The sequence below is a fragment of the Schistocerca nitens genome, chromosome 3, assembly GCF_023898315.1.
Source record: "Schistocerca nitens isolate TAMUIC-IGC-003100 chromosome 3, iqSchNite1.1, whole genome shotgun sequence".
NCBI lineage: Eukaryota > Metazoa > Arthropoda > Insecta > Orthoptera > Acrididae > Schistocerca > Schistocerca nitens.
The window spans coordinates 63,152,832-63,224,920 of NC_064616.1; positions in this window are offsets into that span (position 1 = coordinate 63,152,832).

The window sequence follows — 72,089 nt, forward strand, 5'->3', positions numbered from 1 at the left end:
TATCTAAATTACTAACCTCGGATATCAGTTGTAAGAATAGAATTTACAAGTTCAATTTAACTGTGAAATATCCTCTGCTACGGGTATAATCACTGTCACAGAGAATTTAAGTTTCCTGACGTACAGTGAGTGTTCCATTATCGTACTGGCAACGTACATTAACCTAAGAGTGAGTTTCCAAATCAACGCCTAGGCAATTGCGCAGGTGCATTACTAAACAGAACACGAAAAAGCGCTTAACAACGGACAGGAACAATACAGTCTCATACACGTGAACTCACGATTCGGATCACCAACAACTCTCCTTAGCAAACACTGTTACCATCAGCATCATGGCAAGGAGAAGGATTAAAGATTTCGTGAGGTGTTTAGAATACGTCTCTACTGCCCTTTATGTGATTTATTCATTCTATGTACAAGGTCGTATTCTGTCCATATCACATAGTAGATAATTCTGAAACAAAAAGATAATAGTCTGACGTAAAATATACTGATGGTCTAACACAAATCCACATATTTCAGTAACTTCAAATTTGCTATAAACTGCAAATAAAAAGCAGTTAAAACAGGTTTAAATTTATCTTATTACAGGAATAAGTGGAGCGAGAAGCTCACAGGCCAACTCGAAAAGTCTTCTACCATTAGCAAGACCTTTACGGACCACTAATGGCACGTACTGTGTGAATAATACAGCTTTAGATTACGTGATTGAGTATGGAGCTGCCACCTATGAGACAATCATATGTGAACGTAAAATTATTTCGGGCCTCGAGTACACCAAAACATTGAGACAAAAATGTTCCACACGCATGGTATTGACTTCAAAGACTATAGAGAAGTGAGCGTACCACCCCTATAACGACATTCTGTCAGGGCGGAGTGGGGCGCGTTAATGCACGCAGTGCACCGAGTGAGGGAGAGGACAGAGGGGCGATAGATCCACATTCTGCATACATCTGCTTCAAATCATGCGCCACCCATCCTCGACTAGGGCTGCTACATTTTCCCTCGAAGCACATGTAAGGACGATGGCGAACGCTACAACAAGGCAAATATTCCTACCATATTTATCGAAATAGAACTATTAGACATAATCTGATGGTGTGACTGAACGGAAGTTAAAGTCCATAGACAGGTTCAAGACTCGCAAGTTATGTCCCAGATTTAAGTCTTGAACAATTAATTCTTGATATCAGAAGTATTCCATTCCAGCATTACAAGCAGTTACATGGCCCACTACAATTTAATACGTAGTTCACTGTTCCACAACGGCATGAAGGCTTGTGAAACATGCTACTGCTACACGTATGATCCAAATGAGCTTTTGTTACAGGTTAGGCACCTGATAACGTGCGAATGATATGAGGAAGGTGAAGTACCCTCAGACTTCGAGAAGAATGCAATAATAAAATTTACAAAGAAACAGCTGCTGACAACTGTAAACATTACCGAACTATCAGTTCAGTACGCCATGATTTAGAAATACTGACTGGAATTATTTACATAATTAGAGAAAAAACTGGCAGAAGCCGGCGTCGGGAAAGAACAGACCGCATTCCGCAAAAATGTAGGAACACGTGAGACTAAGCTGGCCATGAGGCCTTTCAAAGATTCTAGGCTAAAGAAAAGTAAACCTACGTTTATAGTATTCGTAGATTTAGAGAAAAGTTTTGACAATGTTGATTGGAATGCACTCTGATATTCTGAAATTAGCAGGGATAAAATATAGGGAGTTAAAGGTCATTTACAATTTGTACGGAAATCAAAAATGCATTTATAAGAGTGAAAAGATACGTAAGGAAAGCAGTAGCTGAGAAGAAGAGAGACACAGTTGTAGCCTATCCCCCAATTGTATCTGTACACTGAGCAAGCACTAAAAGAAACCAAGCAAAATCTGGAGAAGGCATTAAAGTTCAGGGAAAAGAAACAGAAAATTTTGAAGTTTGCCAATGGTTTTGTAATTTTGTCAGACACAGCTAACAACTTTGAAGAGCTGTTGAACGGATAGGATGCTGTTTTGAAGGGAGGCTATAAGACGAACATAAAATTGTAAAACAAGGGTAATGGAATGTAATCGAATTAAATCAAGCGATGCTGGGCGAATTAGATCAGGAACTGAGATATTAAATGTAGTTCATAAACTATACTGTTCGGACAGTCAAATAAAGGATGGTGGCCTGTCTAGAGAGGACAAAAAATGCTGATTGACTATAGCAAAGAAACAATTTCTGGAAAAGAGTAATTTGTTAACATTAAATATACATTTAACTGTGAGGAAGTCTTTTCTGAAGGCATTTGTCTGGAGTGTGGCTATGTACGGAACTGTAACGTACGTGATAAGTAGTTGAGACAAGAAGAGAATAGAAGCTTATGAAATTTGATGCTACAGAGGACTGTTGAAGACTAGCTCGGGTAAGTAATGAGGGGTACTGAATCGAACTGGAGGGGACACAAATTTAGGGCACAACCAGATCAAAAGCAGGTTGATTAGTAGGACAACTGAAGCATCAAGGGAGCCTCAGTCTGTGTTGGTGAGAAGAGCGGAAGGGTATTGTAGGGATAGACTAAGGGATGAAATGTGCAAAAAGTTGTCGAAGCTGAGTGACTGTAGAAAGATAAAAGTCGATTTATATAAAATATCCAGTTAGCCCCAAATGTGGAAAAGTGTAAGTTAATGCTAATGAGTAGGAAGAACAAACGTATAATGTTCGGATACAAAATCGCTAGTGTCCTGCTTGACACAGTGAAGTCGTTTAAATATCTGGCCGTAACGTTGCAAAACGATATGAAATGGAACGAGAATGTGAGAACTGTGGTAGGGAAAGTGAATGGTCGACTTCTGTTTATTGGGAGAATTTTAGGTAGGAACAAAAAGGCCGCTGGTGCGGCCTACTCTTGAGTACTGCTCAAGTGTTTGGGATCCGTACCAATTCGGATTAATAAAAAACATCGAAGCAATTCAGAGGTGGTCTGCTACATTTGTTACCAGTAGTTTCGAACAACACGTAAGTGTTACGTAGATACTTTGGGAACTCAAATACCAATTCCTGGAGGGAAGACGACGTTCTGCTCGAGAAACACTATTGAGAAAATTTAGAGAAGCGTCATTTGAAGCTGACTGCCACACGATTCTACTGCCGTCAACATACATTTCACTCGAGGACCACAAAGATAAGATACGAGAAATTAGGGCTCATACGGAGGCATATAGACAGTCGCTTATCCCTTGCTCTATTTGCAAGTGGAACAGGAAAGGAAATGGCTGTTAGTGGCATAGGATACCCTCCTCCACGCACCGCACTGTGGATTGCGGAGTATCGATGTATGTATGGATGTTGAATACAATAAACACCATCAAATGGTCGGATGTTGCAGTAGTTCTTCGAAGATAGACAGTCTTGTAAAGGATAGATCAAACCATTCGTCGGACTCAGGACCACAACAACAATATATAAAAAAATCTCTGTCCTTAAAATTTCAGTATAGTCTGAAGCCTCCAGCTGTTGTGACCAGATCTTCGTGACATGGCACCAAGCAGGGACCAGATTTGTATCTGTGGAGTTTTTCTGCATGCGACTTCTGTGGAAGTGCACAAATCGTCAGCAGTAATTGCTGGACGAACACGAAAAGTAAGTGTCAATTCAATCATATGTATCTTCGATGGGCGGTAAGTGAGCAAAATGAGCAAGCCTGTGAAACAGTGGTACTTGGTATTCCACGCAGAAGACTAATCGAAAGTATCTTGCGATAAATTGCCTAAGGGATAGAAACTATTTGTGGTCTAGAATGTCAGTGACGTAGCTACTTCTGTTCCGACTGCCCTCTATACGAAGAAGAGATTAAATGTTATGTACAGTGGCGAGCAGAGTCATCAGTCTTAGCGTTTATTCAAGCAGCCGCTTAATAATTCAACCAACCTGTATAGGTTCACGACAGTAGCATGTAATAAGTAAGCGGCCGTAACTGTAGTCGGTACGGTACGCCCCCTCTCCACCACTCTTAAAAAAAAAATTGCAACTTAACTTCGCAGCGACAACAGCCCGAGGCGTTAGTGGTTCCTGTAAATGACAAGAAACCACAGAGCTTATGGGTGCGTTTTAACTTTTGTAAATTCACTACTGCATGTTACATATGGCCTGAACTCGTGAGGTTTTACTGCAGGTTATATACTTACATTCTTAAGTCATATATTCCTTCACTTATGTAAAATAAAGAAATTAGGAAATATACAACCTATGTTACTCTATAGACGTATCGAAATACAGACGTCAAAGACAACTCAAAAACGAACAGTAGTATGCGAGTGCGAAGAATTTTACAGACACTGTCAGTTTCAATAAAATCGTTTTGGGCTTTAGACCGAGTCTTACTGCAACAAAACCAGTATTAAAAACCGACGTTTCGAAATGGTTCAAATGGTTCAAATGGCTCTGAGCACTATGCGACTTAACTTCTGAGGTCATCAGTCGCCTAGAACTTAGAACTAATTAAACCTAACTAACCTAAGGACATCACACACATCCATGCCCGAGGCAGGATTCGAACCTGCGACCGTAGCGGTCACGCGGTTCCAGACTGAAGCGCCTTTAACCGCACGGCCACACCGGCCGGCCCGACGTTTCGACTGTCTTTCCAGCGGCCCTCTTCGGGGTGATATTCGAAACGCGTTTTTTTTTTTTCATAGATGCTTTAATTTCAAAATGACCTATACAAAAACTACAGAAATTATGAAATTCAAAGTCAAACATCCGACTAATTACTAAATGCCAACTATAATGTACCTGAAACTTCCTGGCAGATTAAAGCTGTGTCCCGGACCGAGACTCGAAATCGGGACCTTTGCCTTTCGCGGGCAAGTGCCCGGGCATTTGCCCGCGGAAGGCAAAGATCCCGAGTTGGAATCTCGGTCCGGCACACAGTTTTAATCTGCCAGGAAGTTTCGTATCAGTGCACACTCTGCTGCAGAGTGATAACTTCATTCCATAATGTACCTATTTAACCTACACCTTCCTAAGAATTATGTTACACAGCTTTACAACGAAGCGTTTACCAGCATTAAATTACATGCAAACAGTGACACATGATTTGCCACCTTTTGAACTTCAAAAATATGTACCCATCATCTTATTAATACATGGTGGACAAAAAATGCAACACCAAGGAGGAGTTGTGCGACATAAACGAAAGTTGGTAGGCGTGTTTCTACATTTGAAGGGTGATGTCTGTTAAAATTTCGCGCCAGTCGCATAAGAATGGCGCTAGTAGCATCTCTGTGAGGATGCAGATCAGTTTCGCTTTGAATACACGCTACAAAGGTTGTGGGAGTCAGTTACTTTCAATACCGGACGTGGTGAGCTGTTGTTAGTCAATAATGCCTTTAAGGCGACAAAGACGCCGTTATCAACACCTCACTGGGTTTGAACGACGTCGGGTAATAGGGCTAAGTGTAGCTGGATGTTTCTTCTGCGACAATGCAGAAAGACTTGGCAGAAATCTAGCCACTGTACATTGCTGCTGGCAGCGGTAGTCACTAGAATGTACGGTCGTAAGAACACCGGGATCCGGACGGCCAGTTGGCACTACCGGGAGGGAAGACCATCGTTTCGGCGTATGATTCTAGCATACCGTACCGCATCTGCAGCACCAATTTGGGCACCATTTGGCACAACAGTGACGCAACGAACTGGTAAAAATCGCTTGATTCAAATACATCTCCCAGCCAGACGCCCTTTAACGTGTATCTCATTAACCGCAAACCACCGCCCTTTGGGACTCAGTGATGTCAAGCGAGAGCTCATTGGAGGTCAGGGTCGAGGGCTGATAAGTTTTCTGATGAAAGTTGGTACTGCCTCAGCGCCAGCGATGGCCGTGTGTCGGTTAGAAAGAAGCCAGTTGAGGGCCTCTAACCAATCTGTCTGGACATACATCTTTAATTATGGTCTAGGGTGCATTTTCATATGACAGCAGGAGCACAATCGTAGTTATCCCACGCAGCCTAGTGCAAACTTGTACGTCAGTCTGATGATTCGACCTGTTGTGCTACCATTGGTGAACAGCATTCCAGGGGACGTTTTCCAACAGGATAGAGCTCGCCCACTTACCGTCGTTGTAACTCAACGTGCTCTACACAGTGACGACATATTGTGTTGACCCGCACGATCACCAGATCTATCTCCAACAGAGCACATACGGGACGATAACTCCAGCGTCACCCCCAAGCAGCATTAACAGACCCTGTATTGACCGACCAAGTGCAGCAGGCATGGAACTTCATCCCACAAACTGACATCTGGCACCTTTCCAACACATTGCGTGAACGTTTGCATGCTAACATTCAGCATTCTGGCGGTTAGGCTGGTTGTTAATGTACCAGTATTTCACATTTGAAATGGATTATCTTGCACATAAATTAGTCTATAATTTTCCAATGTTAATCGCTGAAATATGTCACCTCGACAAATATATTCCCGAAATTTGATTACTCTACATTAATTATTTTTTGGTGTTGCGATTTTATCCCTTCAGTGTATATATTGGAAAGAGCCAACAGTGTCTGTAAAGGCGAAGGGACCCACATTCTGGAAAATGAACTGAGGAGTTTCTCAAAAATGCCGTAAGTAATGGACATTTTGCTGAGATGTTTCACGAACCCTTATCGTATGTTGTACAGCCATGGCCCCACATGACTACCCAGTGTCATACATACGATGTGTCACTATTACAGCTATAAACTAAAAGGACAAGTAGAGGACAATGAATCAAGAAGATAATCCTTTTAAACATAGACCCGGAAACCAAAGGTTTCCCTCTAACGATCTATGAAGGTACAAGTAAAGTCGTGCCAGTGTTACAACGCTGTTATTGATGTTCTTTATGGTAAAAGGATGCGTATGAGGTACAAGCATGAGAGCACACCGGCACATTTTAAAGTGGCCGTTCGCGAATACGTAGTACAAATCCTCGACAAGTGTATTGGTCTTGACTCGCAAATAAGTGGTCTCTTAGTTCTTCCCACCTGAAACCGTTGGATTCTTTGTGTAGGAATATTTAAAAGCTTTGACTTATTCAAGCGCTGTTGATAGTGTCGCTGAACTCCGGGGACGCTTTGTGGATGGTTGTCATTGTCAATGCTTTCGGGACACTCCTGGATTTTTTAACGTGTGCGAGCGTCGATGAGGAGACGCACTGACTCCTACGTTCACGTAAGCGCTGGCCATGTCGAACACTCTTAATGTGTCTATCCTCAGGTGCATATCTGCAGTTTGGATCTCCGGAGGCGCTGTTATTAGGTGTTCATGTACTCAATCGTAATCTCTCGTGTCGCCGAACCCATTCCTTTCCAGGCCTATGTTTATAAGTATTATTTGCTTCTTTCATTGTCTTATACCTTCTCCTTTATTGACTGTTGAATCATTTACAAGTAAGTTAATGTTTATATGACGCCCATCTTGTTCAAATGGTTCAGATGGCTCTGAGCACTATGCGACTTAACTTCTGAGGTCATCAGTCGCCTAGAACTTAGAACTAATTAAACCTAACTAAACTAAGGACACCACACACATCCATGCCCGAGGCAGGATTCGAACCTGCGACCGTAGCGGTCGCCCGGCTCCAGACTCTAGCGCCTAGAACCGCACGGCCACTCCGGCCGGCGCCCATCTTGTGCCATAATTATGATGTGATAATACGGCGAGACTCTAAAGTGCCAATCATCTGTGAAGGTAATATGAATACATAGTGAAGGATAATGTGACATAAAACCAGTACTAAAAGTATGCAACATAGCACTCAACGGAGTGAGGTCAGGAGGTTCCACCACCAAAGCAGCCTGAGGACAAACACACGGTATGTCAGCGGCAAACATAAATACATATCAGCGCAGTTATTTGACAGAGAAGTAACAGTGGTTTCAAATAATATACACAGAATCATACAGTCAGGGATTCCTGCTAAGACCTTCACAAGTACTGCATAGGCGTTACCTCAATGTCAACGAAGTCACTGCATGTCTGATAATATAAAAAGTAGTTAAGTGACTTAAATACGTTATCGATGCTTGATGATGAGCATCAGAGGTTCGAAACTCTTTTCTAATAAACATACGTGAATAATAACACCCCGATAGCAGCAAATTACTATGGTTCCACTTTACCACAACTTTCCTACGATATTTGTATTTTAAGAATCCTAAATCGCTAATTGTTTACAAACTATCAAGTAAACATTTTCTTCCACTGACAAAACCCTAGATTCATTTTTTTAAATAAAAGAAGTGGGAGAGCTGATAATCTTAAGTCTGTCGTCTCATTTACGAAATCCATTGACATTCGTCGGAAGTTAGCACTATCTTAACACTACCAACCGGCTGAAACTCAGAGAGGTTTTTATCAGTAGTATACACCAGGAAAGTCTACAATGACATACACATGTTATTTGTCCTCCCACCATTCTCAAAACACGGTAGTCAGGAAAGCTATACACATATTAATTATGTACTTTCAAAGAGAAGGACAAATTGTAATTAAACAGTATGTGTACACCACTGCATAAGTAAGTGCAAATAAAATCGCAAAAGTGACAGCTGACGGTAATCATCCAGGGAGTGGCTTGGTGTTTTACTTCGTTGAGGATATCGAGCTATGACGTTATAAAATTTGAGTGGAATCTGCTAAGTTTGATATTAAGGCTAAAGACGTAAGCAGTTGTGGGAATTGGCCGATAGCTGAACGGCTTCACGACGAGGCGGGGAAGGAAGCTGCGCTCCGTTTCAAACTGAAACTAATTTTAACTGCAGCAGTGAAAAGCCATTAATGTGAACGTAGCAGCAGTTTGCTAGGCTGTTTATACAGCTACTGTTGGTATGGGATATTAATTAATAGTGCTTTATGTGAATTTAATGAAAGTGAAAATAGTCAACTAGTCAATATTAATTCATTAACTTGTAACACAAGTTGTCAGAAACAATTCGGTATTTATACTGATTCTTGTGTCTTCCTTTTATATAACAATTTTTTTATAGTGTGCAAGTAGAAAATGAACACCTTGACTTAATGGCGCCACACAAGTAAAGTTTTACTAATAAAGTTTAGAGGTTTTAGTGACTTAACAATAACTCCTGTGGACATATTAGCTCGTGAAACGGTGCGAGTATTTTTTATAGGCTTTTTTGGTTACATTGCAGTCCTGCAATAGTGCATACAGCCGATTATAGAGCTACCTAATGTCATCATTAAGGTCTATTTTTCGAGAGATCGATTATCTGCTGGTACCACCCAGATGGTAAGGTGATCACCTACGTAGGACAATAGAAATCCGTGCTAATACATAACTGACTCCCCTCGTGTTAGTCAACTCTTCAGAAGCACCACCCAGGCTCCAGCAGGCTGTAAACCAGAAATTCCGCGAAATGCTTGAATTGTGTGAGGTGTAATGGCGCGTCTGTAACATTCCTTGCCGCAATAATAAACATTAGATCACTATTTCTGCAACTGAAACATAGTTTTTACGAACTCGGCGTTTTCGTGCTCAGTGTACGTCTCCTGCTGTGTACACTGGACTGCGCTTTCAGTTATTCCCTTTACTGACCTTTATCACAGTTCCCCACCAGCAGATGGCTTGTCTATGCCTTCGTAATACATTCAGTTGAGTCTAACTTCCACTGATCGACAAAAGTATTATGACTACCTCTACACGGTGGTATTGGTTCCAATGGCTCTGAGCACTATGGGACTCAACTTCTGAGGTCATCAGTCCCCTAGAACTTAGAACTACATAAACCTAACTAACCTAAAGACATCACACACATCCATGATCGAGGCAGGATTCGAACCTGCAACCGTAGCGGTCACGCGGTTCCAGACTGAAGCGCCTAGAACCGCTCGGCCACAGCGGCCGGCACACAATGGTACTGAGCACACCTATGTCATGTACAGAATCTGTGATGGGATACGGCAGGTATATAATACGTGCCATGGACACACGGCACGTCACCCAAATATTCGCTGTGGGACTTAAAAGTAATGTGCTGTAGAGCAAACTCATCAGTGCCTATTTGTAGCCCGCATTGTTATAGAAAGTGTCCTGTATTATTTATGAGCAATTACTGATTGATAAGTAACCCCAGGGACTTCACATTTGTAGCGAGTTAAGTGCAAATGCCATACATTCAGATTGTGCTACTAGCTCCCTTCGATTACGCAAGGACACTGTTGCATATTCGTTGTGTGACCGTATAACCTTATGAACCAGATTCCAATAAGAGAAAGTTGTCAGTCGCTCAAAATGCGAGAATGAAAAAAAGGTACACCATATCGTCTTTTTGTCACTGAGGTTATCAGAGATCTCATTTAAACAACAATGGGGAAGATGAACGATCTAGGCGTTTTTGGAAGCTGCAAACCTATTTTAGGATGGTCAGGTAGATACTTTATTACATATCGCTCGGAGTAATGGAAAAATTAACCTCGTTATAGCGTTCAGTGACCGCGAATTGTAAAAATGCAGTTTTCAGACCTAGGGGATATTCCAAAGAAGGAGAGCGATGAAACAGACGGTAATCTGCAGGGGAAGGTAACTGGGGAGACTGACGGCAGGGCTTACGGTGTGTTCAGGTTGTGGGGAGCGCCGTTGACCATGACCATGTTCCAATGATTGCGTTACGTGACGTGCAGAGGTAAGTTTCTCGTATGAGCGAGTGCTTAGGTTACGGGTACATGCCGATGAATTATTTGATTCTCCACGTGATGATCGCAATGAAGATGATAGATCTGTTGTAGTAGATGAGTTGATCTCGATGAATGAAAAGAAAACTGGGGCCCTTTCTTCGATGTAGGTGATTCTGCCATTGTATTTCGTTTTCAGACGAAGTTTCTGCGTTAAAATACACTGAGGTGAAGTAAGTCATGGGACAGCGATAAGCACATATATAGATGGCGGTAGTATCAAGTACACGAGGTATGATAGGGCGTTGCATTGGCGGAGCTGGTAGTTGGAGCCAGACGCATGGGGTGGTCCATTTCGAAAATCGTTAAGGAAATAAATATTCCGAGATCCACAATGTCAAGAGTGTGACGAGAATACCAAATTTCAGGCATTATTTCTCACCAAGGACAACGCAGTGTCCGACGGCCTTCACTTAACGACCGAGACGAGTGGCGTTTCCATAGAGTTGCCGGTGCTAACAGACAGGCAACACTGACTGAAATAACCGCAGAAATCAACGTGGCACGTACGACGAGCGTACCTGTTACCCCAGTTCCGGGAAATTTGTCGTTAATGGGCTATGGTAGAAGACGACCGACGCGAGTTCCTTTGCTAACAGCACGACTTCGCCTGCAGCGCCTTTCCTGGGCGCCTGACCATATCGGTTGGACCCTAGATGACTGAAATACCGTGACCTGGTCAGAAGAGTCCTGATTTCAGCTGGTGACACCAGATGGTAAGGTTCGAGTGTAGCGCAGACTCCACGAAACCATGGACCCAAGTTATCAACAAGGTGCTGTGCAAGCCGATGGTGGATCCTTAATGGCATGGGCTGTATTTACGTGGAATGGAATGGTTCTCTGGTCCAGTTGAACCGGTTCGGCTACTTGGAGACCATGTGCAACGATTCATGGAATTCATCTTCCCAAAAAACGATGGAAGGCTGCAGTTGTTCGCGACTTCTTTGATGAACATTCTGGCCAATTCTATCTGGCCACCCAGATCGCCTAACATTAATCCTATCTAATATTCATGGGACACAATCGAGAGGTCAGTTTTTGCACAAAATCCTGCACCGGAAACACTTTCAAAATTATGAGCGGTTATAGAGGCAGATGGCTCAATATCTGAACAGGGGGTTCCAGCGACTTATTGACCCCATGCCATGTCGAGATGCTGAACTACGCTGGGCAAAAAGAGATCTGACAAGATATTAAGAGATATCCCATGGCCTTTGTCACCTTAGTGTGATGTGTTCCATTGAAATTAATACAATATATGTTGCTTCATTCATTATTTTCGGATCAATACTTAGTAGACGTCACCTGGAGATGTTGAGGATATGAGAGGTTTAGACAAGCTATAAGTTGGAAGACATGTTCTGTAGTGAAGAATTGAGTAGGATGGTAAAATAATTTTTAGGGCGAAAACTGTCAAGGAGGTTGTTTATTCCAAACCTCACAGTAAATGGGATTCATGCAAGTTGATGATTGTAGCTTTACAGGGAGAGACGGTTACGTGCTTCGGAAATATAGAGAATATTTGACCTGTTCCTACAGTGTAACATGGAGAGGGCTAGCTTAGGAGACAGGGAGCAGAGCGACGAAATTTTTCCATCAAATGTTTTTAAATAGATACTGGAGTCGAGCAAACTAGTACCGGATCGAATAGGCACTAAAGCCGTCGGCAGCCGGGAGGAGGTAGCTAATGTTGACGTGCATGCAGACGGCATATCCAGCTTCACGAGACATAGCGCCTCGGCACAAGGCACGAGCAGGTTAACATGGTTTACCACTCTCAGAGAAAATACGAAGGAAGATTATTTAACTAAGATAAAATATGTGACACATTAACGAATGACCTATACAAAAATTACAAGTGTTGTTCATAGAAGAAAATTAACTGAACAATACGCATGTATGACGTGTTTCAAAGGTGTGCTGAACAACATAATCTTAGATTCAATAAGGCCTAAATTAAAAACAGATACAATATACTAGTGATGTTAAGTAGGTAACTGAAGCAGCTGAGATTATGGAAAGTTAAAATTTTTAACACAACAAGCCAAATTACACTCCTGGAAATTGAAATAAGAACACCGTGAATTCATTGTCCCAGGAAGGGGAAACTTTATTGACACATTCCTGGGGTCAGATACATCACATGATCACACTGACAGAACCACAGGCACATAGACACAGGCAACAGAGCATGCACAATGTCGGCACTAGTACAGTGTATATCCACCTTTCGCAGCAATGCAGGCTGCTATTCTCCCATGGAGACGATCGTAGAGATGCTGGATGTAGTCCTGTGGAACGGCTTGCCATGCCATTTCCACCTGGCGCCTCAGTTGGACCAGCGTTCGTGCCGGACGTGCAGACCGCGTGAGACGACGCTTCATCCAGTCCCAAACATGCTCAATGGGGGACAGATCCGGAGACCTTGCTGGCCAGGGTAGTTGACTTACACCTTCTAGAGCACGTTGGGTGGCACGGGATACATGCGGACGTGCATTGTCCTGTTGGAACAGCAAGTTCCCTTGCCGGTCTAGGAATGGTAGAACGATGGGTTCGATGACGGTTTGGATGTACCGTGCACTATTCAGTGTCCCCTCGACGATCACCAGTGGTGTACGGCCAGTGTAGGAGATCGGTCCCCACACCATGATGCCGGGTGTTGGCCCTGTGTGCCTCGGTCGTATGCAGTCCTGATTGTGGCGCTCACCTGCACGGCGCCAAACACGCATACGACCATCATTGGCACCAAGGCAGAAGCGACTCTCATCGCTGAAGACGACACGTCTCCATTCGTCCCTCCATTCACGCCTGTCGCGACACCACTGGAGGCGGGCTGCACGATGTTGGGGCGTGAGCGGAAGACGGCCTAACGGCGTGCGGGACCGTAGCCCAGCTTCATGGAGACGGTTGCGAATGGTCCTCGCCGATACCCCAGGAGCAACAGTGTCCCTAATTTGCTGGGAAGTGGCGGTGCGGTCCCCTACGGCACTGCGTAGGATCCTACGGTCTTGGCGTGCATCCGTGCGTCGCTGCGGTCCGGTCCCAGGTCGACGGGCATGTGCACCTTCCGCCGACCACTGGCGACAACATCGATGTACTGTGGAGACCTCACGCCCCACGTGTTGAGCAATTCGGCGGTACGTCCACCCGGCCTCCCGCATGCCCACTATACGCCCTCGCTCAAAGTCCGTCAACTGCACATACTGTTCACGTCCACGCTGTCGCGGCATGCTACCAGTGTTAAAGACTGCGATGGAGCTCCGTATGCCACGGCAAACTGGCTGACACTGACGGCGGCGGTGCACAAATGCTGCGCAGCTAGCGCCATTCGACGGCCAACACCGCGGTTCCTGGTGTGTCCGCTGTGCCGTGCGTGTGATCATTGCTTGTACAGCCCTCTCGCAGTGTCCGGAGCAAGTATGGTGGGTCTGACACACCGGTGTCAATGTGTTCTTTTTTCCATTTCCAGGAGTGTATAATAACTGAAATGAAAGAAAATGGGACATGTTAGCAGTTGTGGGTAATTTAAAACATGGCTTTGATGGGATTATGAGTAGAATCTGAAGTTAGAAGTAACGAGTAAGGGAACTGTGTGTGGTCATTCAGTACTAAGCTTGGGCTAACGTACATATGTTTCCAGTACACTAAGGAGCCAAAGAAACTGGTACATCTGCATAATATCGTGTAGGGGCCCCGCGAGCACGCAGAAGTGTCGCAACACGACGTGAAATGGACTCGACTAATGTCTGGAGTAGTGCTGGAGCGAACTGACACCATGAATCCTGCAGGTAAGAGTGTGAGCGGGTGGAAATCTCTTCTGAACAGCACGTTGTAAGGCATCCCAGATATGCTCAATAAACTTCATGCGCGGGGAGTTTGGTGGCCAGCGGAAGTGTTTAAACTCACAAGGATGTTATTGGAGCCACTCAGTAGAAATTCTGGACATGTGGGATGTCCCATTGTCCTGATGGAATTGCCTAATTCCGTCGGAATGCACAATGGACATGGATGGATGCAGGTGGTCACAAAGGATGCTTACGTAGATACCACCTGTCAGAGCCGTATCTAGACATATCAGGGGTCCCATATTACTCCAACTGCACACGTCCCGCACCATTACAGAGCCTCCACCACCTTGAACAGTCCCCTGCCGACGTGAAGGTCCGTGGATTCGTGAGGTCATCTCCATACCCGTACACGTCCATCTGCTCGACACAATTTGAAACGAGACTCGTTCGACCAGGCAACATGATTCCAGTAATCAACAGTCCATTGTCGGTGTTGACGGGCCCAGGGGAGGTGTAAAGCTTTGTGTCGGTGCAATCAAGGGTACACGAGTGGACCTTCGCTCCGAAAGTCCATAAGAATGATGTTTCGGTGCCCACGCTGACACTTGTTGCTGGCCCAGCATTGAAATCTGCAGCAATTTGCGGAAGGGTTGCACTTCTGTCACATTGAACGATTCTCTTCAGTCGTCGTTGCGCCCGTTGTCGTAGGATCTTTTTCCGGCCGCAGCGATGTCGGAGATTTGATGTTTTACAGGATTCCTGATATTCACGGAACACTGTCGGAATGGTCGTACGGGAAAATCACCATTTCATCGCTACCATGGAGATACTGTGTCCCATCGTTCGTGCGCCGATTATATCACGACGCTCAAACTCACCTGAATCTTGATAACCTGTCATTGTAGCAGCAGTAGCCAATCTAACAACTTCGCCAGACACTTGTAGTATTATGTTGGTGTTGCTGACCGCAGCGCCCTATTGTGTCTCTTTACATATCTCTGTATTTGAATACGTATGCCTATACCAGTTTCTTTGGTGCTTCTGTGTATCCTTACTTTATGGATGTGATATAATTTTCCATGTTTTGACTTGTAACTATGGCCTTCTTTAAGCAGGTGATCTGCAAAAGTAGAGTCTTTTCTCTAAGTTTCAGTCTTCTGTGGTGTTTCTTCAAGGGGTTGCGTATTGCCCTGCCAGACAGAACTATATTTAATTTGCCACAACTGCATGTGCTTTTATATACTCCGCTCTTTTCCAAAGATGGAATAGTGTCTTTACCATTGGCCAAAATGTGCCTAATAGTGTTGTGCATGTAAAAAGGTTTTACGTGCCTGTATTTAAGATTTCTGGCTACATCAAAGAGACTTTTCTTATACACTCCTGGAAATGGAAAAAAGAACACATTGACACCGGTGTGTCAGACCCACCATACTTGCTCCGGACACTGCGAGAGGGCTGTACAAGCAATGATCACACGCACGGCACAGCGGACACACCAGGAACCGCGGTGTTGGCCGTCGAATGGCGCTAGCTGCGCAGCATTTGTGCACCGCCGCCGTCAGTGTCAGCCAGTTTGCCGTGGCATACGGAGCTCCATCGCAGTCTTTAACACTGGTAGCATGCCGCGACAGCGTGGACGTGAACAGTATGTGCAGTTGACGGACTTTGAGCGAGGGCGTATAGTGGGCATGCGGGAGGCCGGGTGGACGTACCGCCGAATTGCTCAACACGTGGGGCGGGAGGTCTCCACAGTACATCGATGTTGTCGCCAGTGGTCGGCGGAAGGTGCACGTGCCCGTCGACCTGGGACCGGACCGCAGCGACGCACGGATGCACGCCAAGACCGTAGGATCCTACGCAGTGCCGTAGGGGACCGCACCGCCACTTCCCAGCAAATTAGGGACACTGTTGCTCCTGGGGTATCGGCGAGGACCATTCGCAACCGTCTCCATGAAGCTGGGCTACGGTCCCGCACACCGTTAGGCCGTCTTCCGCTCACGCCCCAACATCGTGCAGCCCGCCTCCAGTGGTGTCGCGACAGGCGTGAATGGAGGGACGAATGGAGACGTGTCGTCTTCAGCGATGAGAGTCGCTTCTGCCTTGGTGCCAATGATGGTCGTATGCGTGTTTGGCGCCGTGCAGGTGAGCGCCACAATCAGGACTGCATACGACCGAGGCACACAGGGCCAACACCCGGCATCATTGTGTGGGGACCGATCTCCTACACTGGCCGTACACCACTGGTGATCGTCGAGGGGACACTGAATAGTGCACGGTACATCCAAACCGTCATCGAACCCATCGTTCTACCATTCGTAGACCGGCGAGGGAACTTGCTGTTCCAACAGGACAATGCACGTCCGCATGTATCCCGTGCCACCCAACGTGCTCTAGAAGGTGTAAGTCAACTACCCTGGCCAGCAAGATCTCCGGATCTGTCCCCCATTGAGCATGTTTGGGACTGGATGAAGCGTCGTCTCACGCGGTCTGCACGTCGAGCACGAACGCTGGTCCAACTGAGGCGCCAGGTGGAAATGGCATGGCAAACCGTTCCACAGGACTACATCCAGCATCTCTACGATCGTCTCCATGGGAGAATAGCAGCCTGCATTGCTGCGAAAGGTGGATATACACTGTACTAGTGCCGACATTGTGCATGCTCTGTTGCCTGTGTCTATGTGCCTGTGGTCCTGTCAGTGTGATCATGTGATGTATCTGACCCCAGGAATGTGTCAATAAAGTATCCCCTTCCTGGGACAATGAATTCACGGTGTTCTTATTTCAATTTCCAGGAGTGTATAAGGAATTATGTACCATTTACTGCGTTCCTGAGGTGGTGAGTCGAAAACAGGATAAAGAAGAGAGAACACTTGTTTTTGCTTTTAGTGATTATAGTGTCCAGCAAGGTGGAAGGGCAACCATTTTTTGATGGTTTAAAATATTGATAAAACAATATTTCACTGCACCACATACTTATCTTTGTACCTGGTGATAGTGTAACAGCCGAAAACCGGTTTGTAAAATAAATAATAAACATTGTAGAATATTAAACCAGTGTTTTATGTTTGCCTTCATAAAGTATAAAATATTCTAGCGAGAACTGACGGTACAAAAAAAAAAAGACGCGTGCTGTAGAACGGAATACCGTCTACCGATCTACACGAAGCACCTCAACCATCTACGCCACGATGCTATTAATTCACAAAAAAGAACGACAGGTTTTCATGAACATTCAGTGGGCCGTTGCCTTAATACGACGTACTCTTATAACATGCGCGTTATAACACGAAAAGCCGGCCGAAGTGGCCGTACGGTTCTAGGCGCTGCAGTCTGGAACCGCGAGACCGCTACGGTCGCAGGTTCGAATCCTGCCTCGGGCATGGATGTATGTGATGTCCTTAGGTTAGTTAAGTTTAACTAGTACTAAGTTCTAGGGCACTAATGACCTCAGAAGTTGAGTTCCATAGTGCTCAGAACCATTTGAACCATTATAACAGGAAAACAACTAGATACGGTAATTCTTTAACCACTAATATGGCGTTTCCCGTCATTTTACTGCAACAAATCATTCCAGTAACGATTCGTTCTCGTGACATTCAGTGTGATGGTGCTTAGGAACAGCATATACCCATAGGGTGTAACGTATATATACAGGGTGGTCCATTGATAGCGACCGGACCAAATATCTCACGAAATAAACATCAAACGAAAAAACCAAAAAGAACGAAACTCGTCTAGCTTGAAGGGGGAAACCAGATGGCGCTCTCGTTGGCCCGCTAGATAGCGCTGCCATAACTCAAACGGATGTCAAGTGCGTTTTTTTTAAATAGAAACCCCCATTTTTTATTACATATTCGTGTAGTACGTAAAGAAATATGAATGTTTTAGTTGGACCACTTTCTTCGCTTTGTGACAGATGGCGCTGTAATAGTCCCAAGCGTGTAAGTACGTGGTATCACGGAACAGTCCGCCAGTGCGGACGGTATTTGCTTCGTGATACATTACCCGTGTTAAAACGGACCATTTACCAATTGCAGAAAAGGTCGAAATCGGGTTGATGTATGGCTATTGTGATCAAAATGCCCAACGGGCTTGTGCTATGTATGCTGGTCGGTATCCTGGACGACATCATCCATGTGTCCGGACCGTTCGCCGGATAGTTATGTTATTTAAGGAAACAGGAAGTGTTCAACCACATGTGAAATGTCAACCACGACCTGCAACAAATGATGATGCCCAAGTAGGTGTTTTAGCTGCTGTCGCGACTAATCCGCACATCAGTAGCAGACAAACTGCGCGAGAATCGGGAATCTCATAAAAGTCGGTGTTGAGAATGCTACATCAACATCGATTGCACCCGTACCATATTTCTATGCACCAGGAATTGCATGGCGATGACATTAAACGTCGTGTACAGTTCTGCCGCTGGGCACAATAGAATTTACGGGACGATGACAGATGTTTTGAACGCGTTCTATTTAGCTACGAAGCGTAATTCAGCAACAGCGGTAACGTAAACCGGCATAATATGCTCTATTGGGCAACGGAAAATCCACGATGGCTGCGACAAGTGGAACATCAGCGACCTTGGCGGGTTAATATATGGTGCGGCATTATGGGAGGAAGGATAATTGGCCCCCATTTTATCGATGGCAATCTAAATGGTGCATTGTATGCTGATTTCCTACGTAATGGTCTACCGGTGTTACTACAAGATGTTTCACTGCATGACAGAATGGCGATGTACTTCCAACATGATCGATGTCCGGCACATAGGTCGCGTGCAGTTGAAGCAGTATTGAATAGCATATTTCATTACAGGTGGATTGGTTGTCGAAGCACCATACCATGGCCCGCACGTTCACCGGATCTGACGTCCCCGGATTTATTTCTGTGGGGAAAGTTGAAGGATATTTGCTATCGTGATCCACCGACAACGCCTGACAACATGCGTCAGCGCATTGTCAATGCATGTGCGAACATTACGGGAGGCGAACTACACGCTGTTCAGGGGAATGTCTTTACACGTATTGCCAAATGCTTTGAGGTTGACGGACATCATTTTGAGCATTTATTGCATTAATGTGGTATTTACAGGTAATCACGCTGAAACAGCATGCCTTCTCAGAAATGATAAGTTCCCAAAGGTACATGTATCACATTGGAACAACCGAAATAAAATGTTCAAACGTACCTACGTTCTGTATTTTAATATATAAAACCTACCTGTTACCAACTGTTCGTTTAAAATTGTGAGCCATATGTTTGTGACTGCATCACCATCTATCACAAAGCGAAAAAAGTGGTCCAACTCAAACAATCACATTTCTTTACGTACTACACGAATATGTAATAAAAATGGGGGTTCCTATTTAAAAAAAACTCAGTGGATATCCGTTTGACCTATGGCAGCGCCATCTAGCTGGTCAACCATTGCGCCATCTGGTTTTCCCCTTCGCCGGCCGGAGTGGCCGAGCGGTTCTAGGCGCTACAGTCTGGAACAGCGCGACCGCTACGGTCGCAGGTTCGAATCCTGCCTCGGGCATGGATGTGTGTGATATCCTTAGGTTAGTTAGGTTTAAGTAGTTCTAAGTTCTAGGGGACTGATGACCACATCGGTTAAGTCCCATAGTGCTCAGAGCCATTTGAACCATTTTTTTCCCCCTTCAAGCAAGACAAGTTTCGTTCTTTGTGGGTTTTTCGTTTGACGCTTATTTCGTGAGATATTTGGCCCGGTCATGGTCAATGGACCATCCTGAATAAACAGCAAAACAATTTTTGCATCACCTCGGTCGAGAGTTCCGTAACCTGTAAAGAAAATTGAAATAGATATCAACATAACACATAATTTCCGCCCCGAGACCTTCAGATGTGGAGGTCCAGACTGCTGTACACACCGGTACCTTTAATACCCAGTAGCACGTCCTCTTGCATTAATGCATGCCTGTATTTGTCGTGGCATATTATCCACAAATTCATAAAGGCACTGTTGATCTAGATTATCCCACTCCTCAACCGCGATTCAGCGTAGATCCCTCATGGTGGTTGGCGGGCCACGTCGTCCATAAACATCCTTTTTCAATCCATCCCAGGCATGTTCGATAGGGTTCATGTCTGGAGAACATGCTGGCCAGTCTCCAGTCTAATCGAGCGATGTCGTTATTCTGAGGAAGTCATTCACAAGATGTGCACGATGGGTGCACGAATTGCTGTCCATGAAGATGAATGCCTCGCTAGTATGCTGCGATACGGTTGCACTATTGGGCAGAGGATCGCATTCACGTATCGTATATCAGTTACGGCACATTCCATGACCACCAGCGGCGTACGTGGGTTCCACATTATGCCACCCTAAAACAGCAGGGAACCTCCACCTCGCTGCACTCGCTGCACAGTGTGTCAAAGGCGTTCAGCCTGACCCGGTTGCCTCCAAACACGTCTGGTTGAAGGCATACGTGACAGGTCTTCGGTAAAGAAAACGTGATGCCAATCCTGAGTGGTCCTTTCGGCATGTTATTGGTCCCATCTGTACTGCGCTGCATGGTGTCGTGGTTGCAAAGACGGACCTCGCCACTGACGTCGTGAGTGAAGTTGTGCATCATCAAGCCTATTGTGCACAGTTTTAGTCGTGACTCGACGTCCTGTGGCTGAACGAAAAGCATTATTCAACATAGTGGCGTTGCTGTCACGGCTCCATAATCCGTAGGTAGCGGTCATCCACTGCAGTAGTAACCCTTGGGCGGCCTGAGCGCGGCATGTCATCGACAGTTCCTGTCTCTCTGTATCTCCTCCATGTCCGAACAACATCGCTTTGGTTCACTCCGAGACGCCTGGATACTTCCCTTGTTGAGAACCCATAAAGTAACTATGCGGACGCGATCGAACCGCGGTGTTGACTGTCGAGGCATGGTTGAACTACAGACAACATGAACCGTGTACCTCCTTCCTGGGGGAATGGCTGGAACTGATCGGTTGTCGGCCCCCCTCCATCTAATGGATGCTACTCATGCGTGGCTGTTTACATCTTTTGGGGGGTTTTCTGACATCTCTGAACAGTCAGAGGGACTGTGACTGTGATACAATATCCACAATCAACGTCCATCTTCGGGAGTTCTGGAAACCGGGATGATGCAATATATGATTCCGCTGAACACAACAAATATAGTGTGACATCTTGCTTCCTGCTTGTGACATGGGAGGGTTCTTGCTTCCTACTGGTTCTACTTCACGTTGCACTTTGCCGAAATATCGCAGAACTTCTTTTGTGTTTCTCTTGTCGAAATGGCTGCTCAACGTGAAACAGCAGGAATTACGTCACAAAAGTTGTAGAGCGCCACGTCAACGGTAACTAACTCATCCCATGTGATCGAGAGAGGTGGCGCAGTTGGTAGCACATTGGACTCGCATTTGGGAGGACGATGGTTCAGACCCGCGTTCGACCATCCAGATTTAGGTTTCCCGTGATTTCCCTAAATCGCTCGAGGCAAATGCCAAGATGGTTCCTTTGAAAGGACACAGCAGATTTCCTTCCCTACTGTTGCTACATTCCGAGCTTGCGCTCCATCTCTAATGACCTTGAAGTCGACGGGACGTTAAACACAATCTACCTTCCTTCTTCGTCTCTTGTGCCGAGACTTAAGGGTTAACCACCGACGTATGGTACGCCTGTCAGCCTGAACGCTGTTTTAGGCTAATGATGGGCTGGTTCCCACATTCCGTCTCCGAGAACACTATACAATAAGCAGTTAAAAATGATTACATACATAATTGCGTTTACACGATTAGCAGACTGATGACGCATACGACTTGCCTCGGGCGCTTATAACCTCGAAGCTGAGCTCCCATAAAGTCACAACACACACACGACTTTCAGCCCATAGGTTACTTGACGACCGTGGCGTCAGGAAACGCATCCCTCCACAAAGTTCAGTAATTAAGTAAAATTTTCCAAATCCTGGAAAAGCAGGCCCTGTACTAGACGCAATGTACGCGAAGATAAGGAGCTGTATAGGGTTTTTTTGCTAGCTAAATGGTTTCTGGCTAAAATTTTTTAGAAAGCACCCAAATGAGAGCTAGGGCTTTGTTTCCATGATAGTGTGGTAATGAAAAGTGATTTGTGTCATTCGGTGTATAACTTCAGGTTCTTTGATGAGTAAAAGAATAAAATGTGATACGAGAAGCGAAATGTCAAACCTGTTATTGACCTTGAGTAAAAACCACTATTTTGTCGAAGCACCTTCACCTGAAACGTGGGGTGGTGTGAGACCGATGGTGAAGCAGACAGCGTGGGCTGGTAAGAACGCTTTCGTTTCGTGAAATCCGCTGGCCTGGTGCGGCCTTCCACCGGCAATCCGAGTAACAAAGGCAATTAGCCAGCCGGAGAGCGCACCCGCTGCAGAAGAGCTTATATGCGGGTCTCCATTTCACGGATCAGTGGTAGGCCCACAATGGCAGTATTCTGCACCAGATGTAGCGATGGAGCGGGCCACGTCGGTCGTGCAGCGTATTACTAGCCCGAAACCCGACGTGGCTCTGGCTCTGAGCACTATGGGACTCAACTGCTGAGGTCATTAGTCCCCTAGAACTTAGAACTAGTTAAACCGAACTAACCTAAGGACATCACAAACATCCATGCCCGAGGCAGGATTCGAACCTGCGACCGTAGCGGTCTTGCGGTTCCAGACTGCAGCGCCTTTAACCGCACGGCCACGTCGGCCGGCGAAACCCGACGTGCCACCGTAAACATGCACAACAACGGAATGTAATCGTCGAGTTGTAGGATGATTTTGAAACTTTATATAATTTCATTTGTAACCTTCCCCCTTACTAATCGGTTAATGGGGTAATACGAGCGTGATCGCCTATGCCCAGTGAATTTGATTTTCGACGACGCTATCGTCTCCAAAGAAATTTTTTACTAGTTAGTGGACACAATTGTACAACAAGTTGTTTTAATGAACAACCTATTCTTCTCCAATTTCTGTTGACTTGGATTTGGCTTAATACTTAAAACAGTGCCAACACTCGCATAAAATATGAAACGAATACGAGAACTACATGACTCAGAGAGCCCACGAAAAATTTAATTGAAAGAATACAGAAATTAGTTACTACGGTCGCCAGCCCAGTTGGGCACAGTGTGTCCAATATCGAAGCGACAATGTGGACAGCAGTGAATACCTAACGGTTTCGTTGTACGTGTCGCAACAGAAGGTCGACACACGTTCCTGACGAGACAAAACATTACGAAATGATAATAGATATAGAAAACAATTATCTAATATAATTAATAATCAGATACACTCGCCAGTCGCCATTATTTTCGTTTTTACGTAGGCACAACATGTTAGTATAGATTTTTCAGTACTTCTTCAATTTTTCCTCATCCGTACTTTTCTCGTCATACTTAGTTTTGACTAATTTCAGGCACTCGCCTTCGCTTTGATGCCGATACATGCTTTTGCTGATATTTTCAGTTTCATTTCGCCCTTCTCCCCTCCGTCCGAACAGGCCTCGTATGAACTAACGGTCCAGATCGATCGCCGTGCCACCCTCAGGCGATAGGCGTCACCGAATGCGGATGTGGAGGGGCACTGCTCTCCCGGACGTTGTCAGTTTCGGTGACCGGAGCCGCTACTCCTTAATCAGTTAGCTCCTTAAGTGGCCTCACAAGGGCTGAGTGCATCCCGCTTGCCAACAGCGCTACATAGACCCAGATGGTCACCCATCCATGTTCTAGCCAAGCCCAACAGCACTTGCCATTGGTGATCTGATGGGAAGCGGTGTGGCAAGGCTGTTGGGCCTTTCGCCCTTCTAATGCCTCAAAATAAAATAGTTTCAATACGCCCTCGGTATAATCTTCAATGATTCGTCTATTACATTCAGGTAAACGTGTCAGTGCATCTGCTATGTAGTTGTTGTCCGTACTTCCCTGACAACATACGTCATAATTAAGTTGTTGCAAGTAAAGCGACCATCTAGTCACTTCTTCCTGCAACAAATGACAGTTCTTGAGATACGTAAGCGCCTTATGGTCTGCGTGAACTATCACATTTCGTTCCCACCGGTAACTTTTAAACTTCCTGAAACCTCATACGGCTGTCAGAGCCTCTTTCTCTGAAATTGTGTAGTTCCGTTCACGCTTCGTTAACGTCTTACTCGCGAGCGCAACCGTTCTGTGCTCTTTTTCTTCTCCTTCTCCTGCTTCTCGAAATAATTCTACTACTAAACCATAACACGACGAATTCGTTCCCATGTGAAAGGCTAACGAGTGGTCAGGATCATACAAGATATTGCTCTGTAACAACTTTTCAAATGCCATCTGACATTCTTCAGTCCATACAAAGGCTGTGTTCCTTCTCAGCAAGTTGTTGAAGTTAGGGTCTTTAAACGCTTGTCCTTGCACGAACTTACGATAGAATCCGGTTACCCCTAAGAAATTTATAAGTTGTTTTCGCGTCTTCGATGGCAGACAATTATTAATTGCTTCTAACTTCTCTGGCCCTTTAGCAAACCCTGAGCTCGCAATTATATGACCAAGAAAGTTCAGATCCTGCCTAACAAATTCAAATTTTCTGAGCTTCATTGTCATTCCACTCTTGCGTAATGCACTGAACATCTCATCTAATAGTTCACAATGTTCTTGCCAAGTTGTAGTTGCGAACAGCAAGTCGTTGACACAAACGGTTAGCCTAGAACGTAACGTAGCACACAAAAAACTATCGAGTACTTGCCTGTAGACAGAAACGGAGTATATTTGAGCGATCCCGTTGCAAGAGCAATCTGCCAGTACCCTTCCGTGAGATTGACACTCGTCATAAATCGCATATTGTGAGACCTTTACAAGGTTTCTTCCATACTCTCCAGGCGATCTGTTTCACGTCGACGTACCTTGTTTAATGTGCGTGCACCAGTCACCACTCTGACACTACCATCTCCTTTGCCAACTACTATTAAGGGACTGTTAAGGGGGCTGGTACTCCTCCCAATAATATTCACTCTAACATGCGATGTATTTCTTGCTGTATGGTTTTCTTCCTAGGTATCACAAGGTACTGTTGTACAAAGAATGCTTCGTGCGGTACCACATACAACTTACACTGATACCCATTAACAAGTCCTGGCTTGTTCAAAAATACTCTTAGGTTTCTCAGTATCACTTCATACAAATACTTCTTTTGTTCGGGTGTGATATCTGATACTTTGTCTACAATACTTTTCAACTCATCCTCTAAGCAGCTGGCAACATTTAGGTTCCGAATACCACAGTATTCCATGCGCCTGCCTAAACCTACCTCTTTAGGCCACGAAACAATGTCTAGAATTAGATACTGACCACCCAACACCATCACTAGTTGTACCAAACTTTATTTGTACCTTGCTTATATCCTTTAAAACACTGGTATTTTTTTATTGTTACAATCGATGATTGCCTGCTATTTTATTAACCACTTATGATATAGAATTTTTTCTGTGCTCAGATACGGCACGACTATAAATTCGCGTTCAAATCTTGCCCCTGTATATCTCAAAACAAACAAATATTTGATGCTTTATGGGTTTACTATTCCTCCCTGTAGCCACAATTATTTTTACTCCCATTAGCGGCATTACCACTACTTCTGGATTTTCGTTCAAAGGACCAAACACCTTTTCCACCGAAGCGCTTAATTCCACCCCTATATCTATCAAAAACTGAATTTACAGTCCGTGTATGTCAACGGATACTACAATTTAAAGCCAATCCTTGAATTCTTCGCAGCAAATCTTGGTCAATATCTATGTCATTCCAGAAAGAAATCATACCGGTACTGTTTCCGATGGCGCTTTATCTGGTGCATTTTTCGTTCTTCTTTTGTCAACATATTTAATTTCTTTCAATTGATTCTGCGACCCTCGTTACGATCCCAATACAGTAAGATTTCTATCCACGTTATCGAATAACGATCCTTGTTGTACTGTAACATCACTAATTCTTAATTCCGGTCGTGATTCAATGGAAAGATGGTTATCATCTTCCAGTTTACCTGAAGGAATGCGTTCTGTTTGTAACAGTACTTCTTCTTTCGAGCTGCTGTTATCCGCTTCACTGTGGTCACTCTTTACTATGTCTGCTTTTACCTTGTAAACATTATAGTCTACGTGACTTTCAACAATTCGTATCCGGTTATGCCATGAAAAATGACTTTGCCCGTTCTCCCTGTTTTCACCATTGAACTTGCCACGACTAGCTTGTCTACGTTCGGTCATCACCTGCATTCCTTCGGGAAATGTCTGCACTTTCTGTACAGCATTTTCCTCTTTAAATTCCATAATCTCATGAGGGATGAGAGGCGTTACATATTGTTCGTTCTCCCAATTAGCACAACTTCAGTACTTCCCCCTATACTCCTTTAATCCATCATATATCCGACCGAACTGATCTAACCAAACGTCTTCACTTGCCGTTTCGTCGTGCTCAATAATGGAAACTTTGTACGCTGCTGGTTTTTCTATTTCCTTTGGTGAAACACTTCCTGCTGGAGCTTGCAGTTCCGTTGTCGTTTCAAATACGTCTGACGCTTCTTTTATGACGGATACTACCTAATGTTCATGCATGGCAAGCTCTTTGATTGCGTCTGCGTGTAGCTCGGTCTTGTAACTGCGGGTACGTTACTTTGTATGCTAACGCACTCTCTCTCAGATCGAAGTTCTACCCAATCGGGTTTATCACAGCGATACTTTCGTTGTTTGTTTTTGGGCCTCCAGTGTCTACCGACGCCCGATGGGCCCTTAACTGGCGCGGTTGACGGTTCTTTTGGACTGAATGTAATATTGATTCTTCCTCTTCCAGTTATTCCCTCTTTGTGACTCTCGTACTATGTTTACTTGGTACTGGCTTCTTCCATTCTTATCACTGTTATTATTATTACCGCAGTTCCTGAAACTTTCGTGGTTATTCCGCCAGTTGACTGCGTGTTCCACTTCCTCTAGAAATGCTGTAATCGTTCTGGAGTTACTAACAATACGTCGCTCAGCGTCGTCAGGAAGCTTCTTTTACAGCTTCCAAATGATCTCCTACTGCGAACGGCGTTCATGCAAATATTACAAACTGCGGACCCAGTTTTCGCAAAACTGTCTCATCAAGATCAACATTCTGGCATTGTAAGATCTTGATACTACAAATCTCCGCTACAAGCTCTCTTGCTTCTGTTCCGAACAATACTCATTTAATAATGCATTTTTAAATTCGTGTAAACTCATATTAGTAATATCGAGGTTTAACTCCATCTCTTAGCATCTCCCATTAGCATGTCCATAACAGAATTAATTTTTATTCTCTCTCAAAGCCGGTGGCAATACCCTTTCACAATTCTTAATAAAATGTCTCGCACGCAATCCACCCCGTTACTTTGAGTGGGTCGAGGCGCTCCTCTGTCGCTAGTACTTCTGTACTGTGTACGTGATACGATACATAGTTTTGCGTTTCCTGCAATTTCTGTTCTAATTTGACCACATTACTCACTAGGCCACAAGTGGTTATAGTCAACGTCTCCACCTGCAACTTCTTCTTTTCGCAAGTATTGAGCTGTTGTCAATCTTAGTATCTGCTGCAGATACGACGCTTTTCAAATTCGAAATCTCTTTCGTGTTCCCCTTTTGTAGTGGTTCCACCTGTTTCACTAGCTTCTCTCGAAATTTGCCGACTTTACTTTCCACAACAGGTCCAGCGTTTTCTTCAGTCTTCACTGTTTCTGATTCAAATCGACGATTTATGACACTAGCTTGCGACTGTACTGTCGCCATGTCAGATTTATGATTACCGATTTCGGTATTCATAGCTAGTGTTTTTTTTTTTGATAGCATCTACTTTTTTATTTACTGTATTCACTTCACACCCCCTCCCTACCCTAATGTTGTTACAAAAAATTTTGATCACTTTACTCTGAGCATTCATTTTACTTTTGATCGATTCATTCTGAGCCTCCATCTTGCTTGCCTGATAAACAAATTTTTAATAAATCATTCACACCCCCGTGACGGTCTGGTTGTAACTCTAAGTCCAGATCCCTGTTAACTTTGTCACCGTGTCCATCGTCTGTTGTTTAGGTTTTAATATGCGTCCTGTATTCAGTAGCATTTTCAAGTGCTAAGAATTCCGTTTTTGTACGTGCCTGTGGTTCTACGGCAGCGCCTGTGATGCCTACTACCGGCTCCTCGACAATTGATTCTGCGGCAAGCGAGATTCTTTGCTCGACCTCCTGTTCTCCGTGAAATTCAACTAAATTACTACTTCGAAATTCTCCATCATTTTGTTCCCCTAATTAATTAATATAAATTTTGTTGTTGGGGTTTCTTTTCTCCACTTACTGTTACCTTACGAGAGCAACTCTGTCTCCGTAGAAAATGTTTTTATTCGCATGAAAATTTGGGCTAATTGCAAAATTTCGGACTAACAGACAATATTAAAACAGATATTATTGTCCTATCATCAGCGTCTTCACGTGTAGCCGCCTCCCCCTCCCCCCCCGACTCATTGATTAATGCGATAGCGTGACCGTGATCCCATGAGTCAATGAATTTGATTTTGGAAAAAACTTATTGAGGCTTCGTTATTAACTCTTCCAATTATCTTCTTAGCAAACAAGTAAAACTGGCAACGGTAGTCTTTTATTACTCTTCTTTCAGCTATTTAAACAACGACACTGGCGTATTCAGTGACTGGAAAGGAATGGGACCCTAAGTAGGTGACAATGACTGAGGATGATGACAGGATCAGGTACCTACCGTTTCTATGTTCAAAATTGTGCATAAAATTCACTGACAATGCCACGCAAAGTTTCTAACGTGACCGAAAATAAAACAACCTTATATTTCGTTACAGATGTTAAGCCGTTGTCTTCGTAGTCATCTACAGTGCTACCGTTGCTTCATGCAGTATTGCCGGTGCGCCTTGATTTGCAATGACCAGTTAAGGGGGATGATGTTAATGCTATTGCATCCTCTAATATCTGCCCACACTCATGCTCGGGTGCCACGCTAGTAACAGTAGGCCCAGCAGTGCACGCCTCTTGCTTGTCTTCACTCAACCACGTCTGTGCTCTTTGCACTCTCCTCGGACGTCACACTCGCGTCCAGAAATGGCTCTGAGCAGTATGGGACTGAACTTCTGCGGTCATCAGTCCCGTAGAACTTAGAACTACTTAAACCTAAGGACATCACACACATCCATGCCCGAGGCAGGATTTGAACCTGCGACCGTAGCGGTCGCGCGGTCCCAGACTGAAGCGCCTAGAACCGCTCGGCCACAGTGGCCGGCTCGCGTCCAGGGGCAGCGCTCTTACACAAGTCTGTATTCTCTGCCAATGATATTGATCTTCCTATCTTTACCTAACGGCTTTAATCCAGAATAAATACATCATAATACAAAGCAATTTATCAGTTCACAGTACTTATCACATTTCTAATTAACTCATTGCACATAAAGATTTACGCAATAAAAGACGCACACAATATTTGCAGTAAACATAATGGGCAAAAATTTTAGGTAGCACACCTGTTTTATAGTGTCACACATTGTGTAACTACTAAATACGCCACTTAGGGAAGTCAATTTTCTTCCTGGCTATCAAGGTTTGCGTTTTTAGGTTCGAAATGTACTTTCTTCTTTCATAACACCCTTGTAGTTCAAAACAATTTGTCAAACATTTCTGCAGTGAATAGTCACACGAGGGCACGTAATGGTTAAGACTTCAGACATGCATTCATAATGAGTGAATTCTCAGTTATGGGTGATTTCCCTCAACAGAAGAAGTCGAAGGTCGATATGGCTCCTTTTAAAATAAAAATTTCCTTTTCCATCCTTGTCCCAGCTGACCTTTTGCCCAGACAGCAATGATTTCATCCTCGACGGGTGCTTAAGGCTTAAATTTCATTTATTGTCACGTCGAGTGAACAGGTTCCATCCCTGAGCTGCGATTCTAGAAGTTACTTTAAGACATATCTCTTTCGCAGAGCTGACATTTTTAGTTGACTTCACTCGTTTCCAGCCTTCAATTTCTTCAGTTGCCGGAATTATTGGAAGACAGTGGAGCCAAATATGGTTAATAGGATTGACTTTCTACGGGTAGTGTTTTGAAACACATTTCTTTCCATTGTCAAAGAAGCTTCTGGACATACGCAATTTCCAGAAGAAGAATTATTTATTTTATTGCAATCGAAGGCTCTTTCACAGTACATTTTCATCAATTTGCTCAAGTGAGCTTCAGTAGCGTTTGTCAGTTATTGATTAATTATTTTCTGGGTATTCGACAAGAAGAATATTTTTCTGCCCGAGAAAACACTGACCAGATTCCCTTGGGTAAACACAATCGGCTTCGCCTTTGTCAGTGCAGTTGTTGTGCTTTGATAGCTGTTTCCTTTGTGGCGCGGGATCGTTGACTCGTGTATCATCCACTATAGGCCGTCCAGCAAAGAACCTCTCGTTTTTTAAGTGTAAAGCTTTACTGAGAAATTCTATTTGTTTTTGACCAGCATTCATCAAAATGTGGCACCAATTTTGTACAAAGCTGAATCATAACAAGTTAGTCACGCAAAACGTATTGTACTCATGCTTGAGAAATGCTCGTCGCATTAATGATTTCATGCTGGTCGTACAATACCATATTTTGTACTTACTACTTGTTGCCATCTGTTCATATGGGCTACCTACAATAAAAATACCGCCATGTTTCATGAACCACTCATTCTCTAAACACTGAAAACAAAGAGGAATTCTCCTAATAAGCGTTCAAGAACAGTGTATGAATTTGCTTTGACGATAATCCTTATTAAAGTTGTTTTGTAGTGGAGGGATATTCCATTTCATCCTTTTTGAAAAACAAACAAAAACACAAATACAAAACCAATAAAAAATCTTTACGGACAGAACTATTCCATTAGTACAGTGCCCACTTGAGTAAGGTTAAGACATTATACAGTAAATGACGCTTAATTTTGTTGGTGTTAACGCCATATCTACACTAGGCTGAGAAACTTTTTGTGGTGTCGTCTGAAGTGTTCAAACTTTAACAAAGTGATCTAATATTTTGTGTATGTTGCAGTATCCACTCGACCTCTTCCAGAAGTAAATCTAGGCTTGCTAGGACCCACTACATTGCAGACGCAAATGTCTCTAGCGGCTATTTCGTCCGGCACTACACGTTTGGTTTCTCAAATACATTCACAGATATTGTCAGATGGCAGTTATTTTAACTTGGATGCAGAAGGGTTTTAGTTTTCGTAGAAGCCACAGTAATGACAGTTAAGCTACTTTTTGGACAAATCTTAGCTTTGGAAACATTTTAGGGTATACATTATCGCCGTATGCATGAAAAAATATTTGCGAATATTTCCAATCTTTGCTATAAAACGCAATGCTGACGTGATGCTCAGCAGCTCATACAGGGTGTTTCAAAAATGACCGGTATATTTGAAACGGCAATACAAACTAAACGAGCAGCGATAGAAATACACCGTTTGTTGCAATATGCTTGGGACAACAGTACATTTTCAGGCAGACAAACTTTCGAAATTACAGTAGTTACAATTGTCAACAACAGATGGCGCTGCGGTCTGGGAAACTCTATAGTACGATATTTTCCACATATCCACCATGCGTAGCAATAATATGGCGTAGTCTCTGAATGAAATTACCCGAAACCTTTGACAACGTGTCTGGCGGAATGGCTTCACATGCAGATGAGATGTACTGCTTCAGCTGTTCAATTGTTTCTGGATTCTGGCGGTACACCTGGTCTTTCAAGTGTCCCCACAGAAAGAAGTCACAGGGGTTCATGTCTGGCGAATAGGGAGGCCAATCCACGCCGCCTCCTGTATGTTTCGGATAGCCCAAAGCAATCACACGATCATCGAAATATTCATTCAGGAAATTAAAGACGTCGGCCGTGCGATGTGGCCGGGCACCATCTTGCATAAACCACGAGGTGTTCGCAGTGTCGTCTAAGGCAGTTTGTACCGCCACAAATTCACGAAGAATGTCCAGATAGCGTGATGCAGTAATCGTTTCGGATCTGAGAAATGGGCCAATGATTCCTTTGGAAGAAATGGCGGCCAAGACGAGTACTTTTTGAGGACGCAGGGACGATGGGACTGCAACATGGGGCTTTTCGGTTCCCCATATGCGCCAGTTCTGTTTATTGACGAAGCCGTCCAGGTAAAAATAAGCTTCGTCAGTAAACCAAATGCTGCCCACATGCATATCGCCGTCATCAATCCTGTGCACTATATCGTTAGCGAATGTCTCTCGTGCAGCAATGGTAGTGGCGCTGAGGGGTTGCCGCGTTTGAATTTTGTATGGATAGAGGTGTAAACTCTGGCGCATGAGACCATACGTGGACGTTGGCGTCATTTGGATCGCAGCTGCAACACGGCGAACGGAAACCCGAGGCCGCTGTTGGATCACTTGCTGCACTAGCTGCGCGTTGCCCTCTGTGGTTGTCGTACGCGGTCGCCCTACCTTTCCAACACGTTCATCCGTCACGTTCCCAGTCCGTTGAAATTTTGCAAACAGATCCTTTATTGTATCGCTTTTCGGTCCTTTGGTTACATTAAACCTCCGTTGAAAACTTCGTCTTGTTGCAACAACACTGTGTTCTAGGCGGTGGAATTCCAACACCAGAAAAATCCTCTGTTCTCAGGAATAAACCATGTTGTCCACAGCACACTTGCACGTTGTGAACAGCACACGCTTACAGCAGAAAGACGACGTACAGAATGGCGCACCCACAGACTGCGTTGTCGTCTATATCTTTCACATCACTTGCAGCGCCATCTGTTGTTGAAAATTGTAACTACTGTAATTTCGAAAGTTTGTCCGCCTGAAAATGTACTGTTGTCCCCAGCATATTGCAACAAACGGTGTATTTCTATCGCTGCTCGTTTAGTTTTTATTGCCGTTTCAAATATACCGGTCATTTTTGAAACACCCTGTACATGTGGCTAACATCTTTCAGTAGCTCCATATATCGTCCTAAGGTCAGCTTATACAACTGTTCACGGTATTGTAGCATTTTAAAATTCATAATAAACATTTTCTGTGTCCAGAAAGTCTCGTACAGGACGTGCAACATACAGTCGTGCATTATCCTGCTGAAATGTAGGGTTTCGCAGGGATCGAATGAAGGGTAGAGCCACGGGTCGTAACACATCTGAAATGTAACGTCCACTGTACAAAGTGCCGTCAATGCGAACAATAGGCGACCGAGACGTGTAACCAATGGCATCCCATACCATCACGCCGGATGATACGCCAGTACGGTGGTGACGAATACACGCTTCCAATGTGCGTTCACCGCGATGTCGCCAAACACGGATGCGACCATCATGATGCTGCAAACAGAACCTGGGTTCATCCGAAAAAATGACGTTTTGCCATTCGTGCACCCAGGTTCGTCTTTGAGTACACCATCGCAGGGGCTCCTGTCTGTGATGCAGCGTCAAGGGTAACCGCAGCCATGGTCTCCGAGCTGATAGTCCATGCTGCTGCAAACGTCGTCGAACTGTTCGTGCAAATGGTTGTTTCTTGCAAACGTCCCCATCTGTTGACTCAGGGATAGAGACGTGGCTGCACGATCCGTTGCAGCCATGCGGATAAGATGCCTGTCATCTCGACTGCTACTGATACGAGGCCACTGGATCCAGCACGGCGTTCCGTATTACCCTCCTGAACCCACCGGTTCCATATTCTGCTAACAGCCATTGGATCCCGTCCAACGCGAGCAGCAATGTCGCGATACGATAAACCGCAACCGCGATAGGCCACGAATCGACCTTTATCAAAATCGGAAACGTGATGGTACGCATTTCTCCTCCTTACACGAGGCATCACAACAACGTTTCAACAGGCAACGCCGATCAACTGCTGTTTGTGTATGAGAAATCGGCTGGAAACTTTTCTCATGTCAGGACGTTGTAGGTGTCGCCACCGGCACCAGCCTTGTGTGAATGCTCTGAAAAGCTAATCATTTGCATATCACAGCATCTTCTTCCTGACGGTTAAATTTCACGTCTGTAGCACGTCATCTTCGTAGTGTAGCAATTTTAATGGCCAGTAGTGTAAATTATAGATTTTCGGGAGGAATCAGACTGGTCCCGTGAATCTAACACGAAGGTGCAGACTGATTCTCGTACTCCATATACCCTGTCTTACAAACTGAAGCTGCAGATTTAGATTCTGTACATATCCCAGCGCGTTTTCGTGGAACTCAGTTTCAATACGAGGTAAGAATACTAAGCTTCCAAAGTAGTCTCATGGTGCGATTATAACCAAATGTTTATAAAATCCACGGTCCAATTTTTTGTTTAGCGTAAATATTCCACAAATCCAGTGTAGGCAGATATAGAATAACTTGGAATTAAGATTTCAATTTGGCCGTGTTTGACGATATTTTTTATTAGTTTCCTTATGGATGTCACAACTTCCACAAATATTCAACAATATTTCCTCCTCTTTTTACACCTGTATTAATAGGTAATTGGACAGTTTTACTATCTTTGACCTTCTCTGCACAGTAGCAGTCGCTCTTCCTTTTGCTCGAATGAGAAACGATTACTGAAATAATAAATGCAATATTGTTACTCTAGAATAGATGAGCCATTGAATAAAATAATAAGAAAAACTAAAGTCTCCCATTTAAAATGAGATTAGCCAAGTTACCATATTGGCAACCCATTTCAGACACACAATCAATACCGCTTCGTACCGTGGAAAGAGTATGAGTAATTGAACTGCAGGTCATTGTGAACGGCATTACACATCTCTCTCACAGAGGGCTTACCAGTGGTGACACGTTGGTATCAGTTTCAGCCTGTGATGGAAAGTATTTGCACCGTACGCTACTCCGTAATTTGTATGATTGTCAAAAATGAACAATTTTCAGCTTCGAAGGGAAACAATACTGCAGCAATATCAAGAATCACTAATGAACTGCTATTTGGCTCCCCTAATTTGTTTCTCGTTTCTGTATGAGGTCATTCATTCGGAATATGGAACTTCATTTGTTACAGAAATAAACTAAATGGAATTTTGAGATACGAGTGTTACGCCGTGATTTGTGAATACTTCATAGAACCTGTGTCTCATTCGATGAACTTGCTAAATGGCAATTAGAATGATTCGGAATTTTTTTATCGTGTGCGAACAATATGTGATTACGTGAAAACTTGACGAGGCTGCATTGACAAACAGCAAATGCTTAAAAAAGACTTTTAACCGAATCTTCTCATTTCATTAAATGGAGTTACATACTTCAAGAGATCATCTCTCCCCCAGACAGTCTAGAGATAAGTTCTGTATTGCATGATGTTGATAAGATGATGTCCAGTAACCAAACCAAGATATACACAGCGACGGAAAACTTTCCCTCTTGAACTCTTTAGAGATCACTTAACAAAAGAAAATTTTAATTCTAGAGACAATGAGAATGCAGACGACGTGCGGCAGCGATGTACGAGGACAAACGTACACCGCCCCACAACCCCATTGCAGAGCTAAGGTGCTTTAATAAAGACTTGTGGCTCTCTGACATTCACGGCGCGAAAACACCAACCCGTCCGGGTAGCGTGGGATGGCCGCATATTTCACCGTCACCACAACCCGCTTACTTCTGCCTCACATTAGCTTAATGTTAGCTTTAAATGCAGTATTTCACGAAACTTTACCTCCGCAGGTAGTCACTTACGTCTCCAATTCGTCCTCCTTTCATTGTTGTCGCACTAAATGAGCTGAAAAAGACGGACTGGAGGTGTCGGCATCTGTCGCTCCACTGCCAACAGTAACATTATCAAAATATGCTGCGCACCGTTCATACAAAACGAAAATGCGTTCTTTAGCAGTCGAAAAGTTAAACTAGGAGCCAAAATACAGAATATGTGGCAGAAAAAGGAGAAGGGTATGAGTTTCTCGCGTGTTGACGTTTGGAGGATTCGCATTTATGATGCTACGGTCATATACAAGGTGCAGATTAATAAAACCGACAAACTGCAGAGACGGATTCCTGAATGGAAACAGAGGAAAATAGGTGCTACGGGCATGAGTCCGGAAATGTGTGGTTGCCACGGTAGATGACGCTGGCGAATGAAAGTTCCTCTGACCACGTGCGGTGTGTTCCTTGTGTGTTGCAAGCTGTGTGACTGACGCAGCGTACTGTTAGCAGCAGAATGGTCCGGTATGCATGTCAGGAACAAATCGAGATGATGTTCGTGTACGACCAAGCATACCGAAACGGTGAAGAAGTATCACGGCTATATCAAGATAAGTACTCTCACAGACACTAACGACATCACACAGCGGATCAAGCCTGTTTTGTGCGATTGTGTGATCACGCGTCCTTTCAGACAGAGGAACGTGCAGAGAGGCGGCGGACTGTGCGTACACCAGCTGCGGAGGACCGGGTTCTACAGGATATTGAGACGAACTTCAGTACAAGCACCAGGCAAGCGGCCCGCCAACATGTTGTAAGCCGAAGTACGAATATGTGTATCCTGCGTGACAACCGCTACTATCCCTATCACCTGCAACGAGTGCAAGGATTATCGACAGCGGATTTCCCTCTACTGGAAGGATTTTGTCGATGGTTTTTGCAGCAGACCATCACAATTATGGGATTTCCGTCATCAGTCCTCTTTACCGACGGAGCAACCTTTACCAAAGCTGGCATCATCAATCTGCATACTAGTCATGTGTGGGCTGCAGACAATCCTCGGGGGCTGGTTGAGGTGTATCACCAGCATCCATCCTTTCTGCATCAATGTGTGGGCAGGGATGCTTGGCGACCATGTACTCGGACCAGTTGTTATTCCCCAACGTCTCGAAGGAGGAAAATACCTGGACTTCCACCAGGGTACTCTGCCCGGGCTTCTTGAGAATGTGCTTTTGTCAGTACGACAGGTTATGTGGTTTCTGCATGACGGAGCATCACCTTACTTCAGCATTACAGTTCGCCGACACCTCAACATCATCTTCCCCGGACGTTGAATAGGACGCGGAAGCCCTGTTGCATGGCCAGCTAGATCACCGGACTTAAACTCCCCGGATTTTTACCTCCGGGGGTTTCTGAAAAGCGCTGAGTAATCCGAACCAGTTCCTGACGTGCAGACGCTTCAACAGTGTGTTCATGACACCTGTGAAGTTATTCGGAGAGAGGCGAGAGAGTGCGGCAATGCACACAGTTCATCATGCGACGTGTGAAAGCTTGCATTGCATCCCATGGAGGCCACTTTGAACATCTGTTGTGACGTGGAGGTGATGCATCTCTGTAATGCGTTCTGGGACGATTTGTAGTCGTTGCACACACACCGTCGATTTCCGGACACGTGTTCACAGGTCCTTTATTCCTTCATTTCCAGTCAAGAATCTGTCCCTGAAGTTTGTAGGTTTTATTAATGTTCACCCTGTATATCCTCTAAGGACGTAAGTAATGATAGATTTCTTGACTTTTTGCTGTATGATCCAACCCCTATCTTCTTCCTGTAGCTAAAGGCAAATTTTGAGGTAGAATCAGCTGATACAGAGTGACTCTCGTAAGAGTCGTCAAGCACCTTTTCTCTGGTGTTTCGGCAGATATTTTCAGTTTCCTTTTTGAAACATATACCTGGGGTCAGTCCAAATAAATAATAGCACTCATGTATTTCCTGTGAAGGCCATCGTAGATGGAAATCGTCTGTTTGTTTTCTGTTACAAAAAATATACACTCCTGGAAATGGAAAAAAGAACACATTGACACCGGTGTTTCAGACCCACCATACTTGCTCCGGAGACTGCGAGAGGGCTGTACAAGCAATGATCACACGCACGGCACAGCGGACACACCAGGAACCGCGGTGTTGGCCGTCGAATGGCGCTAGCTGCGCAGCATTTGTGCACCGCCGCCGTCAGTGTCAGCCAGTTTGCCGTGGCATACGGAGCTTCATCGCAGTCTTTAACACTGGTAGCATGCCGCGACAGCGTGGACGTGAACCGTATGTGCAGTTGACGGACTTTGAGCGAGGGCGTATAGTGGGCATGCGGGAGGCCGGGTGGACGTACCGCCGAATTGCTCAACACGTGGGGCGTGAGGTCTCCACAGTACATCGATGTTGTCGCCAGTGGTCGGCGGAAGGTGCACGTGCCCGTCGACCTGGGACCGGACCGCAGCGACGCACGGATGCACGCCAAGACCGTAGGATCCTACGCAGTGCCGTAGGGGACCGCACCGCCACTTCCCAGCAAATTAGGGACACTGTTGCTCCTGGGGTATCGGCGAGGACCATTCGCAACCGTCTCCATGGAGCTGGGCTACGGTCCCGCACACCGTTAGGCCGTCTTCCGCTCACGCCCCAACATCGTGCAGCCCGCCTCCAGTGGTGTCGCGACAGGCGTGAATGGAGGGACGAATGGAGACGTGTCGTCTTCAGCGATGAGAGTCGCTTCTGCCTTGGTGCCAATGATGGTCGTATGCGTGTTTGGCGCCGTGCAGGTGAGCGCCACACAGGGCCAACACCCGGCATCATGGTGTGGGGAGCGATCTCCTACACTGGCCGTACACCACTGGTGATCGTCGAGGGGACACTGAATAGTGCACGGTACATCCAAACCGTCATCGAACCCATCGTTCTACCATTCCTAGACCGGCAAGGGAACTTGCTGTTCCAACAGGACAATGCACGTCCGCATGTATCCCGTGCCACCCAACGTGCTCTAGAAGGTGTAAGTCAACTACCCTGGCCAGCAAGATCTCCGGATCTTTCCCCCATTGAGCATGTTTGGGACTGGATGAAGCGTCGTCTCACGCGGTCTGCACGTCCAGCACGAACGCTGGTCCAACTGAGGCGCCAGGTGGAAATGGCATGGCAAGCCGTTCCACAGGACTACATCCAGCATCTCTACGATCGTCTCCATGGGAGAATAGCAGCCTGCATTGCTGCGAAAGGTGGATATACACTGTACTAGTGCCGACATTGTGCATGCTCTGTTGCCTGTGTCTATGTGCCTGTGGTTCTGTCAGTGTGATCATGTGATGTATCTGACCCCAGGAATGTGTCAATAAAGTTTCCCCTTCCTGGGACAATGAATTCACGGTGTTCTTATTTCAATTTCCAGGAGTGTAGCTTTTAAAACGGAATTTTACGTGACCATTCAAAAATGGTTCAGATGGCTCTGAGCACTATGGGACTTAACATCTGAGGTCATCAGTCCCCTAGAACTTAGGACTACCTAAACCTAACTAACCTAAGGACATGACACACATCCATGCCCGAGGCAGGATTCGAACCTGCGACCGTAGCGGTCGCGCGGTTGCAGACTGAAGCGGCTAGAACCGCTCGACCACCACCGCCGGCCGTCATCATTCGAGAGAGCGGTCCCAGATTAGCCTAGTTTAATGTTTCTTTTATCGGTGTTTATTAACAAGGACAGTACATCACGAAGAATAATTAGTACTACAGCAGCGACAGGGCCGCTTTGGCCACGCTGACTGCTACCGTCATCAGAAACGCTGTTCAATCGCTGGTGGAGTAAAGACCGTTCTTCGAGTTTCATTGTTCCTGTTTGTACTTATCGATAAAAAGAATAACTCAGTGGACTAATTTGGGACCACCCTATCGAATGGGCACGTAAAATTTCACTTTAACAATCGTTTTGTTTGTAATGGGAAACAAGGCGACGTTTTCTGTTGACGCTGGGCGCCGTATGGTAGACGTGACGAGCAGGATTTGTCTGGGCTTACTCCAGCTACACATTGCAAAAAATGGAATTGCTAATATCTGCCGAAACATCACATAAAATGCGCATTACGACAGATGGGAGAGACACCCGGTAGGCTATGACATGAAAACGTGCAGAGCTGCAGCAAAGACATCGCTTTCCGTTAAAGCTCACCCATGCTGATACGGCACCGTACAACTGAATATACTTCAATCTCTGAGCAATAATGAATCGTTAAAATGATACAGCACGGTGTGTGTATGTCAAAGAGAGGTGTTGCCTTGCGTATCCTCGTCTATTACATCCTACCTTTCACTTCAAGCGATCTTGTATGGATGGTTTACGTGTCACCGTTCGTCCCATAAGAAAAAGCCGTCGAGATAATCCTTACGTCATACTGAAAGAGGAATTATTGCCACTTCTCTTGGATCGCCATTACCGTTGGTGATAACTACAACACAATGACGCAATTATTAGTATTGAACGTACCTTACTAATATGCGAAATACATGGCAGTATCATACTAAACGTACGAAATATAGGGTACAATGGATTATATTTCTACACCTGAACACATTACAAACTCAAAACCATTAATAAGAGATGCTACCGCGAGCTGAAACTGGCATTGTCATACTTTGAGGCATAGAATCAAAACCCTTGATGAACGACGTTCCAGAGGGCTTGCGAAGTTCAGCTGTATGCCCTACCAAGCAAGCTTGACGAACAAATGGTTCAAATGGCTCTGAGCACTATGGGACTCAACTGCTGAGGTCATAAGTCCCCTAGAACTTAGAACTACTTAAACCTAACTAACCTAAGGACATCACACACACCCATGCCCGAAGCAGGATTCGAACCTGCGACCGTAGCAGTCCCGCGGTTCCGGACTGCAGCGCCAGAACCGCACGGCCACCGCGGCCGGCGCTTGACGAACAGCCAATGATCGAAGAAATTGACGTTTTGTTGAATATGTCACGTGAAAGACGAAGCCACGGAGGTGATGTTGCCTGCCTTAGCGGGAATTAGTCACGAAAACGCCATACAGGACATGGAAGAGCATTCTCATGTAGCACTAGAGCTCCAGTAATTCTTAGAAGCAGCTGGAACACTGTACCCTGTAGTCCTATGATGTAGCAATCATAGGGTGTACGAAGGCGTGCTGAAGGGCAATATGATAACTCTTAAATTTTTTTTAGTAAAAGTAACTTTATTAACATTCTACAGCTGAATTCTTCATGTTTACATATGAAGATATGCTCGGAAAAACTGGCTAACCCTCAAATGTTAAAGCTTAGAGGTAAGTGTTTCCATGTGTTTCTGGGTACGGGAACTATCAAAACCGATTTGATCTCACCCCTAAGTGAGTGGACTGGAAACATATTGCCTGGTCGGACGAGTCTAGCTTCAAATTGTATGGAGCTGATGGACGTGTACGGATACGGAGACAGCCTCATGAATCCATGGACCCTACGTGTCAGCAGGGGACTGTTCAAGCTTGTGGAGGCTCTGTAATGGTGTGGGGTGTGCGCAAAAATATATTCAAATGTGTGTGAAATCTTATGGGACTTAACTGCTAAGGTCAGCAGTCCCTAAGCTTACACACTACTTAACCTAGAATATCCTAAGGACAAACACACACACCCACGCCCGAGGGAGGACTCGAACCTCCGCCGGGACCAGCCGCACAGGGTGTGTGTGCAGTTGGAGTGATATGGGTCCCCTGGTACATCCAGATACGATTCTGACAGGTGACGCCTACGTAAGCATTGCCTGATCACCTCCATCCATTCATGTCCACTGTGCATTCCGATAGACTTGGGAAATGTCAGCAGGTAAATGCGACACACGACACGTCCAAAATTGCTACAGAGTGACTTCAAGAACACTCTTCTGAGTTTAATCACTTCCGCTGGCCACATAACTCCACAGTAATGAACAATATTGAGCATACCTGGGATGCCTTGCAACGTGCTGTTCAGAAGAGATCTCCCCCTCTCCAACTCTTATGCATTTATGGATAGTCCTGCAGGATTCGTGGTGTCATTTCCCTCCAGCACTACTTCAGACATTAGTCGAGTCCATGCCATGTCTACGTGCTCGCGGGGGCCCTACGCGATATTAGGCAGATACCAGTTTCTTTGGCTCTTCACTGTGATTTCGCAGAATCTCTGATGCATTTCCCCTCACAGAGACAGTTATGACAATAAAACTATGAGTATGAGGATGACCTCACAGTCTAATCTACATACTCTGTTTGGCATTTACACTTTCTGAAATGGTTCTTCAACCTCCAACTGTGTAGTAAAAGTGCAGAGTCGATTATCTGTTCTACTTCAATATTCAGTTACTACAATTTTTTCGCCTAGAATATGTCACAGTTTCACTGAAACATGAAACTCCTTTTCTATTGGGTATCTAGTTTAAGCATTATTGTATAAATACTGTTGAATAAATTAACTATGTTATGAATAAAAAGTAAGATACAATAGAAGAAGGGAAAAGACGGACGGTATAAGACAGAGAGAGTGCTTTATATGGTATACTGGTTCACTTCTTCAAGTGAGAGTGTACGAGGGGTACCCAGAAAAACTGGAATTACTTTATAGAAGCTGTATATTTTCAAATTGTTTACAGAACAGCCTTATGCCCTTAAAAGTACTATCCATTACAACTAAAACATTTGTCCCACCGGTGCTTTCACTGTTAGAAACATTTTTGTAGCCATCTTTAGAAATGGCTAACAGCTCCTCCCTCGTTTTTTCTTGAATTCTTCAATATTTTCAAATCGGTGACCTTTCATGCTCCTTTTCATGGGTCGAAATAAGAAGCAGTCGCACGGAGCCCGGTCAGGTGAGTAAGGTGCGTGGGGCAGCAGAAGCATGCTAGTTAGTGGAAGAATCAGTTTCCTGTGTACCAGAAATCGGGTACTTTTTGACGAACATTTTTGCGAAATCTTCTTAAAACTTCCAAATAATTATCAACAGTCTGTCGACGGTCTGTCGATATTTTCCTCCGTTCGGTCAGTTGATGGACGTCCAGAACGAGGTTTGTCATCAATCGACATGTCGTCATTTTTAAATCGAGCAGACCACTCGTATACTTCAGTTTTTCCCATAGCGTCACTTCGTACGCTATTTCCAAAATTAAAACAGTTTCAGCGCAATTTTACCAAGTAGAAAACAATATTTCACAACTGCACATTGTTCACTTAAACTTGCCGCCATAGAAAACGAAACAAAAACAAAACAGCGATAGCAAGAACAATCACTGCAGATGAACAGAACAAACCAGGTCGACAATACGGGCGGCATTGAACTGGCAATGAGCTCCGCTATACCACGTCTAGCAGCAGAAATGCGTACTACACAAGCTCCGTCCATGGCAATGTTATTCCGGCTTTTCTTTTTTTTGGGTACCCCTCGTATACTACATAGTGTACTCCGATTATTTGCTGTTGTTCTCTCCCATCATGGCAAATATTACCAAATGAAGAGGTGTACATCCCTGATCCGTATACCAGATGGCGACTTTTCTACACGTTTTATCGTCTTTTGTCATTAAGTCAATCCCTTCTCTTTTGAAACGGTATAGTATGACTGGAAACAACAGAATAAATGATAAAGAAATGCAAATTTTCCTTTAGCTCATGTCTTAGAACAGGTACATACACCAAATGAAACGTTTCTAGCATTAATGAAAATACTCGAGATCTTAATTTATGGCTTCATGCGTCCAGAAACACTGAGGCATCCCTGTAAATGTTACGAGCATTGAAAGGGTTAACGGTTTCCTCTGAAGTCGCTCCTCAGTTTGGTCAGCCCGATAGCAGTCATTGTGCTGGGTGGCACGAGATGGGCCGTGCGTCCTAGTTTGCGAGCTCTCACGTCAGCAGACTCCTTATCGGGCTACACGAAAATCCTCGTTTATGGAACACCTGTTGACACGGAAGGATCCGCGTCGGTAGCTGCGGATATTAAGTGCAATGTTGACGTGTTTGAAAACAGTCCGAAAAGTGTCCGGGGCTTCATTCGACTACAGACATCCGTGATTTGTCATAATAGTGCTCAGTAGCTCTTACTGCGTAGATCGAAGTTGCAAGTCACAAATTTCCTTTGAGTTATTTCGTAATCTCCCACAGGTGTAATTTACTTAGTATTATAAAGCTCACAGAATCGCGCCCTAACTTACATTACGTATAAATTTTTTGAGGATTTTTTTTTCGTAGATCCAGCGAAATGAGTTCGAGAATTAGCCCTATTATCCTTTGTACCAGCACCCTTGAAGAACAGCTCGTAAGAAGCACGGATGATCGTGTACGTCGAGAAAATTAGTTTCTCAGTACACTCACAAGGAACCACTGGATTGTGAGGTCGCAAAAGGTCAATGATGTTCAAAGCATTCCACGCCCCACATATTGTATACCTTGTAATTGCAATTTTTGCTACCAGCGGGAATAGGAGGCGGACTAGAGATATAAAATGGTGAGCACAGCATGAGGCTACGGAGCGTAGTCGAACTGCTTAGCCGTCTAGTAACACACAACAGTACTACAGTGTTAGCTGAAATGAGACAAAGCAGATCAATCTCAACGGTAAACAAAGCAAACAAATGGTTCAAATGACTCTGAGCACTATGGGACTTAACTGCTGAGGTCATCAGTCCCCTAGAACTTAGAACTACTTAAACCTAACTAACCTAAGGACATCAAACACATCCATGCCCGAGGCAGGATTCGAACCTGCTACCGTAGCGGTTGCGCGATTCCAGACTGTACAAAGCAAACATTACATTATGTCCACAGCAACTGTTGCCGAAGTTGACATTTTGTCAGAAAGGAACCCAAGGACTTTCGCAGAGTGAAAAAGAAGCCGCATATGAAATATTAGCTTTTCTGTAAGGTGAGTCAGTGGAACGTATGTTGCCGCGCGGGATTAGCCGAGCGGTCTCGGGCGCTGCAGTCATGGACTGTGCGGCTGATCCCGGCGGGGGTTCGAGTCCTCCCTCGGGCATTGGTGTGTGTGTTTGTCCTTAGGATAATTTAGGTTAAGTAGTGTGTAAGCTTAGGGACTGATGGCCTTAGCAGTTAAGTCCCGTTTTGGAACGTGTGTTGTCGTATACGATCGACTGTGCGGACAATGTAGATGAGGAGTACAACGATGACGATACGAGCTTAACAAGTGGAAGTGATACTGAAACAGGTGTCGAACCATGTAGTTCATCATCCTTGTCAGACAGGGAGCCACAAATCCCGTCTCCTGGAGTACTAAACATAATTAAGTACATGGAAGATCATCCAAGCACAGTTAAAAAAGTTATGAACAGATTTCGAACAAGTCCGCTGCAATATGATCTTGTAGCGCATAAGAAGAACTACGTATATTCAAAGGAGGGCAAGGCTCACTTGTTACAAAACCTGGTGTTTACGCGTTTTAAGGATGCTCGATACAGTTTACAGGATATGCATGAAAGTGATCGGCTACGTTAATCACACCAAATTGTACGCTGCATAGATCGCAATGATTTCAAGGGAAACAGTGGGTGCTTACATCACTTCAAACAGTGCTACAGAACTGGAAGACGTGAGATAACGAAAATTCAAACAAAGCGCCAACTTGACGATGCACAGCAAACTGCGGAATCGGCCCAAATATTTGTAGATGAGACAAACAGACTTAGCCCATCGTTCAGTAAGCAATTTGTTTCCAGCTCCAATCAATCGGGATTTGAAGAGGAAATGCAAATGAAAGGAACCCATAACTCTGTTTCAGAAACAACGAAAAAAGCATGCAAATTTAAACGTACGCAAAATCTCCGAGATTGTCGATCTTTTACAAAAGCTCAAAATTTAGCCCGGAAATCATTGCGAGGTGCTTATAATATTTTCCACAATGAAACTTTGTCATCAAACACGGCATAAAATCCAAAGAGATTCTGGTCGTATATAAAGTAAGCTAGTGGCAAGACGCAGTCAATGCCTTCTCTGGGCGATAGCAATAGAAATACTATCGACGACAGTGTTACCAAAGCAGAGCTATTCAACACAGCCTTCCGAAATTCCATCACCAAAGAAGACGAAGTACATATTCAAGAATTCGAATCAAAATCAGCTGCCAACAAAAGTAACTTAGAAGTGTTATACTCAGTGTAGTGCAGCAACTTAAATCACTTAATAAAAGTGAGTCTTCTCTTCCAGACTGTATACCAGTTAGGTTTCTTTCAGAGTCTGCTGATGCAGATACTTATCAAGCATATACAACTGCTCGCTCGACGAAAGATCCGTACCCAAAGACTGGAAAGCTGTACAGGTCACACCAATATTCAGGAGAGGCAAAGGAGTAAGCCACTAAATTACAGGCTCATATCATTAACTTCGATATGAAGCAGGGTTTTGGAACATATTTGTGTTCGAACATTATGAATTACCTCAGAGAACGATCTATTGACACACAGTCAACTCATATTCAGAAAACATCGTTCTTATGAAACACAAATAGCTCTTTACTCATAAGAAATGGTGAGTGCTATTGACAAGGGATTTCAAATTGATTGTGACACTGTGCCTCACAAGCGCCCCGTAGTCAAACTGCGTTCTTATGTTATATTGACTCAGTTATGTGACTGGATTCGTGATTTCCTGTCAGAGAGGTCCGTAGTAACTGACGGAAAGTCATCGAGTAAAACAAAAGTGTTTTCAGGCGTTCCCCAAGGAAATGTTGTTGGCCCTCTACTGTTTCTTATGTATATAAACGATTTAGGAAACTATCTGAACAGCCGTCGTAGGTTGTTTGCAGATGAAGCTGTCGTTTATCGTCTAGTGAAGTCATCAGAAGATCGAAACAAATTGAAAGCGATTTAGAAAAGATATCTGAATGGTGGGAAAATTGCCAATTGACCCTAAATAACGAAAAGTGTGAAGTCATCCACGTAAGTGCTAAAATGAATCTGTTGAATTTCGGTTACACGATAAATCAGTCAACTCTAAAGGCCGTAAATTCAACTAAATATCTACGACTTACAATTACCAACAACTTAAATTGAAAGGAACACATAGATAATGTCGTGGGGAAGGCAAACCAAAGACTGCGTTTAATTGGCAGAGCACTTAGAAGATGTAACAGATGTACTACAGTGACTACCTACACTACGCTAGTCCGTCATCTTTTGGAGTACTGCTGCGCTGTGTGGAACCCTTGCTAGATAGGACTAACGAACTACATCGAGAAAGTTCAAAGGAGAGCAACACGTTTGGTATTACGCCAAAATAGGGGAGAGAGTGTCACGGACATAATACAGGATTTGGGATGGTCAACATTAAAACAAAGGCGTTTCTCGTTGCGACATAATCTTCTCACGAAATGTCAATCACCAAATTTCTCCTCTGAATGAGAAAATATTTTATTGACGCGGACCAACATTGGGAGAAACGATCATCACAGTGAAAAAAGGGAAATCAGAGCTAGCACGGAAAGATATAGGTGTTAGTTTTTGACGCGCGCTGTTCGAGTTTGGAATAATAGAGAACTACTGTGAAGGTGGTTCGATGAACCTTCTGCCAGACACTTAGGTGTGACTTTCAGCATCTCCATGTAGATGCATAGGTACCAAGAGAGTTGTATCAAGATCACCTAATATCAGTGCTTTAACGCATTGGTCGTGATACAGAACCCAAGTGCTAACAGTATTTGGACAGGCACAAACAGTTTGCTTTTTCCTTCATCGACGTATAAGCCCCGTATCTCACTGTTAGATTGCCCCAAAGATAAGCCATTGTGATAAACGGGAAGCGAAAAATGTCTTATAAAATTTATTGTAACACGTAGTGAGGTCAGTATCCACCTGGTTTGGTAGGAAAGGAAGAATCGAAAAATTCGAGTTCAACTTTGTCGCGACAACGAGACGGTTGGAGTCTAACGATAAGCTCGTATTTTGACAAGGAAATAAACTGTGTCTTTTTCAAAGGTTCTGTTATCTTAACACCTTAATCGATTTAAGGAAGCTACGAAAATCGTAAATATTGGGGTTGGCTCATCTCTCCCGCTGAATGCAGTATTTGTAAGAGTTGCCACTTCACGTCCGTTTCCTTGTAGGGTATATTCCGTTTTTCCATTGGACTCGCCTGTATATCCGAACGCGTTTACGCGCCGCTTCAGGGGTTCGGGGAGTCGAGCCTGCCCCGGATCGAATCCTCCTTTAACAACGAAGGCTGATGCGATTCTTAGGCGGTTTCCCCCATCCAGTTAAGTAAATATTTGGTTCGTAGCACGTTCCGTTTCATACACGCCACGCAAACATTTCGAAAACGTTTCCACACTTGAGGATGAGATTTACTCTAGACGCAGACAGATGAGGTAAACAGATTCGGTCACGCGGAGGAGGGGGGGGAGGGGAGGGGGAGGAAGTGGTTGTGGTGGTGGCGTCAGGAATCGTATCCACCCGCCAACTCTAGCAAATATTGCAAAAACTCGTTTCACAGTTCTGATTATACAGAATGAAGGGAACAGGCAAGGGACTACAATAAAAAGAAGATAAACAGTTTTCCATTCTTCTTCTAGTCGAATACTAATTCTGCCATTAGCAGCATCTATGAGACTGTCTTTGTGCATTCTAGTGTATATATGTCTGATCGAAAGTCGAGTGTACAGCTGGCGTAAAGTGTAAAATTTAAAATTTTGCCGTATTGAGACACGAATAAAAGCAAAGGTAATATCTCGCTTAATTCAAGTTTCAGCGTTACAGTTAATAGAGTCTGAACTATGAATGAAAACACACAAAACACTGCTGTAATATTCTATAATATTTGTAGAATATTACAACAGTGCTGTGTGTGTTTTCATTCGTTGTAATATTCTACAAATATTATAGAATATTACAGCAGTGTTTTGTGTGTTTTCATTCGTAACATATAAAATATCCTACCAAGAACCGACGCGATAGTCTGCCAACGTAAATTCTGCATTTTCAGTTGATGAGCTGAAATAAGAGTGGTCATCGCGATCATAAGCGAATCTTTCTGGAATGACAGACAAGCTGGGATGTAGCAAAATATTACAGGTAACGTCAGCCAAAACGGCCCAGTGAAAGGTTTTACGATAAAATAGTTGCCAATATGTATTGGATATAGCACTACCCACTGGCACCCAGCACGTGTTTGGAATCCCAATGACGTACGGCACGTGGCGAGGGTATGGCGTGCACTGACCTGCGCTGCTAATCACGGCACCAGATAGGAAGAGCGGCGCTCTCATTAAATCATGTACGCGCATCACTGATTAAATGACAATGCATTTAGCAATTTATTAGCGGCGCTCGCCGCAACTTGCCACTTTAGAGTGAGGCAGTTAGGCATGCATGGCGTGGTCAAATGGGGATGGCGCGCAGGAGCCCACAGCTTTGCCACACCTGCCTGTGGAAGATCGTCTACACTTGCGAGCCATTTTATCTGGCTTTTAGGGAGCATGCCTTGTTCCCGGAAAACAAGGCATAATTATTAACCAAACAGAGGATGATGGCAACTGACAGAAAGAGACAGTAAGTCTTCACGTGGATGTGCTTTGAGGCTTTCATATAATTTTAGTTGATCTGTCACGAAGTACAGCACTACGTACTTCCGTTCAGGTAGCTCGTTGAGCGTCATCTCTCAGAACCTTAGAATTTTTTTTTCTTTTTTTAGCTTTTTAGCGCAAAACTGCTAAGGTGACAACAAGCGCCCAATTCGGCATGTAAACTAATAATGATGTTATATTGCTAGGCTGGCAGCAGCAAAGGGTAGTTTTCGCGTTTTTAGTCTGGACACATGCCTGTTGTCAGAATGAGACAAACATAAATGGTCCCTCTCTCAGTGGGTATTCGTAGTGGAGAAATAAACATAATTAATGAATGACTGTATCACCATATCAAAGCTCAAGCTGAAAATAAAAGGGTCCAGGAGACAGAAAAGTGAATAGAGGTGATGTGATGTGATGGGTACACCTTTCCTGACAGCGGTATTACTTAGCTTTATGACTATATGTAACAATTATGTCACTAAATGGTACCTACTATTTCATAATATTGTACAGTACGTTGCTAGGGTATTGTGTATGAAAGAGGGTAGATGGCGTGGGATGACACACTACTTCCAGCAATGCGTCAGCCACGTGAAAGAACGCCATCGGTGGAGATGGGTTGCAATGTATATATAGTCAGAAAAAATTTCCGCGTCGCTGATCGCCCTAAAAACAAGGAAGAATTTACGTACCCTGTATCGCAGGAGGCGGAGTAGGCCGTCATGAGCGCTGTCAGTCGTGGATCCTGCTCATTACGCGAATCACGCTCATTCCGTTAATCATGGTATTTCTAATTAAAGATAGAGACATTAGCGGTACCCTCCATAATTAACATGTAGATAATGGGTGCTCAGTGGTTATACCTATAGCTCACACGGTTAATGTGAGGTGTGTGAGTGGAAGATAGCTTTAATTTGCACTTGGATCTTTAGATAATTCGGAATAAAGTTGATACGCAAATTGTAGTTAGGGTAGCACTGTGTTAGTTATCAAAAGGCTCCAAATCTGACACATAATTCCTTATCCTTTAGTTACTTACTGACTCATCCTTTGTTTCCAGCCTTGTGCGGCCACTCACGCGCTCTTCACTGCACGTTTCGTTCTTTGGAGGGTTCGTAAGGAGATGTGTTCTAACTTTTCGTGACGAACAGAGGCAGTCTACTTGGTCGCAACACTGTGACGGTTGTGCAGTGCAAAGAACTGTGACGTGCGATTAAGAAACCAACATCGAGAGCAGAAGACGGCGTTTGACTTCCTAGAACGAGGTAGGGGCGGACAGCGAGAACTTGGCGCAGGCGCAGTAGCAGGAGCGGCGGGACCCTGCGTCCGTGGGATGCCTCACGCAGCAGAGGACGCCGACGGAAACGAGTCATCAGCTGAAAACTCACACTCCGTCACAATAACAAACGGTAAGGTGTCTGCTCTCGCATGAAAAGGCTCTGTCGAGCTGCGCAGGCAAGCGTCACCAGCGCAGAGACGGCCGTCACACACGGCCATAGTCAAACAGCGCTCGCAGACCGCAAAGGAAAAGTAGATGCAATTTTAAATTGTCGACTAAAATATTAGATTTAAAGTTTGACTTGCGAGTAAAATTGAGTGACAAAGTAAAGGTTATAGTCCTCAGAAACAGAAAAGCATGAAGACTGTTCGGAAAAGTAAAGAACTATCGGTCGCGAAATGGAAACCATAGTGAAAATGAAAACTGTTTTATTTGCAGTGGTTGGCTTCACCTTTCAGCTGTTCTTCTACATAGTCTACATATCGCAACGTTGTACCAACTTTACAGTACCCTGCTTATAGATGGCAGCCTCCTGTGTTTTCCGACAATTTTCTACGCTGGACTCCAGTTCGGTGTCTGTGCCGAAATGTTGTCTTCATAGCCAGCGTTTCATTTGAGCGGAGATGAAAGTTAGAGGGGGTCAATTCCAGGCTGTATGGTAGTGATCTAACACTTCCCATCGAAAACACTGCAGGAGCACCCCCTATTCCCCTGTCACGAAGAAGGAATAGCATGGCAGTTAAGTTATGTGGGGTTGCACGAAATCAGGCGAAATTTCTCAGTGGGCACCCATACTTGGTGGGAGACACCATTTTTTAGTGATCTTTACACGCTCACTGTGCGCTCATAACTTAAAAAGCAACGTGACGCTATCTTCGCCCATACGAGAGACTCTGTCCAACGCACCTGTGGAAAGGTTCATCGGATATTCACTGTTGTTCACATTTCGCGACCGATTGTTCCTTACTTTTCGCATAGCTCTCTTACGTTACTCAGTCAGTGGAATAAACAATGAACACGAGATTTCGCGAAATAATGAAGACAAAATTTCATTAGATCCACTGAAAGTGGATCTAATATTCGGTCAACACAACATATTTTAGCAACACAAACAGTACCTGAAGTATACAACGTCAATCATCAGGTAAATATTCCTCAAATACATTAGGATCAAGGATCTGAACTAGTTAAACCTATTCAAATTCATCATATTGCATCCGTAGAGACTACACCTATTGATCGTCAATGTATTTCAACGTAACAGGTGGTAATAATGTGAGGAGATTTCTCAGGGAATTTCAGAGAAGCACCCTTTAACCATTTACTAATTCAGCTAAAGAGAATAAACAAGCAGTTGGCAATTCTACATAAACATCAACATAGACACGCCGCAAGCCACCGTACGGTGCGAGGCGGAGTGTACGTTGTACCATAACTAGTCATTTGATTTCCTGTTCCACTTGCGAATAGAGCGACGGAAAAAACGACTGTCTATATGCCTCAGTATGAACCCTAATTTCCCGTATCTTATCTTCGTGGTCCTTGCGCGCAGTATTTGTTCGCGGCAGTAGAATCGTTCGGCAGTCAGCTTCAAATGGCAGTTCTCTAAATTTTCTCAACAGTGTTTCTCGAAAAGAAAGTCACCTTACCTCCAGTGACTCCCATTTCATTTGCCAGCCTCTGAATTGCTTAGATGTCTTCCTTCATCCGTCCTGGCACGGATTCCAAAAGCTCGAGCAGTATTCAAGAATAGGTTGCACCAGCGCCCTATATGCGGTCCCCTTAACAGTGAACCACCCTTTCCTAAAATTCTCCTAATAAATCGAAGTCCACCGTTCGCCTTCCCTAAAACAGATCTCACATGTCTGTTCCGTTTCATGTTGCTTTGGAACGTTACCCCCAGGTATTGAAAGTACTTGACTGTGTCAAACAGGACACTAGTAATTGAAGAACTGCAACACCATAAGGTGATTACTAGTAATACTACTGTGTCCAGATTAAGCGCCTGCAACTCTCGCTTCCCGCGAAGCAGACCGGTACAGCGGGCCCCGGACCAGGTAGGGGTCAGCCAGGCCGATCGTCCCGGAAACACAGACGCTTCCCAGAGACCACCAGAAGGCGTCCACGGCGCCGCAAGAGGTCGCTACAGCCGCGAACCTCTTTCCTTCCGCTGGACACGGGACTGCAAATAGAGCCAGCCATATCCGTGCGCCAAGCAGTATTTAGGCTGGCGCAGGAGCCTGTAGAGGCTCCCTCCTTCCTTTCAATCCTTGCCACCCTCTACAATGTCATCCTTGCCACTGGCTTCTATCCCGACCTGTGGAAAACCTCCCGTATCCTGATGTTCTCCAAACCCAACGAGCCTCCATCTGATGCCTCTTCCTATCGTCCTATCTGTCTCACATCGGTGTTCAGCAAGCTCTTGGAATCCATTATTTCCCGGCGCATCCATCACCACCTCCGCCAAAACCACCTCCTCCCCAACACCCAATGTGGCTTTCGAACTTCCTTCTCTGCTGATGACCAACTGCTCCGCCTCACTCATCTCCTCTCCGTCCAGCTTAACTCCCGTCGCTCCGCCATTTTTGTCTCCCTTGACCTCGAAAAGGCCTACGATCGTGTCTGGCATCCCGGTCTCCTGTTTAAACTCCAAACTTACGCCCTTCCTATCAACTACATCCGTCTGATGGCCTCCTTCCTCTCCCACAGCCCCTCCTATGTTACCATCCATAATGGCAATTCCCACACCTTCTACCCCTCTGCAGGTGTGCCCCACGGCTCTGTCCTCCCCTCTCCTCTACCTCCTGTACACGGCAGATAGGCCCCAACCCAACCCCCCTCCAGTACACCTCTTGCAATATGCTGATGACACCGCGTTCCTCGCCCTCGCTCCTACCCTCCAACGGTTCCAACGCCTTCTCCAGAATCACCTTGACCTTTTTGCTGCATGGTGTAACCAGTGGCTCCTGAAAATCAATCCTTCCAAGACCCAGGCAAACATCGTAGGTCGTACCACTCACTCCTTCCGGCTCCTGGATTTCTCCCTTACTGTCTGCGCCCGTACTGTCCGACTCACCCCCACCCTCACCTACCTTGGCCTCACCATTGACCGTCACCTCACCTGGATCCCTCATCTCCGCTCCATCCAATCCAAAGCCCACAACCGCCTCCAACTCCTCAAACTCCTCTCTGGCCGGACATGGGGGTTGCACCCCTCTACCATCCTCCACACCTACAAATCCTTAATCCGTCCCATCCTCTGTTATGCCAGTCCTGCCTGGATATCTGCCCCCCCCCCCAAATTCTATAAGTCCCTCCAGATCATTGAGCGTCATGCACTCCGCCTCGCCTTCCGTATACGCCTCCGGTCCCCCACGCGGATCCTCTATGATCTCATTCCTTTCCCCCATCTGCTCCTATTCCTCGAACATATCCGCATCCTCTACACCTCCCGCCGCCTTGAACCCCCTCACCCCCTGGTTGCTCCTCTCCTCTCCCATCCCCGCCCCCTGCCATGTCTTCACTGTTGTGTCCCCCCTACCCTCCATCTCTACACCCTACATCTCCTTTCCCAAGGTGGCTTCCATCAACTCCCCCTCCCAGATGATGCCCTCTCTCCCTACATTTATCCCTCCTATCAACTCTGATCCTCACTCCCCCTCCTTTCCTCTGTCCTTTTCCCGGGCTCCCTCTCCCCCCTTCCATCCTCTTTCTTTCCCACCTTGCCTCTCTTTGCCCCCTTCTCTCCCCCGAGTCCCTTTGCATTTCCCTCCTCTGCCTCCTCCCATTCCCTCTCGCATCTGCCCTTCTCCCCCTTTATTAGTCCTGTCCCTCCTTGGTTCCCCCTCCCCTTTTTCGTTTTTTTCCTTCCTCCCTCCTTGTTCTTCCTCCTCCTCCAGGTCCCCCCCCCCCCATCTGCCTTTGGGTCGGGAGAGTCATCTTTGTGCCGCCACTTTCGAGCAGTGTTTTACAGTGAGTGTTCCGTGTTGTGTTTTTTGGGAAGTGTTGCGAACGGCTATCATACCGTCGCTGGGTGTGCTATTTATCTCCTGCAAACAAAAACAAGACTGTCGCCGTGTTTTTTAATTGTGTGTGTACTATGTTACTTGTCTGATTCCTGTGTCTTTTATTAACATTGCCAACCCCTTTTGCTTTCTGTTTTAACTTTCCGCATTTTTCCACCATTTTACACTTTACGTCACCGTTTTATCGCCTATTTTTCTTGTTTCTTTCCTTCTTCCGTTTTTAAAATAAAAGTCTGTAGGCTGTAGAGCAGTGTACTAAGCTGCTGCTAGCCCGCCCCCTTCGGGGGGAATTGAAAATCAATGAAGGAAAAAAAAACACCTGTAGAGGCTCCAATGTAGTCCTGTCCACTGGTTACTACCCCAACCTGTGGAAAACCTCCCGTATCCTGATGTTCCTTAAACCTGGTAAACCGCCGTCCACCGTCTCCTCCTACTGTCCCATCAGCCTTACCTCGGTCTTCAGCAAGGTCCTGGAATCTATCCTCACCCGCCGCATCCACCAGAATCTCCGCCAGCACCGCCTCCTTCCCGTTACCCAGTGTGGCTTTCGGCCGTCCTTCTCTTCCGACGACCTTCTACTTCACCTCACCCATCTCCTTTCCGAACAGCTTAATTCCCGTCGCTCCGCAATCTTCCTCTCCCTGGACCTCGAACGTGCATATGACCGCGTATGGCATTCCGGTCTCCTCTTCAAGCTCCAAACCTTCGCCCTTCCCATTCACTACGTCCGTCTGATCTGTTCCTTTCTCTCCCGCCGTCCTTCCTATGTCACCATCCATAACACAGATTCCTACATCTTTTTCCCCTCTGCCGGTGTGCCCCAAGGCTCCGTCCTCTCCCCCCTTCTGTACCTTTTGTACACGGCGGACATGCCGCCGCCGTCAGCCCCCGTCCACCTTCTCCAGTTTTCCGATGACACCGCCTTCCTTGCCCTTGCCCCCACCCTACAGCGCTCCCAACACCTTCTCCAATCCCATCTTGACCGGTTCACCGCTTGGTGCAACCAGTGGTTGCTCAAAGTCAATCCCTCCAAAACCCAGGCGATCATTGTAGGCAAAACCACCCCTTCCTTCCGCCTCCTTGATTTCTATCTCACCATCTATGGCCGTCCTATCGCCCTCACTCCCACCCTTAAGTACCTTGGCGTCACCCTCGACCGTCGCCTCTCCTGGACTCCCCACCTCCGGACAATCCAAGCCAAGGCACGCTCCCGACTCAGTCTCCTCAAGCTCCTCTCCGGCCGTACGTGGGGTCTGGACACCTCCACCATCCTCCACACCCATAAATCCCTCATCCGCCCTATCCTTTGTTATGCCCATGCAGCTTGGATCTCCGCCCCCCCCCCCCTACCTTTTACAAATCCCTCCAAATCCTTGAACGCCATGCTCTCTGCCTCGCCTATCACATCCGTCTCCCCTCCCCCACGCGGATCCTGTACGATCTCATCCCCTTCCCCCACCTTCTCCTTTTCCTTGAAAGGATATGGATCCTGTACACCTCCCGTAAACTCGATCCTCCTCACCCGCTTGTCTCGCCCATCCTCTCCCACCCCCACCCACTGCCGCGCCTGTATTCCCACGTACCACCCGGTCTCCACCCTCCTTACCCTCTCCCAAGGTAGTTTCCGCCAGCTCCCCCTCCCTGATGATGCCCTCCTCCCCTCCATCTACCCCTCCTACCAACTCTGATCCTCCCTCCCTCTTCCTGTGTTTAATCCTTTGGGCACTTCCATCCCTCCTCCATTTCCCCCCCACTCCTCCCCCGGGCTTCCCCTCCCCTGTCCCTCTACTCCTTCTCCCATCTCCTCAGCCATTGGCATCTTTGTTCTCCCCTCTCCACCCCCCCCCTCACCCTCCTACCCCTCTTGGCAGGTCCCCGGACTCGCACACGCTACGTGGACTTCGCGCGCCGGAGATCATCGACATCAGAGTGTCTCGTGTGTGCCATCGTGTTTAGTGTTCAGTGTTCACCGTCGCACTCCATCGTTCACCTGTGCCATCGCCATCTTCAGTGTTTGTGCGTCGTGTCAACAGTTTGCAGTGTGGTTTATCGTCGAGTGTGGACGGCTCCGTGTTTGTCTTTATGTGTCTCCTGTTTTATTGCCCACCGTTCTGTAACTTATGTGTATCCTTTCTGTTTTTTCCTCATTGTGTATTCTATGTCTGAAGAGCAGCGTCGAATGCTGCTGACAGCCTGCCTGTTGTACGGGTTTTAAAATAACAATAAAGAAAAAAAATTAAGAATAAAACCTGTACAGGCGGTTCACGCCAAGGGAGCCCACTGGTGTCATCGTAGCCGCCGCGTCATCGTTCACCGCCGCCAGCGTACCGGAGCTATCCTCGCTGGGCATCTACTCGTTCTCGGACGCAGGTGACGGCCACGAGGAATTCGCGCCGCTCTTCACGAGACGCCCGGGGCTTGGTTAGGTGAAGTTGTATGGCTACTAAAGACAGTTTATGTTTGGAAGAATCTCTGATTTAGTTATTGGTAGGCTTGGAGGGTCACTCCTACCTCACGAATATTGTTTTGTAGATTTTGAAGAAAGACTTTAGTTTAAATAAAAACGCTATAACTCACACTCTGAGATTTTCCTATCCACGGAGGGCGGATATATTAAATACTGTATCCGAACATTACATGTTTGATCTTCCTACTCATCCACATTAACTTACATTTTTCCACATTTAGTGCTAGCGGCCATTCATCACACCAACTGTAAATGTTTTCTAAATCGACTTTTATCTTCCTATAGTTACTCAACTTAGACACTTCTCCGTATATCACAGCATCATCAGCAAACAGCCGCAGATTCTGCCTACTCTGCCCGACAGATCATTTACACATAAAAAAAAGTTTTGCATCACCCTGGTTCCCAGAACTTTTGAAGATAGACGTTGACTGTGGCTACTGTATCACAGGCACAGTCCCTTTGACTGTTCACAGATGCCACTAAGCCCGCCCAAAGACGTAAACATGCATGAGCAGCGTCTATTAGACGGAGGGGGTCCGACAGCCGATCAGTTCCAGTCATTCCACCAGGAAGGAGGTACACGGCTCGTGTTGCCTGTTTTGAACCAAAGCGATGTTGTTCGGACATGGAGGAGATAAAGACAGCCAGGAACTGTCCACGACATGCCTCGCTCAAGCCGCCCAAGGGCTACTACTGCAGTGGATGACCGCTACCTACGGATTATGGCTCGGAGGAACTCTGACAGCAACGTACTATGTTGAAAAGTCCATTTCGTGCAGCCTCAGAACGTCGTGTTACGACTCAAACTGTGCACAATCGGCTGTATGAAGCGCTACTTCACTCCCGACGTTCGTGGCGGCGAGATCCATCATTGCAACCACACCATGCAGCGCGGTACAGATGGGCCCAACAACATGCCAAATGCACCGCTCTGGATTGGCATCACGTTCTCTTCACCGATGAGTGTCGCATATGCATTCAACCAGACAATCGTCGGAGACGTGTTTGGAGGCGAGTGCAGTAAGGTGGAGCTTCCTGATATTTTGGGGTGGCATTCTGTGGGGCCGACGTACGCCCCTGGTTGGCATGGAAGGTGCCGTAACGGCTGTACGATACGTGAATGCGAAACATGTGACTGTTTTTTTCTTTTGTAATAGCTTTTATGGACCAACACTGTTCGAGTAGCGCTCAGAATTGCGTGCGAAGAGATCTAGTTGTAGCCATTTTAATAGCATGGGCTGTAAAATTATGAAGTGCTTTTTCAAGTATATCTAGAGTAGAATTTGTACCTTATGCATTCGAAGCTGATCACAATTATACTGATTAAGCTACCAGTTGCAATTTAGGAGAAACTAAGCAGAATATCAAAATCTGATATCAATACAATAGTGCAGGTGTTAGATCAGTTGGACTCATTAGCAGGTATTAATCCAAATTTAGAAATTGACGTAGAAATAGATGGAGAGGCCACAGACAGAAGATGTACCAAGAAGTGAGGCAGTCACAAAGAATTAGCATGGTTCAAATGGCTCTGAGCACTATGGGACTTCACATCTGAGGTTATCAGTCCCCTAGAACGTAGAACTACTTAAACCTAACTAACCTAAGGACATCACACACATCCATGCCCGAGGCAGGATTCGAACCTGCGACCGCAGCAGTCTCGCGGTTCCGGACTGAAGCGCCTAGAACCGCTTGGCCACCGCGGCCGGCGAATTAGCATGATGCCGGTACAAATAAACGCACAACGAGAGCGAGAAAAAGGGGGCACAATATGACGCACAGGTTCCGAATCACTATTATAATACTCCGGGTCAGAGGAATTACTACAATAATTCTCCCAGAAGGGGAAGGGGCGATTTAATAGAGGAAGACGAAATTATCATAGAGAATCGAGACATTTCCATGACAACGGATACTATGAACAAGAAATGTCACCTCACGGAAACCAACATAAAGAATAATACGAAAAAGAGCTTCACCTCAGGGTAACCAACAGGACGTTCGAATGAGGTCCTGTCACGAACGGCAATAAATAAGGGACCACTACAGACAAATTTCTTGATTTTACTGCAAAGAATAAGACCAAGACGACTCAGGAAAACAAACTTTGACAGGGGACATGAACGGGAAACATACTTAAAAAGACGAGCAGCGGAATTATGATCACATAAATGAGGTAATTCATGTATCTAAGGACGACCTACAAACAAAGAAGAATGAATCGACAATGTCGGCTGAGCAGAAAGAGAGTGAAAACAAAATAAAACCAGAGCGGTACAAGAACAGCAATCCACAGAATTTAATTGCTAAGCAATCCAAGGCGAGATCCATGGAAGGATGTATCTTTAAATTTAATTACCTTTGAAGTTAATGAGTGTGATAATGAAAGTAAGGACAAGTATAAAGAAATTACAAATAACGGACAGCAATTAAGTTCAAGTTACGGTAATATGTCATCAACATATGAGAATATGGACATAATATGGAAAGTAATTAAATAATTAAAATTAGACTTGGCAAAGGATGAAAGTGAGTTCACTGATAAGGAACAAGAGAACAACATTGCTATATCAGAAAAACGTGAAACAATAAACACTAATTTACGTAACAACGAATGTCCATACAACGGAAATAGTGGTGAAAGCCATGAGTCCTGTAGGCTGCAGTAAAACACCTCAGAGGACTGAGTCATTTTGTGAGTGTGTAGTTAGCGATTACAGAGCCTCGAGCTATAATAGCGCTGTTTCCTCATCTAGATTTCTGCATTATTGTCTACTCTTCAACTTCTATAAATCTATCAACTATACTCTTCAACTATCGAATGGAAGTCGAATGGACAATCGCACAGACACGCGAAAAAAACCATAGTAAAGTCACTGTAGAGCCCAATAAGGCGTTCTTCAAATAATTTAAACATAATGATAAAAAATCTAAGGGTATGGAGAACACGGACAACAATACATATGGAACAAAACAATTCATAGTGAGTGTAAAGCGTAATCAAAACGTCACATATCTGAGCGACAAAGAACATGAAACAGTAGAGATAAACAACTATCAATAAATTATTATGATGCTTGGCACACAGGACATACTGTTTAAGCGTGCAAAAAACACAACGTAGGTATAATAAGAAACCATGAGCTAGCAAGTGCCGGCCGGACTGGCCGAGCGGTTCTAGGCGCTACAGTCTGGAACCACGCGACCGCTGCGGTCGCAGGTTCGAATCCTGCCTCGGACATGGATGTGTGTGATGTCCTTAGGTTAGTTAGGTTTAAGTATTTCTACGTTCTAGGGGACTGATGACCTCAGCAGTTACGTCCCATAGTGCTCAGAGCCATTTGAAGCCAAGCTAGCAAGTAAGTATGTGAGATTATGATAGAAAAGTCGATACTTGCGTAAAACAAAGATACGTTCTGAAGCGAAACCAGCTGCAGCTGACAGCTCAAATTATTAAGGTAGGGAAAATCGAGAGAGCAAAACACATAAAGGAGAAAATAATGAGAGATTAGAAATGCAGTAATCTATTATTGGTCCACATTAAGTTAAAGATAATTAATGGGGTAGGTACGTAGGTAGGGTAACACCCACTAATAAGAAAATAAAGTAGAGAAATGAAGTTACTGGTCCGGTAGCCAGGTATGATGCCATCCATTAGTAAGAAATTAGTTGAGAGAGGAAGCTTATGACAGAAAAAACTCAGCAAAGCATTGGCAAAGCGGTACACGTCAGAACTTAACTCACGGAATCGAACGTGGTCAGGAGACTCTTGTCACTTCTGTCGTATGTCTGTACGCGAGATTTCCACACTCCTAAATATCCCTAGGTCCGCTGTTTCCGATGTGATAGTGAGAGGGTACGCAGAGGAATTGAGAAAAGAGATAGTGAAACAGTGTCATACTAACGAGTAGTTAAAGATATGAAAAGTAAAGGTAAATACATAAGAAAGCATCCAAAAAGCATGTGCGAAGTATCACATTTGCAAACATAAATATGAAGAACGTACTTATTAAATATTAATAGTTAAATACTCAGAAAATACAATTAGGTAGTACGAACATCAAACAACAAGTCTGAAGTATATATTTTCACTAAACATTCTGAGAGAGCGGAATTATGTATTTAAAATTGTAAGGCACAAGGTTTAGGCAGTGAGTACCAATAAGCAATCTTGGCAGTGCAAAGGACAAAGTTCTTGCAGATTAAGGCAAAACGCATGCATTGCGCACGAAAACACATTACAAAAAGAGCAATGAATCGACTTCACGGTGTGCACCAAGGGCAAACAAGAAGGGAATAATATTGCAAGTAACGAAATACAGGCAAAGAAAGATATTTTGAGCTTGAGGAAGTGGCAGTCAGCTGAGCGGATGACTCAAGGCGTCGTTAAATGCTCACAGAGGGAGTTCCTAGTCTCAACCCTCGCGAGCGAGCAGGAGCAAAACACTGAAAGTGGGTCAGTAGCGAAACCTCACGAAGGAGAGACAGAAAAGAGGGACAAAGACTCTCACATAACGCTGTATCAGAACACTGTACAACATAAACTATATGATCAAAAGTATCCAGACACCTCCAAAACCACACGTTTTTCATATTAGGTGAATTGTGGCGCCACCTACAGCCAGGTACTCCTTATCAGGGACCTCAGTAGTCACATCGTGAGAGAACACAGTGGGGCGCTCCGCGGAACTCACGGAATCGAACGTGGTCAGGTGACTCTTGTCACTTCTGTCGTATGTCTGTACGCGAGATTTCCACACTCCTAAACATCCCTAGGTCCGCTGTTTCCGATGTGATAGTGAAATGGAAACGTGAAGGGCACGTACAGCACAAAAACGTACAGACAGACCTCTTCTGTTGACTGACAGAGACCGCCGACAGTTGAAGAGGGTCGTAATGTGTAATAGGCAGACATCTATCCAGATCATGACACAAGAATTCCAGACTGCATCAGGATCCACTGCAAGTACTATGTCACTTAGGCGCGAGATGAGAAAACTTAGATTTCATGGTCGAGTGCTGCTCAGAAGTGACACATCACGCCGCTAAATGCCAAACGACGCCTCGCTTGGTGTAAGGAGCGCAAACATTGGACGATTGAACAGTGGTAAAACGGTACACAATGTGGCGATCCGATGCCAGGTTGTGGGTACAGCGAATGTCCGGTGAACGTCATGTGCCAGCGTGTAGTGCCAACAGTAATATTTGGAGGCAGTGGTGTTATGGTGTGATCGTGTTTTTCATGGAGGACGCTTGCACCCCTTGTTGTTTTGCGTAGCACTATTACAACACAGACCTACATTGATATTTTAAGCACTTTCTGGCTTACCATTGTTGAAGAACAATTCGGGGATAGCGATTGCATCTGTCAACGCGATCGAGCACCTGTTCGTAATGCCAACAGAGGGAGTTCATAGTCCAAACCCTCACGAGCGAGCAGGAGCAAAAAGCTGTGGTGGGGGGGGGGGGGGGTTATACAACAATAACATCCCTGTAATGGACTGGCCTGCAGAGAGTCCTGACCTGAATCCTATAAAACACCTTTGAGACTTTTTGGAACGCCGACTTTGTTCCAGGCCTCACCGACCGACATCGATACCTCTGCTCAGTGCAGCACCCCGTGAAGAGTGGGATGCCATTCCCCAAGAAACCTTCCAGCACGTGATTTAACGTATGCCTGCGAGAGTGGAAGCTGTCATCAAGGCTAAGGGAGGGCCAACACATATTGAATTCCAGCATTACCGATAGAGGGTGCCATGAACTTGTAAGTCATTTTCAGCCAGGTGTACAGATACTTTTGATCACATAGTGTATAAATAGTAATCAAATGTATGTTAAAAAAGTGGTTCAAATGAATGGTTCTGAGCACTATGGGACTTAACTTCTGAGGTCATCAGTCCCCTAGGACTTAAACTACTTAAACCTAACTAACCTAAGGTCATCACACACATCCATGCACGAGGCAGGATTCGAACCTGCGACAGTAGCGGTCGCGTGGTTCCAGACGGTAGCGTCTAGAACCGCTCGGCCACCCCGGCCGGCTCAAATGTAAGTAATCAATCTGTATTTCCCTTGTATGTTTATTACCATCGTTTATCCCAGATCTGTGTAAAATTTCAGTGTTTCATATTGGTGTAATCTGTGACAAGGGGAGGAAATGGACGACGGACGCCTGCATGGCACAGTAACCGCACTACAATAGACGGTAACATCACAAAACAAGTTCACTTCATGTAAAGCCAGCCACAGAGTAGAGTGAATATGGACAGCAATATGATGAAACCCTGTATGTTATGTGGACACTAGATTAAATGATATTAATATTTAAGTGATAAAGAACGGCAAAACGTCCAAGGGTTAAATATGTACGGAGGCAGAAATGCGCTGCAGTTGATGTAGGAAGTATATATATATATATATATACTCCTGGAAATGGAAAAAAGAACACATTGACACCGGTGTGTCAGACCCACCATACTTGCTCCGGACACTGCGAGAGGGCTGTACAAGCAATGATCACACGCACGGCACAGCGGACACACCAGGAACCGCGGTGTTGGCCGTCGAATGGCGCTAGCTGCGCAGCATTTGTGCACCGCCGCCGTCAGTGCAGCCAGTTTGCCGTGGCATACGGAGCTCCATCGCAGTCTTTAACACTGGTAGCATGCCGCGACAGCGTGGACGTGAACCGTATGTGCAGTTGACGGACTTTGAGCGAGGGCGTATAGTGGGCATGCGGGAGGCCGGGTGGACGTACCGCCGAATTGCTCAACACGTGGGGCGTGAGGTCTCCACAGTACATCGATGTTGTCGCCAGTGGTCGGCGGAAGGTGCACGTGCCCGTCGACCTGGGACCGGACCGCAGCGACGCACGGATGCACGCCAAGACCGTAGGATCCTACGCAGTGCCGTAGGGGACCGCACCGCCACTTCCCAGCAAATTAGGGACACTGTTGCTCCTGGGGTATCGGCGAGGACCATTCGCAACCGTCTCCATGAAGCTGGGCTACGGTCCCGCACACCGTTAGGCCGTCTTCCGCTGACGCCCCAACATCGTGCAGCCCGCCTCCAGTGGTGTCGCGACAGGCGTGAATGGAGGGACGAATGGAGACGTGTCGTCTTCAGCGATGAGAGTCGCTTCTGCCTTGGTGCCAATGATGGTCGTATGCGTGTTTGGCGCCGTGCAGGTGAGCGCCACACAGGGCCAACACCCGGCATCATGGTGTGGGGAGCGATCTCCTACACTGGCCGTACACCACTGGTGATCGTCGAGGGGACACTGAATAGTGCACGGTACATCCAAACCGTCATCGAACCCATCGTTCTACCATTCCTAGACCGGCAAGGGAACTTGCTGTTCCAACAGGACAATGCACGTCCGCATGTATCCCGTGCCACCCAACGTGCTCTAGAAGGTGTAAGTCAACTACCCTGGCCAGCAAGATCTCCGGATGTGTCCCCCATTGAGCATGTTTGGGACTGGATGAAGCGTCGTCTCACGCGGTCTGCACGTCCAGCACGAACGCTGGTCCAACTGAGGCGCCAGGTGGAAATGGCATGGCAAGCCGTTCCACAGGACTACATCCAGCATCTCTACGATCGTCTCCATGGGAGAATAGCAGCCTGCATTGCTGCGAAAGGTGGATATACACTGTACTAGTGCCGACATTGTGCATGCTCTGTTGCCTGTGTCTATGTGCCTGTGGTTCTGTCAGTGTGATCATGTGATGTATCTGACCCCAGGAATGTGTCAATAAAGTTTCCCCTTCCTGGGACAATGAATTCACGGTGTTCTTATTTCAATTTTCAAGAGTGTATATTAACCAAGCACGCGCGCGTGCGCGCGACACGGGACATGCACGCGCGCCGACGCACACGATTTTATATATATTTTTTCTGCTAAGGCATCAATTGCCGACGGGTTCCTGCAGGCAGTGGTACTTAGCGAATTAAGCATATTACATGTCGCCGACTCGACAATATGCATGAGTACTTTTCTCAGACAGTTCGAGGCTTACAATATGTATATACATAGATGAGATTTTCTGGTATCTAATTGGGATGCACATCGTATTACGACAAGGTGAGACTCAGATTCAGTGGACTTCGTCACCTGTGTGAGGTAGCCGTTGTGGAGTAGTTGTGTGTTTTATGTTACACTTTCAATAACCAGATTTCTTTCATTTTCAAAAGGCGCTCTAAACTTTGATGGAAAATTGAATGCTTTGGGAACTCCATCTTCTCGTGATACCATCTGTAAGCTCTTAATGTCGTGGATGGAGAAATATCTTACGAAATATCGAATAACTACCTACCTGGAGTAAGTTTCATCGTGACACTCAACACTGCGGTTAAACGTACGATAGTACACGTACATTATGGGTATGCTCCTAGAACCTCACACAGAAGTGCGAGAAACTGTGTTTTTAAGTGTTTGAGTAGACTTTGTACCTCTTGGCAACGCTGTTGGTTCTTGCTTCCGTTGTACCATTTTCCTCTTTGATGTTGTCATTTGTAGTTGTAAATGCTAGCAAGGAAAATGTCCTACGAAATTCTGAATTAGTACCGTATAACTGTCCCATATGGAGAGATAGTGTTTAAGCCATAAATGTACACTACTGGCCATTAAAATTGCTACACCACGAAGATGACGTGCTACAGACGCGAAATTTAACCAATAGGAACAAGATGCTGTGATATGCAAATGATTAGCTTTTCAGAGCATTCACACAAGGTTGGCGCCGGTGGCGACACCTACAACGTGCTGACATGAGGAAAGTTTCCAACCTATTTCTCATACACAAACAGCAGTTGACCGGCGTTGCCTGCTGAAACGTTGTTGTGATGCCTCGTGTGAGGAGGGGAAATGCGTACCATCACGTTTCCGACTTTGATAAAGGTCGGATTGTAGCCTATAGCGATTGCGGTTTACCGTATCGCGACTTTGCTGCTCGCGTTGGTCGAGATCCAATGACTGTTAGCTGAATATGGAATCGGTGGGTTCAGGAGGGTAATACGGAACGCCGTGCTGGATCCCAACGGCCTCGTATCACTAGCAGTCGAGATGACAGGCATCTTACCCGCATGGCTGTAACGGATCGTGCAGCCACGTCTCGATCCCTGCGTCAACAGATGGGGACGTTTGCAAGACAGCAACCATCTGCACGAACAGTTCGACGACGTTTGCAGCAGTATGGACTATCAGCTCGGAGACCATGGCTGCGGTTACCCTTGACGCTGCATCACAGACAGGAGCCCCTGCGATGGTGTACTCAACCACGAACCTGGGTGCACGAATGGCAAAACGTCATTTTTTCGGACGAATCCAGGTTCTGTTTACAGCATCATGATGGTCTCATCCGTGTTTGGCGACATCGCGGTGAACGCATATTGGAAGCGTGTATTCGTCATCGCCATACTGGCATATCACCTCGCGTGATGGTATCGGGTGCCATTGGTTACACGTCTCGGTTACGTCTTGTTCGCATTGACGGCACTTTGGACAGTGCACGTTATATTTCAGATTCGATCCCTGCGAAACCCTACATTTCAGCAGGAGAATGCACGACCGCGTGTTACAGGTCCTGTACGCGACTTTCTGGATACAGAAAAGGTTCGACTGCTGCCCCAGCCAGCACATTCTCCAGATCTCTCACCAAATGAAAACGTCTGGTCAATGGTGGCCGAGCAACTGGCTCGTCACAATACGCCAATCACTACTCTTGATGAACTGTGGTATCGTGTTGAAGCTGCATGGGCAGCTGTACCTGGATACAGAAAAGGTTCGACTGCTGCCCCAGCCAGCACATTCTCCAGATCTCTCACCAAATGAAAAAGTCTGGTCAATGGTGGCCGAGCAACTGGCTCGTCACAATACGCCAGTCACAACTCTTGATGAACTGTGGTATCGTGTTGAAGCTGCATGGGCAGCTGTACCTCTACACGCCATCAAATGGTTCAAATGGCTCTGAGCACTATGGGACTTAACATCTATGGTCATCAGTCCCCTAGAACTTAGAGCTACTGAAACCTAACTAACCTAAGGACATCACACAACACCCAGCCATCACGAGACAGAGAAAATCCCTGACCCCGCCGGGAATCGAACCCGGGAACCTGGGCGTGGGAAGCGAGAACGCTACCGCACGACCACGAGACGCGGGCTACACGCTATCCAAGCTCTGTTTGACTCAATTGTCCAAGAGTATCAAGGCCGTTATTACCGCCATAGGTGGTTGTTCTGGGTACTGATTTCTCAGGATCTATGCACCCAAATTGCGTGAAAATGTAATCACATGACAATTCTAGTATAATATATTTGTCCAATGAATACCCGTTTATCATCTGCATTTCTTCTTGGTGTAGCAATTTTAATGGCCAGTAGTGTATAAGTAATGAAATCATACAGTTGTAGTAGTGTTCACCAGGAATATCTATCGAGCGAACTTGTGTAATTCGCATGCCGCCAATATTGAACTAGGAGTGAGCTTTGTATAGCATTGCTTGTTGTGCTGCCAGCTAACCTGTACAATTGCGTGAGTAACAGAATGATGTAAATCGAAATAGGTCGAAGGTACTTTCCTCACATACGTACCAGAAAGATATAATTATTGTTGTCAAAGTCGTAAGAATACCTTTTGTGTTAAAGTAGTAGGAATAGCTTTACGTGTTGTCGAATATAGAGAGAAAAGAACCACATATTCTGACGCCTCACGAAACTGCACTATAAATCTACATTAACGGGTTTAAAGACGCGTCGAGAAACTCTCTACTGCTGTGTGATTGTCACTATAATAAATATCAAACAAGCGGATCGAGAAATTTCTTCTGAATCAACGAATAACTGCCTACTTGTAGACTACGAACACGACACACACACACACACAAACACACAAACACACACACACACACACACACACACACACACACACTGCATTCGATTATCTACACTGATGAGCCAAAGAAACTAGTACACCTGACTAATATCGTGTAGGGCCCCCGCGAGCACGCAGAAGTGCTCGACTAATGTCTGAAGTATTGCTAGAGGTAACCGACACCACGAATATTGCAGGGTTGTCGATAAATCCGCAAGAGTACGAGGAGGTGGAGATCTCTTCTGAATAGCACGTTGTAAGACATCCCAGGTATGCTCAATAATGTTCAAGACTGGAGAGTTTGGTGGCCAGCAGGAGAGTGTTCTTAGAGTCACTCTGTAGCAATTTTGGACTTGTCGTGTGTAGCATTTTCCTGCTGGAATTGCTCAAGTCCGTCGAAATGCACAGTGGACATGAGTGGATGCGAGTGATCAGACAGGAGGCTTACGTACGTGTCACCTATCAGAGTCGTATCTAGGTATCAGGGGACCCATATCACTCCAACTGCACACACCCAACACCATTACCAAGCATCCACAAGCTTCAACAGTCCCCTGCTGACATGTAGGCTCCATGGATTTATGCGGTTGTCTCCATAACAGTACACGTCCTTTCGCTCGATATAATTTGTAACGTGACTCGTCTGACAAGGCAACATGTTTCCAGTCATCAACAGTCCATTGTCGGTGTTGAGGGGCCAGGCGAGGCGTAAAGCATTGAGTAGCGTAGTCATCACGGGTGCACGAGTGGGCCTTCGGCTCCGAAAGCCCATATCGATGATGTTTCGTTGAATGGTACGCACACTGACACTTGTTGATGGCCCAGCACTGAAATCTGCAGTAATTTGTGGAAGGGTTGCACTTCTATCACGCTGAACGATTCTCTTCAGTCGTCGTTGGTCCCTTTCTTGCAGGATGTTTTTTCGGCGTAGCAATGTCGGAGATTTGATGTTTAACCGGATTCCTGATATTCACGGTACCCTCGTGAAATGATTGTACGGAAAAATCCCCACTTCATCACTACCTCGGAGATTCTGTGTCCCATCGCTCGTGCGCCGACTATAACACCACGTTCATACTCACTTAAATCTTGATAACGTGCCATTGTAGCAGCAGTAACTGATCTTACAACTGCGCCAGACACTAGTTGCCTTACATAGGCGTTGCCGACCGCAGTGCCGTATTCCGCCGGTTTATACATCTCAGATTTGAATACGCATGCCTATACCTGTTTCTTTGGCGCTTCAGTGTATTATATTGTGTGGCGTCTGCCTGGGCTTCGCCATCGATGCTGGCAACCCGCAACGCATCTGCACTTAGCGGGTCATCGTCAGCTCAGCCCCTGCGTGCAGGCTGCTTTCCGCGGTATTCGAATCAGCACCCAGAGGGCCACCCGGTAACCAGCCAAAGGGCGCAGAATATAGCAACAGGGGTCGCTCTGCACATGCAATTGTTTCTGCATCCGCTGCAAAGTCGATAGCCAATAGGAAAACTGTAACCTTCCGCCGCGCGACTATTTCTGACCGCGTCTTCGGCAGACAGCGACTGATGTGCCCTCACCGTTTGGATACCGCCTCGGACCGGGCGTCGCCTTCGCCACCCGGGCGGCTGTGCTCCCGTTCTCCGATTCTTGGTGTTTTGCATCGTGGACAAGTCATGCTGTTCGTGATATAGAACTTTAAAAACGAACTTCATGTGGAAGGTAGACTTTTGGTTGGTCAAGAGAAAGCCTTCTAAGCTGTCAAGAAGCAATTTTTGTTTCGTTGAAGAACATCTGTTTGTGACGAACTTTTCTTTCACATCACCAAGAAGAGTGTCTGGACAATGTTTATTTACTCTTGTTGTACTGCATCAGAAACAGCAGACTGTTTGTGTTTGAAGTTAAATTGTTCAGATAAACAAAGTTTAATTGCAGCTACTTGTGATCTTGTGGTAGTATCCCGAGTGAGGAATACTTCATGCCGTTGGTGCTCTAATCTAGCAGGTTCCATGTCGCTGCTACTCTGTGTCTCCTCCACCACTTAAAGTCTAGGTTCGCTTGGACATCGATCGCATCGGCAGCTTTCCATCGTCAATGAGCAAGTTTTGTTAACTGAAATTATTATAGCTGCAAACTTTTTAAAAATCTGATGGCACAATAGTTACAGATTGATATTTATCCACACGCGCTTCAAATAACATCACAAATGATAAGTAACTTCTCGTTTCAAAATTATCAGATTAACAGTGTCGGCGATACTCTCTTGTCACCACAGAATCAAGTTCTCTTACCGAAAATTCTGGCAGAACAAATACGGCTTGTCTTTGATATTCAGATGATGGTTTATTTGATCGAAAAAATTCTGAGCTGCATTGCATAACACTATGATAGGCAGCACATTTTACGAGACATAGCTCCTATGACTGTGCTCTGTCTGTGGAGAGTGCACTTGAGATACTGGCTGACAGCAGCCTTCATAAAACCTACCGGCAGCGGTTGGTGTCCGCTGAGGCGTGACAGTGTAAAAACTAAGCTACCTGAGGAGCATACGTCAAGGTGGCTGCCTGTAACTCACTAAGTAGTTACATTATTTTTCTCTCTACAGATACCCAACATGATCCTCTGAATAAATGATGGATGCTATTATGGAGACGAGAAATGATAATCAATTTATTTGTCAAAACCGCTTAAAACCAGTGTACATGGTGGGAGTCGTGATGGTTAATTTACAAGGCGATACAGACTTGTGAAAGACGGTACATATTACTAGATTTCATCGCTAAAATAAAATTTACGATTAAAATTTATCACCGGGGAGCGGTCGACCTTCTTTCAGTGGATGTCTTGGTTCGATAAACTGAGTCATAGGGGAACTCTGGCGTGGCTAGTTTGAAAAGGCCGAGCACGGTGGGGCTGACGAGAGAGTTAGACACGAAAATGATTACTTCCTTGCGGAGAGAAGAGGTAAATGTGAAGTTGAAGTTACCAATAATAACTTCCATTGTTCATGTAGGTAGCATCAAGTCTTTTAAGGGAACTGTGGACTTCTTGCCAAAAGATCCAAAAGCGTTACCAGTGAAGGACGTTGACTAATAAGGTGAGAAAGGAAATAGGTGTTAACATGTACGAGATACGTGAAGTGCGTCATGCACTAAGGTCAAGCCAATACATATCAGCGAAGCAGGATACATGAACTAAATTATATCGCAATTAAGTTACTATCATATTGTACTGGGGTTATGTTGTACTTTAAGAGTTTGGTTATATTGCGTTACGTTATGTGGTAGATGTTCATTTTCTAAGTGAACAAAGGTATTGTGATAGAATGTTAATGTAGTAATGAGTCGCGTACGCCCAGTTTTGTGAGACGGGGAGGGAGAATGGTGCGAATTCCTTTCCTGCAGAAGGGGCACGAAATTTCTAATGATACTGCACCTCTTTCGGGAAGACGTAGTAGACGCCAACGACTCCAGACAAGAGTGCTGTTTTCCAAACAGGAAGACATCGTACTAACTTGTCACTAGTGACCATTAATGTTAACCTACAATATACGGGACATAAGGAATGAAATGCGGATACTGATAAAAAAAAAAAAAACATTCGCTAGGCTGTATCTCGACACCGAGAGGGAAATAATGCTAAGAGAGATTCAGACAGAGTATCATGAGTCGTGATTTTCGTA